Source organism: Haemaphysalis longicornis, unplaced genomic scaffold, assembly GCF_048455015.1.
Source record: "Haemaphysalis longicornis isolate Haplotype H1 unplaced genomic scaffold, Haemaphysalis longicornis Haplotype H1 scaffold_12, whole genome shotgun sequence".
NCBI lineage: Eukaryota > Metazoa > Arthropoda > Arachnida > Ixodida > Ixodidae > Haemaphysalis > Haemaphysalis longicornis.
Genome location: NW_027526225.1, coordinates 112,379,220 through 112,440,167, shown reverse-complemented (window position 1 = coordinate 112,440,167; position 60,948 = coordinate 112,379,220). Strand labels below are relative to the sequence as shown.

Below are 60,948 nucleotides of genomic sequence, written 5' to 3'. Positions count from 1 at the left end.
CACTGGAACAACAGCTGCCGATTACCCCCCCTGCGCGTCGGGCTCTGTGGCTTGAAGCGTACGGTCGTCGGGTACCCCCCTCTCTGCCCCAGGGCTAGGAGTGTAATACCAGGGCTGGTTGCTGTACCGTGGATTACCCGGAATTAAACCACGTTCTGAGGAGCTACTTCGTTTTCGCGGAGTGACTGTGCACGCGTGGCGAGGGCCGCCGCGGCCGTTTACGGCTTGGCTCGCTCGAACCCATGGTGGGCACCTTGGCAGGCTGCACTGCATTACAGAGGTGAGGCCCACAACCTGTGCCCAGTATCACACACACGGCTTCACTTACGTAGGCCGGTGCTACGGGCACCGTGTGTGCTGCCCCACACACCATAATAAATGCTTTGCCTGCTCATCACGTGTAACAATAACTGCACATGGCTGGCATCCTGTAACTGAAACGAGGTTTGCTCTCTCCGGCGGTCCAGTGGCAACATCAACAGGCACGAGCAAGTCCACTCCGACGAGAGGCCTTTTGCGTGCCAGCAGTGCAACAAGATCTTCAAGTGGCGCACGCACCGCGATGACCACGAGCTCAGCTACACCAAGGACAAGCTTTGCGTCTGCCCAGAGCGCAGTGCATTGCCTGGAAGCGCGAATTAACAAAAGGACAAGAAAAGAAAACAACATAAAGCGCTCCTATCAATTGAAATTTTATTTTGAAACAACACCGCTTATATACAATAACATGGTGTCACTGAAACACGAGGGAGATATCATGGAGCCTTAAAGATAGCCTTAAAACTATACATTGTCGCTAGGAACACTCAGCCATTTTACACCATTCCGCCACGAGCCGATAGATATTGCAGTTATTTTGGTGACAGTGAAACGGACGGAACGCTGATAGTCGTCACCTAATCTAAGAATTTCCGCGGCTCCGATAATTTTTCGGGTAGTCTGCTCTCTGTGTTGGCCTATTACCTCCAGTGTGGCTGCATGCTGCTGTTTGAAGAATGCACGGTAATATGCGCGGTAATTAATTCGCGTTTCCCGCCAATGCAATGCATTACCAACTTGCCCAAGCTTCCGCTCTCGCCAGAGTGCAGATTGAGCATGAGCACGGCGTCCAATCTCAATTGTCTCCAAAAGCTGCACTGGGGCAACGTGGAGAAAGTAACGTCTCCAGAGTGCGAGCGGTGCTTACAGTGGGCGGACAACCTGGCCACGCACCACTCTAACATCCATGGTGGACACCAATAAATTGGCGTTTGCGAATTTTAACCTTCTCTCTCAACTTTCAGTTTATTTAAGGCAAAGTCCCCAGCCTCTTTACACGCCAACATCTCACCAGGCTTCACATTTTTCATTTCATGGCCACAAAATCTTGTAAAGCTAGCCTCAGAATACACCATAGTAATAAGAGCAACAAACACGAAATGTGATAGCAAATGGAAACAAGTACAAAAGTGGGAAATTAATTTGAACGAGCCTTTAAGATATGCACTTTTTTTTTTAGAAGATGATGCGGTCACTTGCTCTTGTATTTAAATGCTCTTGTATAACAGCCATGGCCAAGTCAGAGCACCATGTCTTGCCAGAGCACCCAGAGCACCATGCTCTGGGAAAAGTGGACTGGATCTACAGAAATAACACTTCGGATGCTAGTGTGATGAATTTTAAATTTTAATATGCTGCTATTAAGCAAGCACCCGATGTCATGACACTGCCTCCTCAAAAGCAGGCGGTTCCTCTTCATCGCTGTCAAACTCCACATTTTCGTCTTTCACCCACTTGCCATCTCTATCCAGTTTCCAGCCAGACCTGTGCATATAGAAAGTAAAGTGAGGGCCCTTAGGTCATCATCACCACCACCATCATCACCAGCATATCTATGCCCACTGCAGGCCAAAGGCCTCTCTCATTAATCTCCAATTATCCCAGTCCTGTGCTAACTGCGACCACTTTATTCCCGCAAACTTCTTGATCTCATCTGCCCATCTAACTTTCTGCCACCCCCTGCCACGCTTGCCTTCCCTAAGGGATCCACTCTGTTAAAAAAAAAAATTAAAATTTTTTAAGATTAAAAAAAAAAAATCTGCGTGTTGATGGAATTCCAGAGTGAGGCTTGGGGTGAAGCCCGACCCCGGCGACCATTGCCGGTAACGCACTCCCTCACCAGAGCAGGATTGGCCCCCCTGGTGTAGTAATGGCCACAACCTCCCATGAATACGCTAATTAACATTAAGGGACCCCAGGTACACAAGGCTTATTCTTGCGCAAGTGCACGCAATGGCTGCACTCCTGTAATGGCTGCAAGCCTTCACAGAATAAAGCGGGAAAGTGTACACTGAAATATTACCCGTGCAAAGGCACACTAATGAACTGAAGGGGATTCCACATTACAGGATGCGGCAACTTTTTCACATCACTATGTATTCACACGTCTCGTTTCATTCATCTATCTCTGCTAGAGGACACCATTTGCTGGGATTAGGTGTTTTTGACTCGCTCGTCATTGAATCAGGCATATCGCTATGAATTAGACACAAACTCTGAAATCACCGAGCTGACAACAGCCGTCTACCAGGGAACACCAATAGATAATTAAAAGAGGTACTCCTTGCCGATGTGTGACTGCATCTCCGCACCCTATCGTGGTTTCTTTTAAGACCACACAGAAAGCGTTCACAAATGACAAGAACCTAACAATCTCTTGAAAGCTAAAACTCTACATCACACGCACAAAAAGAAGGGGGGTTCTGCCATCCCCCCCCAAAATGAACTATAATTCCTGAAGAGCTCAGGATCTTCGCAAGGCAGGCTATAAAATAACAAAGAGGAGTTAGTTTTGAGAGGCACTAAACTTCCCTGAAAGTAGTACTTCATAAGAATATGCAAAAATGTGCCTCACAAAACAGGTATGAAAGTATTTTCGAGCATAACTTTTTGGATACATGGATACTGAAAATGCTCTTGGCTAACGATTTAGAACCCAGCTCCACAGCGTGAATACAGTTGAACCCCTTTATAAGAGACACGTACCGGGGAGCAGTTTCTGTCTCTTATGTGAGATGTCTCTTATAAGCAGGGAACCATGTTTTCACTTACTAATCAGTCCTAGATCAATGTAGGCACCGTATGACTAAAATAAGCTCAAAAGAACGCTACAGCATGTTGCAAAAGATCCATTCTAATTTATGTTTGGCCCCGAAAATTTATGAAACAGTTCCGAATCTTTATTTGCTTCAAGACTGTATTTACACTGTTTTTTACAACCGATTGTACAAGCTTTTTTTCCTTTCACTGTTTGCGGAAGATAAATCGTAGATGTTGCGTTCACAAGCCTGATGAATATCCGGAGCACACAGCTTCTTCCACTGTGTGCTCAGGCTATTCATTACGCTTGCAGGACTCAACATCTGTGATGCTTCTTGATTGGGAGCTACGCGAGTGGGAGAGCCCGCACGTGCAGTCGCGCTCGAATGGATGGCAGTAAGCTTGAACCACTTCTGTAAGTTGCATTTTTATTGGCAGGGTTTCTCATCGTCATTTCATAGCTGCCTGAACCACTGTGCGTTTGCTGAAGTTATAATAAATAGCGACTGCAGGCGTCTGTTGTCCACCTGTGTTTCCACAATCGAAGCAACTGCAATTAGTGACTGGTAGCACTGCATCTGAAGTTAAAATGTCTGTTACAAGTGAGACTGTTCAAGGATGACTTGTTCCTTATAACCAACTGTCTTCTACATCCGATCGCTGTTATAAAAGAGGTCAATTTAATGGGAAAGATAGGGCAGCCAACCATGTGGGTGAATAGTGTCTGTTATACCCATTTGTCTCTTACATCCATGTCTCTTATAACGAGGTTCAACTGTACAACCTTACAACAACATGCAACAGGTGGCAAATATTGGGGCTCTTCGATTTACAGTCTCGGACTCACCGCGGACTCACCGCGGACTCACCGAGAAGCAGTCCGGCGTTCGATTTTCCCATGTATCTCTATGGCTTCGGGGAATCCTCGGACTACCTGCGGACTATCCGCGGTGAGTCAGAGACTAAATCGAAGAGCCCCATTGTTCCCATCACCGGCACTCACATTCTCAGGTTGAGGAAATAATCTGCTTTCGCCTTCTCCCTGGCTTCTTCCTCGCTGAGCTCCTTTTTCGGTTCTATGGCGGCCGGTTTCTTGCGCTGTCCGGCAGGCTTCACAGAGGGCCCCTCAGCACCGAGCCTCTCTTTTCCGCTGACATCTGACGAAGATGATGATGATGAAGGTGGCGTAGCACTGGCACGCTTGCTTTCCTCCACAAGGGTTGCAAAGCTGTTCTTTTTCTGGCTCCTCTTGATGTACGCTTTGACGAGCGGGTTTACGGCATTTTCTGAAGCGACTGGCATCTTCTCTTGGGTTCCTCCTTAAAAGGAAAAAGAAGATTGATAGCAAGAAGAGAGACCGAGACACAAGAAAAAAATTGCACCACCAGAACTATCTGTTAGTTCTTCCTTAAAAAGGCCATGCAGACAAAAGACAAAGTTTGTTTTATTCGAAACATTTTGTGTTTTATAGTGCCCCTAACGCTTGTCTGGCAGCAGATGATGCTGTATTCAGTCAATTCGGGTTAAAATTTTGATTCTCCCGCCAGATCGTGTGTTTTCATGACGTCAACCATGAAGTCGTAAGCACGTATTCAAACGAACTTTTACTGCGTCATTCGGCTCAGTAGCCTTGCTTGCCGTCAGTCCTCCCAGATGGCGCTACCATACTCATCCACGGACCGTTGTCCACCGCTGCTTTGTTTTTGACCATATTTGCACCTGGCTTGTTTTTGTTACTGTAGAAAGTAATTGTTTTGTGAAACATAGGGTATCCTCGACAAACAGGGTCGCGTAAGACACTGTCGCTTACGCCGATTGGCCAGTGTTGTGAAAGACAACTCCAAAGCAGTGGACTGCTGTGCAGCTAAAAGAAGCCTAGTGTGCCCAGAACCAACAGGAGTGCGCACCCGTACTTCTATGCTTACGAGTATTTTCGTAACTTCCATTGTTCACCGCACCATTCTTACTGCTGTAAAATGAATATGCATTACATTTAAGTGCAAGTAGCTTGTTCGACAAGCTTATAAGCCCTGCCTAATCTGTGTTTGTTTTTGCTGGCCTCAGCCAATCACAGGGCCTTCACATATGACATCATAGGTTCTGTTGGGGGAAATGAGGTAGTGGGTTGCAGGGCCATTCCCTTTTTTCCTAATTTTATAGCTTATTTGAGTGAAGCGTGCATTACAAGTGGTTTCAGTATGATTCTAACGAGGCCATCTTTCGAATGAACCATACTTGTGTTTTGTCTGCAGGGCCCCTTTAAACAGCCTTGTTACTACTGAAGCGTGCATACCAAAGAATGCATTTTAAAGTAGTTCCCATTTATAATTATTTCAATGATTCAGCAGTGCCTGAGGCCACGTTTCACGCAGAGCTTCTTGCAGCAAAATTTTGCTAGAGCAAGCGCATGAACCAATGAACCAATGCGTGGCAAAACCGGAAAACAAGACAAACCGCAGCAAGCCACTAAATAAGGAGAAGTCTAATGGGTGGCGCTGTTTAAGAGAAGAAAGTTGGTCTGAGAAAATTAACTTTGTAAGAAAGCAACAGCGCAACACTTGCACTTGTCTCCTTTTTGTTCCGTCCCATCTGTTGCGCTGCCACTTTCTTGCAAAGTGATGTACCAACCAGCTTAAGTTTCAACTCTTTTAAGAAAATTAGATGTGTGGAGCACTTAATGCAACTGTAGTTTGGTTCACCATCTTTGTTTATCAATGACAACTGGAGTCATGCCACAGTATGTGTCTAAAAGCAATGTACTGAAGAAAGGGCCGAGAGACGAGATCCCCCTTATTTATTTTTATTTATTTTATTTATTTCATATTACCCCTAAACACCCTCAATGAGGGTATTACATAGGGTGGGGGCGCCATGCACGCACTGAAAACACATGTTCAAGCAGTATTAGACAAAATAGAAAAAAGTAGAAAAGAACAAGAAAACCTGGGTTAAAAAAAAAGATAGAATAGAACAAGAAAAAAAAAGAAAAGAAAAAGCAAATTTAATACTACAAAATATGGCAGGAATACAATGCGTTACAAAAAAAATCATTTGAACGAATAAACGGATTGCGCTTGCGCAAGAAGGTGACAAGGAAATTGCTCTACGGAATTAGTTAAGTACAGTTGAATACAGAAAAACGATGAAGGGCAAAAAAAGAGAACAGCGGTGGGTGCACAATAATACATATCAAAAAACAGTACAATTCAAATCATCACGGTTGGCGAAGCAGTTCTTGAAATTTAGTAATGTCAGTTTGAGTTGCTACATGTGAGGGTAAATCGTTTCAGTCAGATATGGTGCGGGGCAGGAATGAGTGTGCATACAAGGACGAGTGACACAGTGGTTGCTTAACTTTGTTGGGATGATCCCTGCGTGGAAAAATGGCTGATGGAGGCTGAAAAAAATCGCTGTGAAGTGTTGGGTGGAAGTAGATTTTATGGAAAAGGGACAGGCGAGCATGAGCGCGACGAACGCATAACTTATCCAGTTCAGCTCGCTGTTTTAATGTTGTGACGCTTGAAAATGTCGAATAATCAGAAAAGATGAAGCGAGCAGCACGGTTCTGTAATGACTCGAGGTTATTTGTAAGATATGATTGATGAGGATCCCAGATTGCAGAGGCATATTCTATTTTTGGACGAATAAGGGTGACATATGCAAGTCTTTTTACATGAGATGGGGCTTGTTTTAGATTACGCCTGAGTAGTCCTAAAGAGCGGTTTGCTGAGGCAAGGATAACGTTAATATGGTGGTGCCATGTTAAATCATTGCTGAAGTGAAGACCAAGATATTTATACGTGTTCGTTACTTCTATTGCATTTTGACTTATAGCATAAGAAGTTGCAAAATGGGGGGGTTCCACCTGAAAACGACATTTGCTTTGTTTTGGATAAATTAAGGGGCATCAACCATCTTAAGCACCAAGAGTTAATAGTATCTAGGTCAGATTGGAGACTGCAACGGTCGGAATCAGAAGAAATGGTACGGTAAATTACAAGGTCATCAGCAAATAGGCGAACACAGGATGATACACGCGAGGGAAGGTTGTTAACGTAAACTAGAAAAAGTAATGGGCCTAATACGCTACCTTGAGGGACCCCTGATGTTACATGAGCGAAAGCAGATGCGTGATTGTTGACAAATGTAAACTGAAGTCTAGAAGTGAGGAAATCTTTAATCCTCTTAAAAACAGCTACTTTTAAAACAGCTACTTAAAACAGCTACTTTCAATTTTGAAGTAAACTCTGTGAATTCTCCAACTAAATTGTGTGCGTTCATGACGTCGACAATGATGTGTATCCAGAGCAGGGCCTTAAAACTAAGATAGCCTGCTGACGAGGGCTGCTCCCATCTCACGGGCGCCCACTTGATTATCTTGTTTATCACCCACTTTCACAGATGGCGCTGCAATACTGCTGAAATAGCAGTACGCACTTTGCTTTTGGCCGGACTTCTACACCTGCCGTATTTTGTTACGGTTCATACACATCATTTCCGCAAGCTGAAGCGGTGACTCGACAAACATGGTCACGCAAGTGACCGTGCCGCTTGTGTCAGTTGGCCAGTGTTCTTTCATGCAGGTCCAGCGCGTCCCATGGCTGTGTTAGTGGTGCCAGCCGGCAAAGTGCCGCACTAACTGCTTCGGAGTTTACGTGTTCATTTGTAACTCTAATTGTTTACCCCACAATTCTTACTGCTATAAAAAGAATGTGTCCTAAATTTAAGCGCAAATAGCTTGTCCTGGAAGCTTATAAGCTCTGCCTAATTTGCCTTTGCTTTTGCCGGCCTCAGCAAATCGCACAGCAGGGCTTATGATATGACAGGTTCTGTTGCGGGAAATGAGCTAGTGGGTTGCATAGCGATTCCCTTTTTTCCTAATTATGTCGCCCATTTGAGTGAAGTTTACGTTAAGAGTGGTGTCAGTATGATTCTAACAAGGCAATCTTTCGAATGAATCAAACTTTTGTTTTGTCCTCGGAAGCTCGCCAGGACGGCCTTTTCTGCTACGGCACTCTTCAAATATTTCCTAACCTCCTTACTTATTGTTTGTGGCTTGAGAGGGAAAGGAAAACAAAAGGAAGTGCACTGGGGATATTATTGAGCCCGGAAGGGAGACCACATACTCACAGCACCTCGATAGTTCAGTGCTGCAAATATAACACAAACTTTGTGCATCTTCCTCAAGTTTCTCTTGATGGCCTGTGCAAATGAAACGAACTTACCCAATCTGCTAGCCCATTCCTCAAGTTAAATATGCTTCCTGCACTGCAAATATAGAAAGCCAAATTTGCGTGCGACATGCCCGGTCAACGAGTGAATTCCTTTTTAGCTTAGGAGCAATCAGGTGAATGACGACGAATAACTTCTCGCACTTACCCTTGGCGTCTCCAGCTTCTAGGCGGCTTCCCTTCTTTTTACTGCAGCTGCTGTACGGTGCTGATTTCATCAGCTTGAGACGGGGCGCCCTCTTGGATGCCTTGGCCGGAGCGGAGCCTAGGGCCTGAAAGTGTCGCTGCTAAAAAACGCTTTTCCACGAGATCACAGCACAAAAATACAAGCTGCTGCAAAATTGTGTGGTGAAAACGCAGCTAATGCCATGTCTTTGAGCTTTTCTGAAATTTTAAAATTCAATATATACGTAGACTAAGATAGAAAAGCATTCAAGCTCCTTTTTCAGCTACGAATAACACTGCGGGTTTGCTTTTCAAACGAAGGGGCTCTATTTTTGATGGAGGCAAAAATGTCCATGCGTACAAGGTTTCGGTTGGAAATAAAATTACACTAAAGGGACAGGACTAACAGAAGAAGACACACCACACAGCGCAGACTAACAAACTGAGTTGATTTCCGCTCTCATTTATACTACTATCTAATTGACACGTGGAACCAAGAAAAGTTTAAAATACAAAACTAAAATCCCCAAAAAACACAAAGAAAAACCACACACCTTCACCATGACACACATGCTGTCTCCAACAGATTAGACCCCATCAAGAAACGCGATTTCTTTGTCCAACAACGATAGTGAAGCAACACTAATGCAAACATCACCCGTGTGCACAATTTCACACGCCTCTAGAATTTCCCGCAAGAGCAAATCACGGCTCCTAGTGAGCACCTCAGTTTTTTTTTAAAAATCGAGAACACGTACAATTACGGCAATAAATGCCAAGATGCCCGCTTATCGAGTTACGAACATTATTCTTGTACTCTCGAAGTCTATCAATAATACATCTGCCAGTTTGGCCGATGCCTACCTTATTGCAGGACAACGGAATCAAGTAAACCACTTCTTCTATTCGTCCTGTCCTTTTAGCGCAATTTTATTTCCATCATGTCAGACCGACTAGCCCGTCAGACTGCTTTGATAAAGGTTTCGGCATACGTCAAAGAGCCCCAGGGGGTCTGAAGAAATCTGCAACCTTCACGTACACTGTGCCTCATAGCGCAGGTGAAGCTTGGGTGTGTTAAGTGCAAAGCCACCTCGCTTCGACTCTCTTTTTCCCCGTATGTAAAAAAGTGAAAGACCGATGGATTCGACGGCCGCGTCCGGCATATGGCACGCTATCCCAAAGTGCTAACGATGTGCAAGGGAAAATGTGGCAACAGTCTTTCAAAAAAGCGTGGAAGTCAATGCAGAAAATTTTTCAGTGGCCCCAACTGGGTTATCAAGGCTTAGAAGAGGGAACATGCTGACTGCAAAGTGTACAGTTGGGAACACAATAGTCCGGACTACGCAAATGTGCATGGAGGAATAAAAGTTTCAGGAGGGAGCATGATTTCAGGCGGCCCAGCTTTGGCAAGCCCACCTCCTCTGGTGCTGCATTTTTCCGCGCACTGCATCCTGAGATCTCCACCTTTTTCAGGCCCGAGGTAGCATTTAGTGGCTCCGGCTGGCCGCCGGTAGAGGTGGAGACGAGTGGCGCTGCCAAATACGCCGTACGAGATTTTTCGCCAGCGTTGCGCTCCCACCCTCGTATCGTGGAAGTAGGTACTGCCGCTGTTCAGAGCAACACGAGACATAGATCTCATGCTCAGGAAGCACCCTCACGAGCTGTGAGCCAGATTTGACTTCTGATGTTTATCGCTCGAACATGCGGCCGTAAACATTCACAAGCACGGAGCGGCCTACGGCTGCGTGGTGCTTGCCTGATTTGCTCTGACGACTGCGTTTGGCATTCTGATGGGAGTTATCGCGCCACCTTCTTTTTACATCATAGCGCTGTAACGAGTGTCCTATCAGCTGAGAGGTGGTGCGAAAAGCTTTGGTTTCGCTCACGCGTGCATTTGCATACCAACCCAAATTTGCATGTGAGCCTTGTCGGTGCTCGGTTATGGTGGCACATTGTATTTGCCACAATTGTCGTGATGACGTTTGTGGTGCGTTGCTGTCTCCTTCAGTGCGCATGCGTTGGAAAACTAAAGGTGCAGAACCAGTGAAGGGGGGGAGACACAGGAAGAATGGATCATTTTCCGCCTCACGTAACAGACAGTATGCGGGCTGGTTGTCCAAGGACTGCTCAATCCGGGCTACAAGTACATGGGAAAAACGATTGCTAGATTGCGTGAGTTCTGGACTGACTGCAGCCTTGACAATAAACAGTGGATTACCCAGAATGGGGCCTGAGCGGCAAAGTTGAAAATATAAAATGATCAGAACCAAGGACGTGCAGTGTGCTTTGTGAAATAAAATGTAAGGCACGGATAACGTACTCTGTCATCTCAACTTTTGCGCGGCGGTGGCACACAACACTTCGACGGATCCGAAAGCTCAATAAATAAAGATGTTTTCTGTCTTGCCCGTCCGACCACTTTGCCCGCACAATAATCCCGCTGCTTGTTTTGGGTTGCAGGCAGTGCTGCACACAACGCTCGGACAGCGACTCATCGCTGGAACCCGAATACCCGGACGGCTCGGCAACCGAATGGACAGATGCATGCATGCAACGCGGGTGGGCAGCCACACGAGGCACGAAGAACTACCGCCTGCCTGTCATGTGAGGGTGAAGCACCCATGAGTTCTTCCTTTTTATTTTTTATGGCTATGCTTCATGATAGTCACGTGACGCTCTCTCCTAAAATTTTATTAGATGCAGAGCATCTGTTTCGCTCGCCTTGACCCTCCGGCGTCGTCGTCGTTGTCGTCGGCGTTGTCCACCCCTCCCCCATTCTCCTCGCTGCGCCAGCTGCGCTCTCCGCCGCTCACCCCCTCTCCTCTCCGATAGCGAACACTCTCTCGCGAGGGGCATTGGATTGGATTCGATTGGCTTGGCTTGGATTTGGATTAGATTAAAGTGGATTGTGTTGGATTGTGTTGCGTCACAGCCGCGGCACGTTGCGTCATAGCCGCGGCAGACGCGCTGGGGCCGGCGCATGTACAGTACTCTCTCTTCCGCCGTTTCCTCTCCTTCGGGCGCGCTGCGCATATAACCGCGGTGTGCCGTTCTCCGGCGAAGCAACATCCACGCTTGGCTCAAACACCTAGAGTCCACGCTCTTTACAAGTACGCCAACGTCGTCATCGACTGGGACCGGCTTACGCAGTCCCCTCAACGTTATGCGCGCTATAAAACGCGGCCCCTTCGCCGCTCCGCCTATGCGTCGCATCTACACAGGGGTTCCCGCGAGGGGAGGTGGGAGTTTTTTTTTCCTCCATGCAAACGTGTGGCAAAAAAGCCTGCCATCTCCACGAAGTGAATGATGATGAGTGGGGCGAAGCTCCAATGCTTATCGGTAAAACCATGAAACATTCGCCCACACATCATATAAAGACTCGACACGTTGTTATAGGGGTGATTGTATACACACTTATATACACGATGTTTATTATTTACATATCGATGCAATTATCCCGCGCCCGCTCCGATTTGGAGGGTGCCTCAATTCACACGCGTCCCCTGTACACGAAGGTGCCGGCATCAAGGCGCCAACTGTTGGCGCTCATTACCGTCATGATGCGCTACTTCGCTTCGCCTCTTCTCGACGGCGCGCACCATCTGAATGAGTGAAGGACATAAGGCGCGTTCGTAGCACATGCTCCCGTCTCGGTTTGTAGCGCAGTGGGAAGAGCGCCACGTACCTCCTGTTGCAGCCAGACAGTCGTGGGATTGAAACCGGGCGCCGCCGCGTCAATGGCACTTAACTAGTGGACACAGCGACGGCGCGATGCGGGACTTGCCTTGAAAAACAGGAGCTTCGCCTCCAAAAAGAGCGGCTGCGGCAATGCGGCGCGGCGGTGCAGCGCGGCGGTGCACAGGTTACCTACGGCGCGACGTGGACTTGGCCCGAGCAAGAGGAGCTCCGCCCCTAAAATTGCCGCTGGGCACTCTGGAGGCAAGGCACCTACTCTTGAAACCATTGCAGCCCGCACGCGCGTCCTAACTTACTCGCATGTCAAGTTTTCTTGCTTTCGGCAGCCGCGCTCCCCGCTTTGCCGATTTTTCGTAGAACTCGGAACGCTACGGCGGCTACGCCATATGGTACGCAGGTGTGACCAACCCAATGATTCCCTCCAACTTGCCACTTCCTATTGCCAAGCTTTGGGAGGGCGCCTTGGCGAACACCGCCTGGATGGCCAGCTTTGGCTGGCCCAAAGGGCTGTCAATGCCCCCTGCGCTCAAGACATCTTGGATTAAGGATGCCTCCTTAAAGGGACCCTGCAACAGTTACCATCGACTGCTAGGAATGTATTTTGGGGTAAAGTCTATTGTGCCAGCAATCTCCTCCCGTAAAAATTATGAAAATCCGTTCACTATCACCGAAACTACGCGCCATGAGAAATTGAGCATAATCGTTCCCTCTCAACTCGACCGCGGACAACGAGACGAAAGCTGTGCACTATCTCCCGGAGAGGGGGGCGGCTCGCGGCGTTCTCTTCGGCGGCCTTCGATATATCATATGCCGGGGAGTTTTTTCCTTTTCTCCGCAACGTGGAAGCGCCTATTTCCGGTCTGGTGCCACAAGAAAGCAGGCGTGGCTGCCTGCTTGCAAGCGCGCGCTCGGGCCGTTAGGGCATTTTTGAAGCAATAAACGTTTGCAGTCGAGGGGTCCCGTTGAAAGAGAAGTATTGAACTCATCACTCAAACTCCGCGCGCACTCAAAACACAAAAGAAACGGCAAAACTGTGCCTACAGGATCAGGCATAGAAGAGGTTCGTACGCAGCGATGACGACGGCGCAAATGGGAGAAATTAGCTGCTAAGTTGACCAGTGACAGCCGATCGGGCAGCCGTGGCCTCAGTGACGTCGCTTAGGCCATGCCAGGGGTTGCATAATGGGGACAACTGAAGAGGGAGCGGTTGGTTTTTCGGCGTCTTTCACAGAGATTTGTGCGCTCACCGGTTCACGTGCACGTGCAATATTTGGCTCAGGTATTCCTGGCAGTGTAATCTAAACGTCGCGCAGGTTTACTTGCACTCCACGAAGAGTGTTGCAGGGTCCCTTCAAAGGGGCCACGAAGACAAAATACACGATTGTTTTATTCAAAAGATTTCGTGTTTTATGGTGCCCCCAGCACTTGTCCGGCAGCAAACGATGCCGTGTTCCCTGAGAAATTAATCAATCTATGTTAAAATTTTCATTCTCCTGCCAAATCGGGTGTTTTCGTGACGTCTGCCATGAAGTCATGACAAAGGTAAAGGGCTATAGAATAAAATAAAAGCCCAAATCGCACCACATACGTATCGCGGGGGAGTGCATGACAGCGGGTATTGAAACAAACTTCCAGTGCGCCATTAGGCTCTGCAGCCTTGCTTACCATCAGTCCTCCCAGATGGTGCTAATAGTCCGCCACGGACCGTCGTCCACCGTTGCTTTGTTTTTGATCGTATTTACACCTGGTTTGTTTTAAGTGCGAATGCACTTTATAAGCGACCCCAAACCATCCACCGCCGGCGGCGGCGGCGTCCGCAGTGCTCCTCTATATTTAAAAAAGAAACAGCATCCGGCGCCAGGTTTCGATCCGAGGACTTTGCGGCCGCAGCGCGACGCTCTACCGACCAAGCCACGGACGCGACGCTGATATCAGTGTTAGTGACGTGCCTTATATCTTTAACGCATTCAAACTACGTCGTCAGCAGCGTGCGTTGGCGACTCAGCGGCGTTATAGCGGCTTGATAACTGCGTGGTGTACACGTGATACTACAAACCCGATGGAAGAGATGGAAGAGAAGGCGGCGAGGCGGTGGGCTGCGGGGGCCGAGCGCAAGCGCCGCAAGCGGGCCGACAACCGTGCATTCGCACTTTCACATTCTCCCCCTCGGGGAAATGCGGGGGAATTTTTTGTTACGGTAGAAAGTAATCGTTTCAAGAAACATGGGGTATGCTCAACAAACAGGGGTCACGCAAGACAACGTCGCTTACCCCAATCGGCCAGTGCCGTGTAAGACGACTCCAAAGCGGCGGTCTGCTGTGCAGCTAAAACAAGCATAGTGCACCCAGCACCAACGGCAGTGTGCATTGGTACTTCTATGTTTATGTGTATTTTCGTTACTTTCATTGTTTACCCGCCCATTCTTACTCCTGTAAAATGAATATGCATTACATTTAAGCCCAAATAGTTCGTTTGGCAAGCTTATGAGCCCTGCCTAATTTGCGTTTGCTTTTTCCGGCCTTAGCCGATCGCACGGCTAGGCACATATGACATTATAAGTTCTGTTGGGGGAAACGAGGTAGTGGGTCGCATGGCCATTCCCTTTTTTGCTAATTATATAGCTTGTTTGAGCAAAGTTTATGTCAAAAGTGGTGTCAATATGATTCCAACGAGGAAATCTTTTGAATGAACCAAACTTGCATTTTGTCTGCATGGCCCCTTTAAAGCTTCAATACAAGCCCACCTCTTGACTTCAATAAATGTTTATTCTCTCTCTCTCTCTTCCGACTGCCCGTAATGTGTCACAGGACAAGGCCTTTGGGCAATACTGTGCCCTTTAATTATATATCTGCAGCTTTGCATATGTGCTGACTGCGCTGGCTTTTGCGCATGCGTTCCCTGCGTGCTGGTCTACCGTTACCTGGAATGGTCCCTTTGATGTTTGCTGTTTTTTACCCAACTGTGTTGAAACAAACAAACAAAAAACATTTCCGGGGGTCATGTAGTTCGAACATGAAGAACAGATGCACAAGAGCCGGTGAATTGGTCTGTCTGGACGGAGACTGGTCTTCATGGCGAAAGGGCTGCTACAAAAGCGCCACCCCTGGTACCTTACTGACAATCTGAGCGCGGTGGCCAAAAGGGACAAAACTTGCATGCATGCAAGTAAACAAAGACGCGCATATGTGCCACATTGGTCTCGACAGCAGGCGCCATGCCTCCAGAGTGTGCAGCTGAAGCTTTCCCCACGCACGTGCTTGCGTTATCTGAAATATGATGTCTCCGACTGTACTTCACTTGCCTGCTGTGTAAACATGCATTCCATCTGTCTTTTAGCTTAGCACCAGTAACGTGCACACAGGCTGGTAAGTTATGAAGCTTCAATAAAAGCCTTGTATGTCATTAATCTGAGTGTCTCTGTGCAGTTTGCTCCGATCCCACAATTGTAAATCGACGATTTCTGCTAGTGCCAGCTCCCATATCTCATGTGACAGCGTCAATGCATGCGTGCATCGAGGAGGGAGGCAGGTAGTAGTTCTTGAGCATGAAGGTTGCGAAAACGGCAAGGCATGCTACAAAGCAATATCACCAGTTACTTCGCTGCTAAATCATCTCACCATCAGTGCATGTGCATCCCAACTTTTGTCAGACCTTCTTTTCGACAACTGGCGCTACTTACGTTTGCAAAACTAGACCATTATATGGGACCCCAAAGCACTACAACGTCATCTGGGCTTTTTGTGTTCTAGCTAAAGTGTGGTGTCTGTTGCAACTTGCACTTTTTTAAACTGCGACATCTTTATCGTTATACCTTTAGTCACTGTGTTCAGCCAGCAGCACTTCCCAATTACGTAGCCAAGACGTGCTGTCTTTCTCTTTCTCCTTGTAATGAACTTCACATCCGTTAATAGTTTGTGATTCTCCATACCTTAGACTGACAAAAGCTGGTCACCGCTGCTCCCGACATGACAGACGCTTCTTGTAGTCGTCTTTGCTGTTCCCGCTCTTTCCACTTGATTTCTGACAGGTGCCTGGTCAGACCTGAAAGGCGAATGCGAGCATTTTGCGAAAAACTTGCTGCAAACAGCACATTTTACAGTGGAAACTTATGGGCTGCTGACGAAAACAGCAGAGAGGAGTTTTGGGTCACTCTTTTTCGTACGTTTGTAATTTTATGAAACACCACAAAATGGTTCACAATGTTGCAACATTGAAGACCTAGTTTCCTGTGTACTCAACTTGTGAAAAGGGGACAGCACTTTTAGTTGTACCTCCAGCCCGCAAATTTGCAGGGACTGCTTACATAATATGTGCAGATGTCACAACTGTAATTGAAAAGTTAGACAATGCAGACGAAAGACCGGAACCCAGAGGACACGTCGATCAAGCGTTTTTTTACCTTCCAAGAATTCGATTCAACACGCTGTTTTATCTAACCATACTCAAGTCAGGCCGCCTGGTTCAAAAAACCGGCGCTTCTGAACGCCAGTGCGTAAGGATATTTCTGAGTAAATTAATCAGCATTTGGTGAAGATAGAAATGTGTCCCTTAACTGAGGTGACGTTGCGAGAATACAGCGTCACACTAGCTTTGTGGTGTAAGAAGCGGGGAAATAAGCAATGTAATGTCAAAAATCTTTCTTAGCGAGATATCCAAAACAACCTGGCAAAAAAACAAAAACAAGCAAACGTACTTATCAGGTGCCTCTTGCCCTTTCTGTGCAATGCGAGCATTTCAATGGTGTCGAGTACGGGTCGATGCGAACACACCGTGCACGAGTATCTGAAACGGAGAATATCAATCGTGACGCCTCGACGGTCTTCCTCTGTGAAGACGCATCGACGCGTTTATACTCACTTGCCATTCTTCAGCAACAATGCTTCGTCCTCCGGTATATGGCTGACAAGAATCTCACTTACTCTTCGTTTCTACAAAACATGAAAAAGCGAGGAAACAGCGTTAAAACAGAGCCCGATGTTAGTGTCACTGAAGGAAACGAGTTTCGCTTTTGGATGGTTTTTCGTGCACTCTTCAAAGCCGCCAGAAAAACAACAGATCACCAGAATGGCCAAACAGAAAGTACTAAACCTTGAAACGTTAAATTCAGTAGTAATGTGACCGAAGATTGACTTACTTGAAGATCTTGTAGCAAACTAGTATCTGTCCCTTCTCTTTTAAACGCCATGTTGTGTTGATGCCGCGTCCGGTATGGATTTGCTGCGGATTGGATCGCGCTGACTACGTATTTTGACGGGCGGTAGCAGACAACTTATTGGCAGCAAGTAGAGTAGCAGCAAGGATGAAAGGATGTTTGCAGTTTTCAAATGGACACTGAAGTATAGGAACTTGGCCTCTGTTGGCAGGTGGCAGCGTACAGTGAGTACAAATATACCGATCTTCATAACAGCAGTTGCTGTTAACGCAAAGAATTCTAAACGCGCGAAAACGGGTATCGCCCGCCCTGTATGTACTTTCCCGCATAACGCGGAAATATCTTCTACGCACAGGCTGTTCATGTAGGCAAAAAATTTCGCTTTCAAGAATAATTAAGCAAGGCATTTCATTTAAATTACTAGCAAGGTTTGTATCAGTTTTGTTTTCGGCTCTATAGACCATTCCAAAGTTTTTAACGTTGACCATTCCAACGAGGGCGCCGCCTTCTTGCGTGCGCTGGCTTGGGTGTTTGCTCCGCGGCGCATGGGCGCCAGCGGCGGCTCGGTGAATTTTTCGTTGTAGCGCGTTGTATGTTCTTTTCCGTAATATACTTTGAATTGGAAAGTTGTTGCATAGGACCAGTTTAAGCGATCTGGCTTAAATTGGTGGCTTTTTTGGCCGCGATGGGGCTGAAATTCGCCTCGAGGTAGCGTGGTCCGCGCCAGACAGCTGACCAAGCGGTACGGAAAGTCGGTAGGGGAAAGCGGGGTTTACCATACCTCGGCAAAGTTGGCGCGGCTCACTCAAACTCACTCACAATTTTTTTTTCGAATCACCACTCACTCAAACTCAGACTCAATGCTGAGCAGCACATCTGCGCTCACTCAAACTCAAACTCACATTGAGCTCAAAACTCAGAACTCACTCGGACTCAAAACTCAAAATGTACTCAGAACTCAAAATGTACTCAAACTCAAAATGTAATCAAAACTCAAAATGTACTCAAACTCAAAATGTACTCAAACTCAATTTGGACTCAAAACTCAAAATGTACTCAAAACTCAAAATGTACTCAAACTCAAAATGTACTCAAACTCAAAATGGACTCAAAACTCAAAATGGACTCAAACTCAAAATGTACTCAGAACTCAAAATGGACTCAAACTCAAAATGTACTCAGAACTCAAAATGGACTCAAACTCAAAATGTACTCAGAACTCAAAATGGACTCAAACTCAAAGTGTACTCAGAACTCAAAATGGACTCAAACTCAAAATGAACTCAGAACTCAAAATGGACTCAAACTCAAATTGTACTCAGAACTCAAAATGGACTCAAACTCAAAATGTACTCAGAACTCAAAATGGACTCAAACTCAAAATGTACTCAGAACTCAAAATGGACTCAAACTCAAAATGTACTCAGAACTCAAAATGGACTCAAACTCAAAATGTACTCAGAACTCAAAATGGACTCAAACTCAATCGGACTCAAACTCAGTCGTGATCACTCGGCTCAAACTCACTCAAGCTCAAACTCACCATGCCACACTAGCCTCGCGCTCACTCAAACTCAAACTCACGCGTGAGTTTGAGTCCAAATGAGTCTGAGTGAGTGGACTCATGAGTGAGTTTGCCGACCTCTGGGGTTTACACAACAGTTAAAAAGCAGGTAAAGGCAGCAGAGACGACGAAGTGGGCAGAGAGAATGGAAGCGAAAAAAACCCTGGAGACTTATAGGACAGAGAAACGGGAAATTAAGAAGGAGGGATTCTATGGCAATACGAGAGGCAGTGCGTTGCTCTTCGAGGCACGGGCAGGGTGCCTGAGAACCCGGGCATACACGGGTAGCTACAGGCAGCAGGATGAAACGTGTGCATGCTGCGGCAGTGATCGGGAAACTATAGAACATATTGTCAGGAGCTGCACAGAGATACGGCCACCGTGGGGTGAGGGGGAAACGACGCTGGCGGAGGCTTTGGGATTTGGGGCGAGGGGGAACCTCAACTTCAAGGCCATAGAGGTGACGAAGAGGCGACTGGAGTGGTGGTGGAGGAAAAGCAGGGAAGGGATGGGTACGCAGGTGGAGTAATCATGCGGACGAGAATTTAGAACAGCGAGGGGAGAAAAAAAGGGGGGTGGGGGCGATGAGTTTAAAACAGAAAAGAGGGAGAAATAGGAGGGAGGAAGCAAATCTATAGGTTAACCTGGGAGTAGGGCATTGTTACGATCGGCGTAGTGACATTACGACGCCCGTCTGCAATGCTATCGGGTTCAGTCACCCAACGCTTCCGTCGGCCAATTATCGCAAGTTTTCCTCTCCCCTAGCGAGTGTCCTGTGTACTTCTTCTTCGTCCGCGTCTATTTTTCGCTAGTACAATGCAGTCAGATAACCAACTAGCCCAACTTTATGCCTTAACCCCTACCCTCATCGATGGGGAGCGACCCGGCTTGTATGCGATGACGCGGCGGAGAGGGACGCTTCTGCTGAAAAAGGCGCTTTCTGCGGCTACCCGCCGGCGAGGCAGGGAGGCAGGGAGGGATTTGCAAAGACGTGCAGCATTGCTTTTCCAGCGGCAATCGTCAGCGGGGGACTGCTTTGTTGTGATCCGAGACGCTGCTATTCAACGAGTACTCCACGCCGGATTATCGACGGGGTCAGGGCGTCTTCTCAGAGCTTCAACCATTGCATCATCAGGAGTCAACTGAACATTAACCTGTGCAAAGTGCCATCTCTTTGTGAGTGTGTGGACGTCAGTCGGGGCGCCCCTGATTGGACCATACTGACGTCAGTCGAGGAAAGGGGGAAACGGGGTGGACCCAACCTGGTTATTTAAGCTCCTGCGCGCAGGAGCGCAAAAACCCTGTTCACTCAATCAAACGCCATGTAGATATCTGTACATAAAGTTTCTTTCGTCGCCCTACAAGCCCCAATGTTTGCCCCAACTCCGGATCAACGTACGCCACCACCGGTCACGCTACCAGATCCGCAACAGCATGTAAACGTAATAAAACAGGCAAGTCGATTGCTGACAACCGACGCCCTGATTCAAAGGGAAAGCCACTAATCATCATCATCATCATCATCAAACGATGCCGTGTCGATAATATGTTTGCAATACTTCGTCACAATTTTTTTGTTTGCGTATCTGTGTCCGGGATCGCGTAAAGCGGGTATTTTTATCACTTCACTGCAAAAGTGATGTTTATTAAGATCTAACCGTGATACGCCCGGTGCCCATGGGCATCAAGCAGAAGCGCGTGTCGACGTCAGTGTAACGTTCTTCTGGCTTCATATCCCTGCAGTGTTTAATACAGGTAGTTTTGGGTGGACTATTACATAGTTTGTATTAAATATTATCGATATATCAACACCTCACCCTCAGCCACCACTGTCGCCTACTATAAACAAAACATTCCTCTCTAGAATTTCAAGCTGCTCTGTAGTACTAGATAATAACATAAATAAAATGAACAACACAGCTCCTGGAGAGCGTCCGCCGTTGGGCAACTTATTATTAAGCGTCCGCCGTTGGGCAACCAGACAAGCTTTCGCTTTTGCGTTGCTTTTATCTAGGTTTGATGTTGCCGACAAAGAGACATCATATTTGGGTTATAGACTGAACTCTTGGCTGAAGTGAGCGAGTGAAGAACTTTATTTTGCCCGAGTCGGAGATGGGGGAAGAATGGAGGTGGAATCCCCTTCAGCAGTCCCCTCCCCCTTTCGCTCAGATTGGCTAGGAAAAGGGACAACCTAGGGAGGTACTAGTAGTCACTGTGAAAATCGCCAACGCCAGCCCACGTTTGGAGCCGGGTATGCCGCAATGTGACCGCAGCAGCAGTGGAGATGGAACTAATACCATCTGCGGCACAGAGAAGTTTCAGTTACCCATTTTAGTTTGGAGAAAAGGCAGAAGAATTTTCTGAAAAGAGCTCAGAAGAACAAAATTGCGAAAAATCGTGTGTGCTATTAAGTGCGCAACTCACAAGATGCTAGTATGGCTCATTTCTTGCCAACATTTCATTAAAATAATGCGTAAATTAGTGGTAAACCCGCACGCGCGATGCCTACAAAGCGCAGTCAAGGCAAAGGGGCAGCCGCGCTAGGCCCGCCGTGATCGGCGCGCACACTCCAGAGAGCGGGAAACGCGGTGCGCGTGCCGCGGCCCCTGAGTTCGAGAGTACGTTTCCCCCTCGCCCGATGGAACTGTCTATAGTCGAAAGTATCGTCATAAGTCACATGCGAATGAACGCAAAATATTACCTCTTTCACCGCCAGTGTTTATTACCGTATTTACTTAACACACCCCCCCCCTCCCCCCCCCTTTTTTTTTTCGTGATCGCTATGCCCAAAGTGAGGGGGGTGCTTGGATTCGAAGGCACAGCGCTCAAGTAGTCCGACGGACACCGTTGCGTTAGGACGCACTAATGACCCATTCCTACTGAACGTGTAACACTATCTCTCACGTTCCTTTGAATACACAGAACTTTAGTTTAAGTAAGCTTTGTTTTGTGGTACGGTGCTGTGGCTCTTTAAGCAACTACTTTTTTCTGCGTTGTGGCCTGTTCACCGCTCCAACCGTCTTGTTTGAACATGATACGCGCACGGCAAGCGCGTGGTCAAAATGCGCTTTTATGCATCAGCTGAAGCTCAACCTCCGATGGACTTTCCGTGTGACGTTACTTCCAGTCGCCGTTTGCTTGGCGCTGAGTCAGTCTTTCAGCCGAGTTACCGATGAGTGGCCAACAGCTCGGAAGCCAATGGGGACTCACGGGGCTTCCAATCATTGGCCATCGACCTCTGCCGCTTGGGTTTGTCTTGACTACGCGATGATGCAGCAAGTAATGCTGTGCGCATAAACGTTTTCTTTTCCTTCCCGAACCCCTTTCCCTCTAGTGGGTCAAACAGTCATCCTGCAATAAATGAATTCATGAAGTAACTTTATAAACGCAAGGATGGAGGCTCGGTCTAAGTGGGGGACGAGTAGCAATCTTTTTCATTCATTAAGACTTGATGGGGAGTACCGCTTTTAGTTTGTCTGTAATGGAGTACTTTGAGGGTACTCCGCCACAGCTAAGCGGCACAATTATTTAGCACTTTCGCACCTTACGCATGGAGGCTCCGCGTTGCGGCCTGCCGGAGAACTCGGACTGTTAAAGGAGCACTGACACCAATTTCCGGCGTTAATATTATTGCACAGTTCGCTTCCTTCACTCAACAGGATACCCTGGCTGAAATATGAGCGGCCTGCGACGCGAAGAACATGGTTCAATTGGATCTCATTTATCGTTCTGACGGAGAAGCGCGCGGAGCGGCACTCAGCAAATGGATCGGGCCCCCGAGCCCCTCCTCCCCTACCTTGCCACCTACCTTGCTAAAAGTGCCTTCCATGACTGCAGGCGGTCCTCCTAGGCCTTCACGATGTGTGACAAGATCTTTTGCATCACGGCGTAAAAATGTAAGATACACAAGAGATAAATTAGAGCTTAATTTTAAGCAAACATCGTTCGCCGCCGAATAAAAGACAAAACAGCATTGAATAGCGCAATATCTCTGTTAAAACAAGAAGTCAGAGTTAGCGCCCTGCTTTTAAGATCAGTATAGATTTTCATAAACAAGCATTTTGCCATCCCTAGCCTTACCCCAGAGGCCTGCCAAAATTCGATGTCTCCACTGCGCAATCACAGCGTGCACTTGTGGTACCTGGGGAAAGCACGCTGGGCAGTGGAACGCTCGACCAGCAGGGCTTTGCCGCCGTTTTGAATCATTGTGTCATGTCCCAGATGTTTCTCGTCGGTGATGTACGTTTGTGTTCTTGCTGAGCGGGGCTTTTCTTGTCTATTAACGGCGAAGCTGTTTAGCAAATTGTAATTTTTTTGTGTCCGCAGTTAAAAATACAAATAAATTGCCTAGCGCGCGCACGTGAGCGCGCGCACGTGAGCACGTGCCTCGCGGCGATTGCCCGGCAGTTAACAAAACCAAGAAAATGCCGAGCGCTCGTGTGCGCGTGCCTCGCGACGACTGCCCAGTGTCCCCGGCGCACGTTTGTCAAGCCAAGCATTCCTACTCAGGGAGATCGGCCAAGATTAGCAAAAAACAAAAAGCAAAAAGAAACGCCGTAATCGTGGCAACACTCGCTCAGAATGAGAAAGACACCTTATAGCTTACGCTACTCCAAGTTATGTTCAATAATTTTCACTTCCAAAAAAAAAAAAATCAAAGAAGCTTACACTTACCAGAGCAATTGTGGATTAAACGTCGTTGCGGCCGCGAAGAAGAAGCAAATGGGCTGCAATCATGAACTTAAACCTTTGTGGTGATCGTGAAGGTTGCGTACAGCCGGTACAGCTTCGGTATACCTTCAAGTCTTACGCGTTAGCGTGAGCTTCCTTCATTTTTTTTTTTTCGCAGAGGGTTGCGAGTGTGTGCCCCAACTCCGGAACCAGACGACCGTCTCGCGGCACGGGAACCGTTCGATGCACGCCGTGCACGACTTTCCCTACGTCCACGTCGAACTCGTCGAGCCGTCGAACTCGTCGAAGCGGTGCACACGCCGCACCTAAACTTATACCTGTGTACCTTATACAGGTATATTACAGGTAAAATTGTACCGTATACACGTAAAATTATACCTGTATACCTTATACATGTGGTGGAAGCAAACTGTGCGCAAAACTTTCCGTCTTTTGTTGAATGCCAGGCTTTTTTATATCCCTGCTCTTTCTCATCACGCTTGATGTATACACGAAGTTCGTCAGAAGTATAAGCAGCGAACGACGCATAAATTCAGAGTTTGAAAGGCGACATTAGCATTTTTGGATCGGTGTACAGCATTTAATTATACAAACTCTCCGAATACTACCGCCGCCAACGATACCGAAAGTAGAACATGTACGAGAAGTAGCAGGTGTAGCACAGCGCGACAGGCGCCATACCAGCCAAGACCACTAGAATGCGGGTGCTCGCCGTGAGGGGGGCGGACGTTCGGAGCCTATCGACAAAAAATGCGCGGGAAGCCAGGTCCTTAGTTCGCATCCCTTGCGATCGGCCGAGGCGTCTTCGGGACGCGCGTGTTGTCCGAGACGCGCTCCGGGGTGCGTCCCCGTGCGCGTCCCGCCAGCCCAGCACTAGACGGCACGCACGACCTCCGACCAGCGGCAAGTAACCGTGGGGCTGGTCACCGGCGAAGATCACGGCCCGGCCGCACTTCGGGCGAACCGACGCCTGCGAAATAAAAGAAAGAAGCGTTGATAGTTAGTGAGGAGGGGCTATGAATGAGTAGAGATGGGAAAGTAGAACGCTGAGGGAAGCATAGGGGAGGCGCATGGGCCATGAACAAAAAACACAGGTTTGGTTCATTCAAAAGATTGCCTCGTTATAATCAGACTGACACCACTTTTAACGTAAACTTCGCTCAAAGAAGCTATATATTTAGGAGAAAAGGGAATGGCCGTGTGACCCACTAGCTCATTTCCCGCAACAGACCCTATGACGTCATACTAGCCCGCTCTGCAATTGGCGGAGGCCGGAAAAAGCAAACGCAAGTTAGGCGGGGCTTATAAGCTTGCCGAACGAGCTATTAGCGCCTAAATTTAGTGCTCATTCTTTTTATATCAGTAAGAATGGTGGGACAGACAGTGGAGGTTACGAAAGTACACGTAAACATAGAAGTACCGATGCGTACTGTTGCAGGTACTGCGCGCACTATGCTTGGTTTAGATGCACAGCACTGCGGGGCGTTGGGGTTGTCTCAGACAACACTGGCCGATTGACGCAAGCGACGGTGTCTTACGTGACCATACTTGTCGAGCGAGCACTATGGTTCCCGAAAGATTATTTTCTCCCTGAACAAAAACAAGCCAGATTCAAGTACGATCAAAAACAAAACAGATGCAGAAAACGGCTTGCCGCGGTGTGGTAGCCCCATCTAGGTTGACCAGCAGTAAGCAGTATGTAGTAACTAAGCCTTGAGGCTATTAAATAAACGAAAAAACAACAACAAGTCTGCGCTACACACCAAGTTTAGCCGAAAGACCTGTTGTTATGATGTCATTGCAAACGTCGTTCAAACACACGTTTTAGCGCGAGAACCAAAATTTTAGCTTAAATTGAGTAATTTCTCAGTGAATAAAACATCGTTTACATCCGGACAAGCGCTGGGGGCACTATAAAACACGAAATATTTCGAATCAAACAAACTTGTACTGTGTTTTCATGGCTCCTTTAAGAGTCCCACGAGGCGAAAAAGCTGTCGCTGTGAGTAACGGACGGTTACAAAGAACTCTACGGCGGAAAGGTACGAAGACACGTGGTCTGGGAGCCATTTTGCTGTTACAGGCGCCAACACCGGCTTTCTCGCTAATGGACCAACTTCTGGCATAGGCGACTGGTGTGGAAGTGGGTTACTCGTGCGCAAGTAAAAGCTACGTCTCTCCTCTAGAAGAGGCCGCCGTATAATTCCCTAGCAGTAACGAAACTTGCAAGCTTTATCTTCAACGCATGACACGACAGCATGCAGTGAAGTTTGCTTGCGGGTTAGGCAAAGAGCAGGATTTTGCTGTGTAGCGCATGTAAACTAAAAATTCGAAAATTCCGCTCGAATTACGGAGACCAAATGGTAAAATTTCGACTTCCAAGAACAATAAATGAGCTGGCTCGACATTCCAACGTAGATATACTATTATCCATATCTTTTAAGGAGCTGCGCGAGATGTTCGTGTAAACTTGACGCCTTATTGTACTTTTGTCTCGTTCATTTTTTTCTTTGTGCGTGTGTTTTTATGTTTACTTTCTTTTGCTGTTTATTTCGATGGCATCTTCTTTATACTTCCTATTTCTTCACTACAGTTGTACCTTGACACAATTTTACGCACGGTACGTATCTAAATTATCATTGTATGCGTCCCAGATGAACCATGCTGCCATCCTTGCCTTTGCAATATGGTTTAGCATTGTTCTTTTGACCGTGCTGTGTGCCATGCATTGGGGCGCAGGCCCTGTCAAGCTTTTGCATGCTTTTTTTCTGCGCTCCAAACATTGCTTAGATGTTGAATAAATTGAACATAGCATCGCTACAAGCAGAACGGCAGGACAACCGCAGCACTTGATGTTGATTGTAGGGTTTAAAGCACCGAAGAAGCGCATGCGATGAGTCGCGCCGTAATGGAGGGCTGCAGATTAATTTTGACCACCTGGGGATCTTTAACGTGTGCCGAAATCTAAACCCCACTGGCGTTTTTGCTTTTCGCCTCCACCAGAAAAGCGGCCGCCGCGGCTGGTAACCGAAACAACCGCTGCCCCTACGTGCTCGGCCAGTAACAGGCAAAAAGTGGTTTATCTCAGAGATGAGCTCATAAGCGGTCTCACTAGGGTTGCTTCTCGTGGCAAGAGGGGCATGAGAGGATCCTAGCTGTGCCTGCGCGCGGAAGTAACGCTTCGGTTTCTGCGCATTTGGCCTGCCTTTGCGCGTTTCATTTCTCTCGGCGAGCTCCTCGTTTTTAAAGTTGGCTCATCCCGCTGACTCGAGACAAACTGCTGCATACACATTACGGGGCCGGTGTGCGGAGGAGAACCTCGCTCAAACAGTCGCGCATGCAATGCGTAAACTACAACTCATGAAAGTACGCACAGGCAACTGATCGCTTGCAACAAGGCAAAAAGTTTCCCGCATTTCCCCGAGGGGGAGAATGTGAAAGTGCGAATGCACGGTTGTCGGCCCGCTTGCGGCGCTTGCGCTCGGCCCCCGCAGCCCACCGCCTCGCCGCCTTCTCTTCCATCTCTTCCATCGGGTTTGTAGTATCACGTGTACACCACGCAGTTATCAAGCCGCTATAACGCCGCTGAGTCGCCAACGCACGCCGCTGACGACGTAGTTTGAATGCGTTAAAGATATAAGGAGCGTTCCTAACTCTGAAATCAGCGTGGCTTCCGTGGCTTAGTCGGTAGAGCGTCGCGCTGCGTCCTCGGATCGAAACCGGGCGCCGGATGCTGTTATTTTTTTATATAGTGTAGTGGCCTGGCTGGCGCGCCGAGAGAGGGTGTTGCGAGCTGGAGAGTAGGCGAGGGGGGAGAGGAGGCGCTACGCGAACGCCCTCACGCGTCGGAAATCCGGCGCCGTTGCTAGGCACGCTAGCTAGCTCCGTTGCTAGGCTGCGGACGGAAGGACGGCGGCGGACGAAGTAGGCTCGACTAAGAAGTGCATTCGCACTTAAAATGACATTGTGGGATAACAAAATGGTTACCATCTCGCCCTGCGGAAGCGATGTCCAGCGAATCTGTTATAAAACACTACAAATGCTGGCGGGGGAGGGTATGAAATGTTTCTCGTCGTCTCGATGGGCTTATCACTTGCGCTCGACTTCTCTGGCGGCAAATACTGCAGGTCCTGGCTTCCCTGACGCATGCGCTCGGTGTCTTGGGGGAGAGCTGCTCTATTTAGTGACACTAACCCTGCTTAGCCTTCAAACATAATCTGCAAACAATTTTGACCAGTAAAACATGCTGGAAAGGGGGATCCCGTTGTTCAAGTTCGATGCTTGTTTGGTTTTTTTAACGAATACTAAGCTCTATGCTGTATACCTGATTAGCCTGACGCAGGCGCTTGGCGTTTTAGGCGAGAACGGCTGGGTCTTGCCTGGGTTTTTTTGTTGAGGACACGAAATTTTGCGACAAACTAGACGCTAACAGCTTCGCTGTAAAAATGTGTTCAACAGCTTCAATAAAAGAAACAAGCATCTTTTTTTGTTTCTTCTCTGCCTCTACTAACGTGGGACGCGGGAAGTTTAAACAGCTGTGACCAGGGAAACTATATCTGCGGGCGCCTGACCTCTGGTCACCTCTTTTGTTGTAATCACACGGCCGGAAACTTGGGCTGCGTTCCAATTCGCGGACAGCTTGGTAGCCAGGTTACGAAGCAGTCTACTCGGACGTCTAAAGGAAGCAGAATTGGAACAGTGCAGCGGTCACCAACGCAGACGACAGCTTTGAAGGAGACATGTCGAGAAACGCATGCCGCAGGTTTCGTAAATAATATTACCATTATTACGAACATTATGTCATTTAAAAACTGAACAAAAGCAGCTTCGCTATTAGTAAATTGTACTAAATATTTCAATAAAATAAGTTAATTTGTCCAAACATTCGTACACAAAAAGGGGGCGCTGGCGTCACTTATCAGATTAGACAGGAAGGTAGCCTGCATCGTTGCTGACTTCGATGCTGCCTCTCCGAAGCAGTCTTCGTTGACTGCTTTGTTTGAATTTGAACGGGGCTTAACATGGCGGACTGTCCGCAAAGATGGCAGCGAAGGCGTCAATTGGAACGCGCCCCTTGCTCGTGCGGCTCTCCTAAAACCGCTGCAGACACTCACCCGTATGCTGGAGGCTGTTTTCCCTACAAAGACGAAATGGCCTCCTTGGAAATCTGCATTCAGGAACAGGACGGCTCTGCAAGTGAAGATAAATTATGCATAACACGCGCTCGGTAATGACACGTGAATCAAAGAAAGTCGCTCAGCATCGCGTCGAGTAACAAATGCATGACGACAAGCGCGTTTATGGGATATCAGTCTGCCCTGAACCTAACCAAAATCAATACCAGAAGGGTAAACCTTTGCCGAAATCGATTGATTGGTTGATTGTAGGGTCTAACGTGCCGACGCAACGCAGACGATGAGGCGCGCAGTAGTGGAGGGCTCCGGATTAATTTCGACCGCCTGGGGATCTTTAACGTGCGCAGAAATCTCGTACACACGGGGTTTTTAGGTGCGGAGTACCTTAGAACCGCACACTGTGCGTCCGCGTCCGTGCGCATAGCATTTACGATCGAAAAAAATCACACTGGCACTGGCAGGATCCGAGCCTGTGTCTGGTAGACCATACAGACTTAGCGTCAGTCGTCTTACCCATTGGGCTACGACCGTGAGTTAGTACCCGAGAGTAAAACGGCTTACTCCCTCGCCTGTAACGGTGCGGAGTACCTTAGGACCTCCCAATAGAGAGTTTTAGAATAACGTACGCAGACGTGCGCAAACAGTTAGCGAACGCTATTTTTTGCGTAGATCGCACTCCGCATGCGCCGTACGTTAAGCCGCTTCTGCGTTTAGCGGACGGAAGAATAGCGGACGCTATTTTAGCAAAACAGCGTGCGTACGTGAGACCGCTTGCGTTTCCAACATGGCGGCAAGTAGCACAACCATCCACGGTTCCGCTCTTCTGCGTACAGGAATTTGCTTCCGATAGACTTAGTTCTTTGCTCCTGTGTTTTAAATGCAGAGCATTTCTCGCCTCGCCTCTTCCTGCGTCGGACGGCGTCCACAGCTCCGCGTCCGCAGCAGGTGCGCCTCTCCTCCTTCCCTCCTCTCTCTCAACAGCAGCTGGCACGCGCACGCGTCGTAGTCAGCCCGTTCGCTCCGTCGCGGTCTCGGCGTAACAGGTGTGTGATAGCAGCGCGGTGGGGCGTGGAAGGGCGCGCGCTGCTTGCGCATGCGCGCTCTCCCCCCCGTACTGCTCTCCCTCTACTGCGCGCGCTGCAAATATAAAGCGGCTAGCGGTCGCTCGTGCTTCAGTCACTGCGTTGCTCCTTCCTTCCTTGGTTGACGCTCGCTCCACCCTAACGCGACTTTACTCTCCTCTCTCTACCCCAAACCAACACCAACGCAACTACGACCCAAATACCCACCCTAACGCGACTTTACGCGGCGTTAACGACCCCCAATGCTCTGCATTTACTCGTGTTCCCCTCGCGGGAAGGCGCGGGAATTTTTTAAATACGTCGAGTGGTTAGCACGTCGCCCTCGCGCAGCTCTGTATCGTCGTAACATCGCTGACTGTCCGAATGAAGCTTGCAGCCAAGCCAGCGACCGAAGCTGCGAAATGCGACGTTGTGCTTCTGCGGGTGGATAGTGCTTCCCATGCTCTGGATTATCTTTCTCGAGCGACGTACGACTCAACCTCGCATCGGGCATGTGCAGAGTGCGTGGCTAAAAAAAAGTCTTCTCGGCTTGCGCGCCAGAGTTGAGTGACTTGCTGTTTGTCCCCGCAAACCGCGCGCGAGGTGAGTGCCTAATTTACGACGGGCGGGAGGAGGCAAACAACCGATCGCCTGTCGATCGCGGTTCGGACTTGCAACACATGTGACGTTGTGTTCGTTCGAAACGCATCTCTGGATTGTTTTGAAGTTGAATAAAATGTATGCGTCAAACCCGGGCATTCGGTTCAGGGCGTTCTTTGCGATTTCACGAAAGTGCCACGAGGCTTAAACGTTTTCTTTATGGAACGTACTCAGGTAAGATAATATTCATGTCGTGTTATGGCCGTGTTGCATCCAATACTAACGGGTAAGCGTTTGTTTACAATTGTTTGGATAGTCGTAAAATGTCCCAGCACTCCGGCACTCCGCTAGCAGATCAGCCGGCGATTCATTTCGCAAAACATTCGACAGATGGCGCCGTAAGCATTAGCGTGTCGCTACGAAAAACTGATGAGACGCTTTACTAAAACTCCTCTCGCGGTGTTCATGTAGCGTGACGCAAAAATTAGCGTTTACCGTACGCAAAAGCAACAAATGCTGTACTAAAACTCTCTAATGTACGTCCGCGTCCATCCATGCGCACACCACCATTAAGCGAAATCAAGCGAAATTCGATTTGAACCGTGACTTGCAGTTTCGTTTAGGGAATAACCAAGGTGCAACTCACGGCTCAAATCGAATGACGCTCGGGGCGCAACTTGGATGTTATTTCGAGTCATCATCTACGGAGTGGAGATGCTGCCATCTTTGCTTTTCACCTCCATCAGAAAAGCGGCTGCCGCAGCCGGGAATCGAACCCGCGTCCTCGTGCTGAGCAGCGAAACGCCTTAGCCACTAAGCCACCGCGGCGGGTCCTTTGCCGAAATTGCGTCCAAGTTCTGCGCGTAACTGCCCGTGTAGGTTAGGCAGGAACGGCCGCAAGAAAGCTGCAGGAGAAACGGTCGTTGACTGACCCATAGTGCTCCAATTTCGAGCTGTGGTCGGGCTGGGCGCAGGAGCCGTTGGGTTGCAGCCGACAGCTTTCCATTTGAGTCCCGGAACCTGCGTTTTCGACCCCCTTATGGGCTCCTGCAAACAATAGCCCGCGAAATTCATCAAGAGGAGGCTCGCGGAAATGCACTTAAGCAATCAAAAGTGGTTGCTATACAAATGGTGCGATGGTGGAAAGCAAAGTACTGGGAAACCCAGTGTCCGCTATAAGTAGCTTATGCGTGATGGAATTCATGCTAGTTGAAAATAAAGTCACCTGTTCAGGAGTGCGGTTTCTTGGGCGAGTTCGTTATCCACGATGAAGAAAGACACAGCAAACCGTCGTCGTGCTGTGTCTTCGTCCCACCAGCGCTTTTTTCGTAACGTCACTTTATCGGTTCAATCGCATATTTTATCCTTAGTACGCTGAGTGATATAAATTGGTCACAGTTTTGATATTTTAAAAAGCCCCCCCCCCCCATCCCCAAGCTCGCAGCAAGATAATTTACGCGACGATTGGAACTGGTGAAAGCACTGCTTTCCCCCTCCCCCCCCCCAAAAAAAAAAAAGAAAGAAAGCCCAGGCCATCTCCACTAACGTGAAACTCGGGAAGGGGCGAAGCATGCAGTGCACAAGTGTATTCTTGGCCCCTTGGTGTTTTTGCCCATGGACATGAAACCATTGGGGGTAGAGGTATTGCTTGTATTCATTGGCGAGGCGCGCATGCAGGCAACCGTGTGAGTGCGCCGTCACTCGTTACGTCGGGCTCCGCGGGATGGCTGTGCTTGTCCGTGCTAAGCACATTTACAAACTCTACCTCGCCGAACGCAAAGTATTGCCTCGAGTCCAATGTGAGTGCGATTAATAACATCTCTGTTGACGCCAACGTTGAGAGTCGGGTTGAAACGGAGCAGACGACGCACGCCTATGTTTTTCTTTTCTTCGGCGTGCGGTCGCAGTGGCCCAAGCCGTGACATGTCTGTGGGGGCCGTTTCCAGTGTTGCCAAGCGAAGAAATTGACAGCTGAACTTTTTAACGAATACCACCTATAACTTTGCTGGAAGCACGAAGCTTTCTAGCACGAGGCGTCGCAAAACGAGTGTCCCGGTGTGTTATTTTAGTACGCGTTACTTTCTAGCGCTAAGCGTAAACGAGTGTCCTGGTGTCGTCGTCTCATCGACATGAGACGACGACATGAGACGCCGATAGCCCGAGCCCCTAAAGAAGGAGAGGAGGAAGGGGGAGACATGGTTAGCGTAGCCGTTGTGAACGCCTAGCCCATTGAAAAAGTGGAAATTATTTTGGTTAACTCTCGCAGTGATGGGAAAGAACGTTGGGACACGCATGCGTACCGAATTGAACGGCTCATAACTGCAACCGAACGGTTGAGAGCTCGGTCACCCGAAGTCGCAGACAGGAGGGGAAACGACGCTTCCTAGTGCGGCTAGATAACGCCACTCACACTTGGCGCAGGTTAAGCTGGCGGCCCCTGTTGCAGGAACTGCGCAGATGCCGCAGCTGGCATTTCGATGCGCAGCCAAGGATTGTACGCGGCCGCTGTCATCTCGTCCGTCATGTGCCGTTGTCAACTCCTTCGCCGTCGAAGCATCGTAGTCCGTGTTACTTTTCATTGCGACATGATCTGGTCGTTCGCCCGCGCCTGCCGCAATCGGTGTTTCGCCTCCAATATACATTCCTTCTCCGTGTCCTTTAAAGGGACACTGAAGTGATATGTAAACATTGCGGGATTACTAGCGCAAATTGTAGTCCGGAGTCCCCAGGCCATGTTTCGACCACTCTAGACGCGTTTACGCGATTTTATTTAGTAGAAAAACTAATTCGAAAATGCTGTCCTCCTCTCTTTACGCTCGCCCATTTTCTGTGGCGTTTTCGTGTGACGTCAGGAGGGGATGAGCTGGCAATTGGCTGCGGCGCTACTGCACGGCTCCCCGGCCAACAGAGTCAGTCGGCCCAGCGTTTCGTCCGCCGGCCGCCGGCGGGTCGTCGCAGTCCAGGAGGTTAAAAAAAATTGCTTGGTCGCAATTCGTTCGCTTAGTTGAAACGAAGCCAGGACACGTTTGTGAATGGAAGAATGTGCCTTTCTTTACTTGGTTTGTTTGTTCACTGTATCTAGCTCCAAGTCAATCACACAAGCGCTGCACAAGCGCACATATGCGACGCTTCGCTGACTGGTACGCCAGTAGGAAAACATAAGGCCTCTTGAAGGCGGGAGAAGAGTCAGCGAAGTCAATATAGGTACTAAGGAAATAAAATCAACTGATATTTTTACCGTACAGCGTAAAACTAGGGCGCGGGAAGCACTTTTTTGCGCTGGGCGAACAAGCACAGCGGTCAGCAGCACGACTACGCATCTGCGAACGCTTTTCCGTCTACGAAATGCAATTGCTAGACGTGAGCTACTGTGGAAACTCGGGCGATGCTTACTGCACGAGCACAGTACAACAAATAGTCACCTAAGCTCCTTGAAATGCCAAAACTAAATAAAAGTGTAAACCGGTTGTACAATATATACCCTATATTAGCGGAGCCATCGCATCCCCCATCGTGGCTCAGTTGTCTGAGGTGCTAGGTATGTCCCCGCAAGTGTTTTCCAAGTCACGAGTTCAAATCCCCGCGGGTATGTGCTTTTTTTTTTTGTAAGTTAACTTTTTTGTTTGCCGCCGATGTTTTCTATATTGAGTTCACCTTTTTTTCGGCCGGAACGTTCATGGCTACATGAACTAGTTCACAAAACGCGCGCAGGCTGGCACTGCCGCGCTAGCGAGTTCTCGTTGGCGTGCTGTTGCCATAAGCACCGACTGCTTGCAGGCAGTGGGCACATGCCAGAATGAACAAACCCTTGGCCTGGTACGAACACACTTTTTACGATACAGGCATGAGGGAGGCAAGCTCCAAATATGGGGGAAAAGCGCACGACATTTGGGCGTCTGCGGGTACGCGGAGGGCGTTCATGCACTGCGTAGGTCTCGGCTAGTGAATGCTACGACTACAAGCCGTCCTGGGAGGCTTATCTTGTGCATTTTACAGCCGACAACATGGCAGAAGCGCGGTACGATGATTACTGAGATATTGAGAATGCCCATCCAACAACGCCATTGGTTATGTTTTACAGAACCGAAACCGAAACTTGTTTGATTGCTAACCTTGGGCATCGTCCAATCACGGCGCCCCTCCTCTCAACGTCACAGCCTTAGTTGGTGCGGCCGCCGCAAACCGCGCATGGTAGTTTTTCTTCTTTCGCGCTTTGTAAAATAATTACCGATTTGTCAACCGGATAAACGATGAAAAGTGTGCTAATTTGAGCCAGTCTACGCAGTGCAAGCAAAAACGGGAGCTTGACAAATTCACTTCAGTGTCCCTTTAAGTGGAAGCAGAGTCCATTACTCTGGTGGAACAGATAACACTGCCAAATCTGTGGCGATGATAACGTTAAGTGGTGTTTTACGCCTTAGATTCAATCTTCGCCGCATCTAGCAATAATTACAGTCGGTGGAGGGCTGGTCACTGCTGTTGCACTAGTGGTTCAAAGCTGGAAAAATAGCAGAGCTGCGGGTCCACCTACCTTCGTCCGGTTATGTTAGGGTTTGCCACGATTTGCTATGTTTTGTTAGGTTTTGCGATGTTTTTGCAAGGATATAGGCTAAGTGTTGATAGGTCGACCCCCTCTTCATCACTAGCGCGGTATGCGGGATCTTTCACTCTTCGCTGCCGTTAAGGCGTGGCGGCTTCGGCGCGGTACTCTGAGTTGGATCGTGGCCGCGTCATGTGTTCTAGAGCAGCGACACGAAAGCGTTCTTCTTACTCGGGGGTTACATACTTCTTCGGTCGACCCGTGTTTTGCGGAATTCTAAACGATGTTCTCGGCGCGAAGTCACGAGGCGCTGTGTGTCGCCACGTCAGTGCAGTGACGTCATAGGTAGGCTCCTCCCACGCAGTCGGGCGAGGTTATTGCGAGGCTGGGCGTAGCGTTCGTTCCGGGCGTTTCGCGCGGGAAGTTTTTATTAAATCGAAAGTGTTTCATTCCCGGATACACGAAGATTTCACTGACGCCATATCCTTCACAGAAGTGACGCCAGTAAAACGAAGCATGTGGCCTGTAAAGGGTGCACCCCTGCACACAGGGTGTTCTTGTGGGGAAGCAACCTATAGTACTAAAAATTACGTTATACTTAAGGTTGTTCGTTTTCGGGTTTTATATTTTAGCATGAAAGTGCTGCCGGGATACACCTAGATTTTGCTGACGTCATATCCGTCACGGAAATGACGCCAGTATACCTTTTCTGAAGCGACCCACCAGCAGGACGTCGCCTGCCAAGCACACGCACAAGACAGCCGCCGACCCGCAAATCATGCTCAGCTGCAGATTTCGCTGCATATTTCACTTTCGTGTTTGACTGATTCCTATGACAGAGGAATCAACCACAATTTTCTTGTTTTTTGCTAACGCCACCGGACCAAGATGAAGCTTAAACAGCTCCGTCGTTAAAAACTACTCCCTCACCTGTGGGAGCCGCATGGCATTCGAGGCGAGAATATTGATGGCGCAGGCGCGACCGTAGTCTGAAGTACGCCTGCGCGTAGCGTCGAACTTTTCTCAACGACGTAAGGACCACACCCGCAGCCGCCCAAGTAGCCGCCGAATGAGGCATCTCCTACGGAGGCGAAAGATGAAAGTCGCGTTCATGCGCTTTTGGTAGCAGAGTGAACAGACTAACTTTTAAGTGGGGCAATAGGCGCACTGCATTGCGTACGGCCGAACGTACAGGTTGCCGTTCGCCAATGTAATAGCATGTAAGTGTATGGTATACAGCGACGATGCTGACAAGAGATACGATGAAACCAGCGCAGGAACAAAAATAATCAATTGAGCCTAAAAAGTACGCGGGTGACAAATTTTAGAATTCGTGGCATCGTTATGCAAAGCCCCTACAACTGGTTTTACACGTATATGCCCTTACATAAGATAGCGCCGCGTACCGATAAGCAAGTCAACATGCACGGAAAGGGACGTCATCCCTGATTGGCAAAAGTAGTGACGCCATTGCAAAAAAAAAAAAAGTTCCACTAATCCCATTGATGACGTCACTTCCGACTGTGACGTATCCTCATATAACGTGCGACTTCAACGGTGCCCTTGTCGTGCCCTCTACGTTACTTTCAAGACCGAGTCTTCGAACAGCCTAGCTGCTTGGCGTATCAAGTGCTAGCCGTGGCGCGTTTCACAGGCTTCCCTGCTGCTCTAGGGGGGTTAACTTGCTCATTCCGTGCAACCAATCATTTTCTAATGCAAAGGTCGTCTGCCATCTTTGGTTTTATTCTTTGCGCCCCTGATTTACATCACTTCCGTCTCATCATTTCGTCTTTCGTTCACCTCCTATCAGTTCAAATCTGCACATTGCAGACATTCACGATTTAAAAGCAGGAATTATCATAAGGAAGATTACATCTCAGATTACATCAAATGCGCCCGACTATCTCCGAATGGTTACCTACCTCGGCGAGCCACTTGGTGTCAGCACTCCAGACATGAACGTCGCGCGGTCGACCAGGTGATGTTTTGCCTTCGGCTTTAGCGTGGGAAGCCGACACCTGCGTTGACAAACACGAATTGGCTTCCGCTACAAATTCGTTGCCCTTTCCTTGTGTTGCCTATCAACATGTTTGCGGTACAACCGGGGTGTATCCCTACGGTGTATCCTTGGTGTATCCTGAAGGTGTGTATCCTGGTGTATCCTAAATAGACAGTAAGTGAGACTTGCTCGAAAATAAAAGATGTAACTCAGGCTTTTCCAATGGATTCTTTGTTCAATTCTTCCGCAACGGAAAACCTTTTCGCGGCCACCCAAAATACAGTAATCGTTTGCTGCGGTGACAGGCCTGTAAGCGAGGGTTCGGGGAAGTGCGCCACATCTTTGCACCGCGAAAAAGATAAAATACTATGTATTCTTTATTGTGTCCTTATCTGAAATTTCATATTCATGCCCTTCCTGCTAAAATCCTTGATGGGTTCGTCGGTATGTTGAAATAAATAAATAAATAAATAAATAAATAAATAAATAAATAAATAAATAAATAAATAAATAAATAAATAAATAAATAAATAAATAAATAAATAAATAAATAAATAAATAAATAAATAAATAAATAAATAAATAAATAAATAAATAAATAAATAAATGAATGAATGAAACTTTATTGGCACAAGGATGGCGACTCGGCCTATGTGGGGGCGGGTGGGGAGGGTGGTGTCAGTTCGGGAAAACTACATATAAATAAATAAATAAATAAATAAATAAATAAATAAATATCTCGTGCAAGCTTACGGTCAGTTGCATAATCTGGCTGCACTCGCGCTGTGAAAGAAAGCCCTCGGCCACCAGCCTGCCCGGTCCGTTGAGGCAGGATTGGTCCATGGTGAGCCTGATTCCGTCCCCAAGGAACTCTCCGTCACAGTGCGGCATCTGATCCTGCAAGCAAGAGGCGCCTTTTACGAATCAGCGCGCCGGTGTGCTTCAAGCTTTGTGCAGCAATCTTCGGCTTTGGGGTGGAGCATCCATTACGTGCGACTTTCGAGTGGGCGCCTCTGTGTCGGTGACGAAGGCTTGCTGCCAACGGACCCCAACACGCCCCAACGCGCCTAGGAAATGCCGGATCTCTGGCGCCTCGCTGTCTGCGTGATTCAAACTTCTAAGGTGGTAACGCGACGGGTGGCTGCATGCCCGAAGGACGCGGACTAGCGTCACTAAATAAAGGCTTTTAGAGTATCGGCACTCTGTTCTCTCATTGTTATGTGCTGCCAGGATTTTCATTGGTCGGTTGGCACGAAGTGATATTTGTTTACATATGGTCGCAGCCATTTTGTTTCTGGTCGTCTCTCTCTCTCTCTCTCTCTCTCTCTCTCTCTCTCTCTCTCTCTCTCTCTCTCTCTCTCTCTCTCTCTCTCTCTCTCTCTCTCTCTCTCTCTCTGTGCAGACGCTAGAGCGGTCGGTCACACTCTGCCCATCACAACCGGCGGCGGTTTCGTTGGGAGAGATGGCGACACTGCAAGTCAGAAACAAAATGGCCCCAGACGCTTCTGGGTGCCCGAAGTGGCGGTACTCTTAAGCGTAGCTTATTTAGTGACGCTAACGCGGACACCGTTGCGGAGACCACCTCTCTCCCCTCTCTCGGACTCAGCGAGCTCCACTACTACCGACCCCTCACGAACTCTGGAAAGAGCGTTGTTTGTGTCTGTACCATGTCGCACCGTGTGCAAAAACCAAAGGGAACGTTTGTTTGACCGTTAGCGCTTTGTGTATAAATCAGAGTTCCCTAAGCGCTGAAGTTCATTCCTATTGGAGCAGTGAATGAATGCTGTCACACTGATCGAGTCCTGTACTGTAACCTCGCCCGTCGGGGCATTGTTCTTGTCTGGCTTCGGCTCATCTCCGCCATGCAGTAAGCAAGTTAAGTTTGCCTTCAGCTTCTTGTCGTCGTCACCAAGTCAGCAACTTTTGCTGGCCGCTCGCTTCGCCACCCTACCACACGCATGTCGGAGGCGACGGAGCTCGGCTCGGGTACGCCTTCCCGAATGCAACACGTCGGAGTAAGCGGCCCTTGCTGATCACATTTCTAACACCTCCAGCCATTCGCTTCTCACGGTAAGAACTTGAAGTGCCGTTTTAAGTCGCAAGCATGCCTTGGATCCGACGTTGGACTTTCGACCTATCCAAATAAATAATGTTTTCGCGTTAAAAAATGGGCAGGCCACAGGACTTGGCATTCGCCCCAGTGTCCGTCGAAGATGGCTTACCTCACTAATCCTTTTCGGTGTCTTAACCCAGACAATTATAGCGTCCCATTTGAGTTTTACTCCAGCAGCTCGGGTTAGCTTCTTCGTTAAGACGCAACTTACCTTCCCATCCAATACCGCGGCCAACATTCCTGTTTTTATTACTATTTGTACAATTTCCAGCGGAAGCAATATATATCCGATCATCCGCTTTTCGTGTTTCGCGCAGTCTGTTATCGGTAAGAGCCGCATCTTGAAAAGACGGAGACGAAGATAGCGGCCCTGTGTCATACATCGCAGGACAACAACAACAACCACATGGCCCTGTCAACTCCTGTATGGATGGATCTGATTTCGAGATTACCCCACAAGAAAAGCATCCACCCTCCCCGAGGCCAAGCGTAAAACCAGGGCTGCGTCTAATCTCGCGGCAGCCGTGAGAATTACCTCCGAGAAATTCTCACGGCATTTCCATAAAAGCTGGCTGGCCTGAAATTTTCTCCATAATGTTACGTCCCAACGTAACCTAACGTAACATAACCTCACCGAATCTAACGTAACCCAACCGAACGCGCCATAACCTACCCAAATCCAGCCGCGAACTGCAACAAACCTGATCTAACCCAGCCCAACGACACAGAACACAACCTATATTAAACGCAATTCAACCCGTTCTAGAAGTAGTGTGCATCGATCTCTTGATATAGTAAAAACCAGCGTAAAAAAACATTAACAAAATCACGATGACCGAAAAATTCCAAAATCTAAAAAGAAAATTCCAATGTCGGACTCGAACCTGACCCTTCACGTTTTAAACCAAGTGCTATACCACAGCGCTACAGGGGCAGCTGCAAACACGGCTTTTTAGGGAATATTTATCCCATTTAATCTCCGGGTAGCGTGCTTAGCCAACGAGAGGCGACTGTCGGGAGAAATTTTTGATGGTAATTCTCACGGTTGCCGTGATAATAGACACTACCTAAAACCAGAGTCTCTCAGTGCTTTTCCGGTAAAACGCATTCCGCATACCTTCGCGCAAATGGGCTCCGTGGTAGTGTGGTTCGGCAGAGGCGAAAAGCTGGGGCAGGATGGCGTAGCCGAATCGGCCTCCAGGCCGCGACTGTTTCCGAGAGTCCCGCCGAGTTCGGTGTGGCAAAACTTGGCTGCCCGTTCGTGGTGCGAGCACAGAGACGCCTCCTCTTCCTCCTCGGCCACCGCAAGGCCGCGCGGAGTTAAAGCTTCGGCATCAGGAAGCTCGGAACGCTGTTCCAGGGACGGCTGAACGACGTACGATGCCGAGAGGGCGCGCAGGAGAATGACGAATCCGGGCAACGAGAATAGCGCCATGCTGTTGACGCCTCGAAGAAGACATGATACTCAGCTGGATTGGTGGTGGTGGTGGTGGCCCGAAAAATGGCGCATACCCACTTAGCGGGATTGGCCAACAAGAGTTATGTTTCCATTGTAATCAATCACGTGTGGCAAAATAATGAGCAGAAGGAAGAATTTGGTTTAAGTTCATGAGAGAGAAAAAAAAAACACATGAAAAAACAAGAGATAGAATAGCAGGAAAACTAGGTAAAAGTCAGCTTAATCGGAATGTTTTTAACACTCCAGACGAGCTGTCTCCGAAATGAAGGAGTGGATGGCGTTGCACACGTCCCTGTGGTACCGACCCAGCCTAGTCCCCCCAAACGACAATAGCACCGGCACATTCAAAGGCAGTTCAAAACGTAGCAGGGGAATCTCCAGCAGCCTTCTCTGATGGTTAGAAAATCGGCGGCAAAAAGAAAGAAATGTTCTTCGGATTCAATTTCTTGGCAAAAGTGGCACAAGGGGGAGGTTATCAGACTTGCCCTATATAAACAGCGATTAAGTGGCGGCACACCACAACGAGAAGAAGTCAGCAATACTTCGCACAAGCGAGTTTGGCATAAACTTCTCTCCCAGCGGTACCTGAGGTGTTCAAGTTCAGGAGAAGTGTTCAGACCATAATCGAAAGCATCTTGATTCAACAGGTATTGGCGATAACGTGCCAACAACACGCAAGAAAAGGGGGAAGAATTTCGACGATCGGTAAAGCCAAAGCTGTTTTGGCTATGTCAGTGGTTTCATTGAGGGTTAACCCACAGTGGCCGGGCAGCCAAACTAGTCGAGTCTCCCGCACGTGAATGTGGACGCAGGAGGAGGAGGAGGAATAAACTTTATTTATGCGAGCCTTACGTGCTGCTGTCTGGGCACCCGCCTGGTGGGGGGTTTCCTCTAGTCCGGGATACCCTGGCCTGCACTGGCCACCCGGGCCCTCTCTACCAGGCTACGCTGGGAGGAGAGGTCGGAGCTGGTCAGTTGTGCCACCCACTGCTCGTAAGTAGGTTGGAGATTGGGAGTAAGGGACGGGGTTTGTTGACACCCCCATACCAGATGGTATAGGGTGCCAGGATGGGGGCAGTATTTGCAAGATGCGGGGTAGAGGGTGGGGTACATTGCATGGAGTAGGGTATTGTGGGGGTAAGAGTTTGTTTGTAGTCGCCGGAGTATTGTACCTTCGGTTCTAGATAGGTGTGGGTGGGGAATAAAAAAAATTACACCATCTTCCCGTAGGGAAACCCTGAGTAGTATGCGAAGCAGCCGTGGGGTCGATTCAAGTGCCCATTAGTTTTCAGTTCGTCGCTTCCGTTAGGTTGAGGTACGTAGCTACCGTTATATTTACCGTTTGATTTCCATGGTAAATACCACACTTTTCACTTACCGGAACTACGAAATGGGAAATTGCGTTGACCCTATGGCTGTTTCGCATACTACTCAGGGTTCCCCTACGGGAAGATGTTATAATTTTATTGGAGGGGGGGGGGGGGTGTTAGAGTGGAGAGGCATTAAAGAGAGAGAGAGACGTTGTACGTGGTATGAGTTTGTCTTTATATAAGCATTATCATCATCATGTGCAACGTAGGTGACGTCGAGCTGTGGTTGGCGTTCCGCTTTGATTATGACCGCCTTATGGTCTGTGAAATGTAAAGTCAAAGGCTGTTGTAGTGGATGAACCCTAAAGTTGCTGAAGATGAGGTCGATGCACGTTCTTCGGATGGTTGTGGGCTGCTTGTAATCACGGCCCGCCGAGACTCGTCGACGCACGCCGCTGCCGACGATGATGAGACGTCGAAGGCGCGTGAAGCGTGCTCGTCTCGTGCCGGCCCAGGAAGACACCGGCAACACTGTCGCCCCAGGAGCCCTTAAAGGGGAAGCGTGCTCGCCTCGTGCCGGCCCAGAAAGACACCGGCAACTCTGTCGCTCCAGGTGCCCTTAAAGGGGAAGCGTGCTCGTCTCGTGCCGGCCCAGGAAGACACCGGCAACACTGTCACTGCAGGAACCATAGAAGGGTATACGACACCACCGGGCGTTCAGCAAGCCGAGCGTGCGCAGTGGGGGTCTGGACGGCGCAACAACGACAAGGGAGGGACATAGCCCCGACCATGCTTCGCATCTGAAAAGTTTTAAAGGGGTCCTGAAATACCTTCCGCCGATGCATGGATGTACATGTACCCAAATAAAGCAATGTATTTGCAATCTCCTCCCGCAAGAATTTTGTTAAAGCGATGAGTATTAGCTGAGAAATCGTAAATCAAAAACCGCGCATTATCGTCGCTCCGCGTTTCCTCCTCCTTTCGACTTACTCTCCGCTGTTGACGGCGCGCGAGCTTTGCCTCCCATGATTCTGCGCTCCGCAGCGGTGACGTACTTCCGCTACTGCGCTGCTACGTCGTCTGCTACGGGCAAGCTTTGTTGACACCATGAATCCCGCACTTCGCTCAAGGCTGGAAAACCGAACGAAAAATCTGGCCGCATGTGTGCGGCGGCCTGGCCTTGCCCTTTCGCGGTGTTCGTTGGTGCAGTTGCTATCGGTGGCACATGACTTTTTATCGGCGGCGAACTCGCAGCCGTACGGGGAAGATCGTGCGCTCGTTCCCTTTGATGCACCGACACTGTTTATCCAAAAAGTGCCGTATCAGATGTGGCCCCGCTGGTGCCGGGTCTTATTTTGCGGCGGTCGTAATTCCTGCCGGCGGCATGTGAAAAAGACATTTTAAATCGATACAGAACCCGTGCACAAAACCCTTCAATCATGTGACCAGTTCAGCTTGGGGCGACGCGTGGTGGAGAGCGGCAACGTTGGCAAAGCATGCTCCACCGCGGCTCTGAGCTTTCTAGCGCTGGAGCGAGCGCCACTTCTTTGAGAATCTCAAACATCGGTTGCCTTGACAACAAGGCACAAACCACTGTAGAACTCAGTTACAGTTGCGTGTTCCCGGTTCAGCTCGGGGCCCCACCTCGCGACATGTGGGCACTGCAGGCGTACCACCCACTCCCATTGGTAAGTGCGAGATGCGTTTGACATTACAGGAGGCGATGGTGTGTGTGTGTTGTGGACGTCTTTGTTTCGCGATGCAATGCGACGTTGTGCTTCTGCGGGTGGATAGTGCTTCCCATGGTCTGGGTTATCTTTCTCGAGCGACGTACGACTCAACTTCGCATGGGGTATGTGCAGTGTGCGTGGCTAAAAGCCATCTCGGCTTGTGCGCCGGAGTTAAGTGACTTGCTGTTCGTCCCCGCAAACCGCGCGCGAGGTGAGTGCCGAAGTTACGACGGGCAGGAGGAGGCAACCCATCGTCTTTCAATCGCGGTTCAGACTTGCAACGCATGTTGTGACGTTGTGTTCGTTCGAAACCCATCTCTGGATTGTTTTGAAGTAGAATAAAATGTATGCGTCAAACCCGGGCATTCGGCTCAGGGCGTTCTCTGCGATTGCACGAAAGAAGTGCCACGGGGCTTCAACGCTTTCTTTACGGAACGTACTCAGGTAAGGGAATATCCATGTCGTGTTATGACCGTGCTGCATTTAATACAAACGGTTAAACGTTTGTTTACACTTGTTTCGTTTGTCGTAAAATGTCCAAGCACTCCGGCACTCCGCCGGCATATCAGCCGGCGAGCCGACGCTGAGCAGACGACTCATCGCTTTGCCGGAAGTGCGTGAAAAAGCCGCCCAATAGCAGGATGTCTAGCTCATGACGAACATCTGGGAATCGATGATGTAGACATGTGAAGATGGCGGCGTCCAAAAACACGAAGGAAAGGGTGAGAAAAAAGCGACAAACTTTGCAACAAAAGTGTGAGCTTTCCGCTGCGCGTAAAAGAGTAATACTTGGCACAGATGACGTTGACGACCCAATCTAACGATTGCGCTAGTTCATTTAGTGTGCTCAAAACGCCTTTCAGGGCCCCTTTAAGAATAGGATGTAAAGTTTGAGGAGAGAGCCATGCACATGGACTGGGAGTCGGAGAGTAACATCACGGAAGAATTCGCCGAAACAAGTTTCAGGATTGCAAGAAGTAAGGAAAGAAATTCTGCATAAAGAATGGGGATGAAATTCGATGCGTCGCGAGAGAAATGACGCGTGAGCATTGATGATGATGATGGTGGCCTCACGAAGGAGCATACCAACTCGATGGAATTGGCCGATAAGAATTTGGTTTAGTCAAGCATCGTTTTTAATATCCTGGTGGTTCGGGGGGTCATTTCTCGTAAGAAAGATGCCACGCATATCACGGGCTGGTTCGTAGCATTCATATTACGTAAGTGTCGGCGCCCTGTCGTATATAGCAACAGCCGGGATTATCACGAGTCACGCACGGGCGCCCACACAAAAAAGGCCTCTAAGGTAACGCCATGATAACAAGGCCGAGAAGAACGAACAGTTTAAGTGGCGCAGACGAAAATGCGTTAGCTGTTGATATTGTAGCTGACCAGTCAGATTGCAGATAATGCAAATGGCATGGAGGAACCGATGCATTCATCACGGCCGTCTTTCGTTACACCGTGTCTCAGTGTCAACCCCGCAGATCTTCGCACGGCATGCTGCAGGCAGTGGGTGATAACGGGTCGAGGAATCGCCACTCCTTCACCGATGCCTGTGCGCTACAGACAACATTAGTAGGAAAAGTGCTGCGCTCACTGCGGCCCCTGTCCGGTGCAACGTGCCTATAACGCAACACCAAAGAAATACTGAAAAACCACTTTCTACGACAACCTCGGGTTGTTGTAGAAACATTTATTGAAGTACCTTATTAAATCAAAGCCTTATTTGCTTTACTTTACACAAATCCAACTTTACACAACGGATTTCACAAAACGATGATGATGATAAGCGACCCTTTCTATGCCCCACTGATAGCGTCGTTGGCCTCACTGGTGCCGTCCATCGTTACGCCCAAAACTCTCTGCAGGAAAGCCAGCTTACACAATGCGTTTCAACAAAGGGCAAGAGTTAAATTCAAGGTGGATGGATCGGTCGCCGAAGTCGAAGCGATGATCCGATGAAACGATGAAGCGACGACTCGCTGGCTCGTTGGCCGACGGCGCATAGCCGACGACGGTCTACTCCAAGTAAACTCAAAATGTACAGTATTGTCACGTGGATATTTGTCAAGCCGCGATCCCCTGCTTGCGGTGTGAGTGAGTGATACGTTCCGTGCTCCTTGGCCAGCCAGGTGTTCGAAGAGAACGACGAAAATGTGTGGGTCCACCGCTCGCGGGCCACTCTGATTCAGCCATCTTCGCTGAGACTAGCCGAGCTGCCTGTACTCTTCGGTGTAGCGCTACGCCTAATAAATAGGTACATCGCCATCCTGCTGTCTACACCTCCGGCTACTAAGACACAAGGATATGTACACTAAAATTTACACTACGTATTTACAACTCGTGGCTCGTGATCGCAAATGAGAGGTCGGGCAAGGCCCGCGTCGAGCGGGAGCTCGCCGCTCTCCGCTCCTCTCTCCTCCTGTCTCTCTCTCTGCCTCCTAAAACATCGAACTCCTCGATTTTACCACTAAAACCTCGCCCACAACAGGGACATCACAACTTGAGAGTGAGGATGGCTCATTCATTAGCCCACACTAGGCCACTGATTGGCCACCGTGACAAACAAAGCTAGGAGGGTTCAAAATAGCCACGTCACCCACCTCTCTCACTCTCATACAGAAACCCCGAGGTGTTCAGAAAAACACGAATATAACACAAAAACCAACCAACTAACAGCAAACCTTTCGCCGGCCATCGGTTGTCGGGCGGCTTGTCTTAAAGTACTGTCCATACCATGCCGCCTATCATTGTGCCGCACGCAGCCAAAATTCCTTTCCTTTGTTAACACGTGGAGCGCCTAACAAAGCCTGGTCGCCTACCCATGACACATCCAAGCCGCCGAGTCCCCAGGCTGAGACGCGTGACGAACGGAAACTTCGCCCAGTAACTTTGAGCAGTGCAAGTGTCACAGACAGAACGTCTGGTGCCCTCTTCCTACGTTTGACCCAAGGTTTGACCCCTTCACCGACCTTCAGCTCCCGTCCGCTTGGGGCTTTCTCGTGGCGGTAATCGCGGTCGTTAAAATGTCAACGGTCACCCTCCGCCGGCTTCACAGGCGGCGTTGGCTTCACAAACGAACGCAAGGAAATCCTCCTTCGGAAGCTGACATCGCTTTCAGCTATTACGGGGTGACGGACGCGTTTCTATAATAAGCCCTCTCCGGGCCCGCTCACGGGGTAACACAAAAGCGCGGCGAATAACAAAGAAGCCTCCGCGGTTTCTCCTTACACCCCTCGCGCCCAAGTCAGCTCGGCCGGCGGGAAAACAAACCCAATACAGGTAAACAAACTAACCCCAGCGAGAGATATCTAGTTGCCGGGCGGTTTTGATAAATTAAGTGAGGTGCTCGAACTTAACAGCAAGTGATGATGATGATGATGGTGATGAAACGCGAAGGGGCTCAAGAAAAATCAACCACCGCTCTGCCGAAACGACAAGGGTGGGGCAACGCGAAGCTCTCTAAACTCAAGTCCAACATCAAACCAACCAACCCAGAAGCGAGGGACCCACATCGCACCACCATGCCATATACATATGAGGCATTTCTTATCGGGACGGTTTACTGCACTGCGATGGTGCTATCTAGAGCTTTAGTGACAGGGGAATTCCATGGCTTTCCCAGCGTTCAACCATCGTCGTCGTTGATTGATTGCTTGTACTGGGTTTAACGCGCCGACGCAACGCAGACGATGAGGCGCGCCGTAGTGCAGGGCTGAGGATTAATTTTGCCCACCTGGGGACCTTTAACATGCGCCGAAATCTCGTACACACGACCGTTTTTGCTGCTCGCCTTCATCAGAAAAGCGGTCGCCGCCGCTGCAGGAATCGAACCCGCGTCCTCGTGCTCAGCAGCACAACGCCTTAGCCACTGAGCCCCCGCGGCGGGTCCATTGTCGTCTTCAGACGGAGGGCTGCATTTTCTGTCTACTTTTGCACGTCCATGCACCCCTCTCCAAATACAAGCTGCTTCGACCGTGCTGGAATGGCGCACTAGGATAGACGTCGGAGTTATTTAATAACGCGAGGAAGGCAGGTTCGATTCTGACCACGGGAGGTGCTTTATTTTTCATTTAACCCACGATCATCATCATCGTCAGAAAAAAATAGCAGTGGCTTAGCTCGGCTATGCCAGGATATACGTAGCGTGAGCTGAAGTTCAGCTGGTTATTCTTAGCTTTCCTGGTTGTCTCGGATTAGCTTGATTATCATGCTTACTGCTGCTTCAATGACACACACGTGCACGGTAAACGCATTATGTTGCACATGTATATTTATCAAGCGGCTCCGGGGCAGCGTCACCAATCTCCCCAGAGCTAAGCTGGTTCCACAGGCGCACGCCGGTGTTGCTGCGACGCACGAGCCATCGGTTCCACATCCGGCCACCCCTCGCGTGATCATCAAGTGGACCGGGCCGCCACGTGCGTAACGGAGGTCGGCGAAGACGCTGGGCGCGTGGGGTGTGTGAGAGACGCCGGGCAGTGAGCAACGTTCTGTGCGCCGTGTGACGTCACTGCTCCTGGCGTGTGCGGAGCACGGCTCTCCAGGAGCCACGCGAAACTGCTCAACCTCGGGCAGTGTAGCTCACGCTACAAAAATTGGCTTTTATGCAGTGCGCCTTCGGTGGGCTACGGACAAAATCAGTGCGAAGCTAAAAGCTTCGCTTTTAAAAACTCTTCCGGTGGTCGGAGTCGAACCCGGGTGCCCCGCGTTCTGAAGCCGACGTCTATCCGACTGCGCCAATCCGACACGTTCGAAGCAGCTTTCATTCTGGGCTTTGGCTCAAGTTGTTCAAGCTTCGCGTTTTGCTTTCTGTGTTTAAAGAGTTCACTATTACCAGTAAGTGCCCAGTTCCTTGTTCGGTTCAGTGTATTTAGAGGACGCTGAAATTGAGCCTTCAAGCGCGGAACGCGATAGCGTTATCGGGCCCCGTTCTCAGCGCATCACCATTCTCTTGTCATGCTCTTGAGACCAATGCGGTGTCCGCGAGTAGTGAAAAAAGCCCGCCCGCATCTTCCCACGGGCGGAACTCGAGTAAATGCGTCGCAGAGTGGTGGGGGTACCGCGTGAATGTTGCGTAATTGGGTAAGGTTTGGGAATGCTTAATTGTTATTTCGTCTGTATTATTCTTATTTATTGAATGAAGGAGAAGCGAAGGCAAGGAGTGTAAAGTTAAGGTCTGTATTTATTGCTTGGTGCCGTCAAGCAAAGCGTCAAGTCAAGCGAAAGCCAAGCAAAGACGCCCTTGACTGAATTCCGAACGCGCGCTCCGCCGCTTATATACACACCGCCCGCGTTCGAGGGAGAGGAGTACGGGGGAGAGACGCGCATGCGCACACTTTCGTACACAAGCGCGCGAACTTTCCACGCACCCACCACGCCGTTATCACGTGTACACGCCCTGCCGCCGTTACTGTTGAGCGCGACGCAGCGCACGGGTGGCTACGACGCATGCGTGCACAGACGCGCTCCCCCCGCACCGCCGCAGCTGTTGTTGAGAGCGACGGAGCGCACGGGGTACACGCGCTCCTCCCGCACCGCCGCACCTGTTGTTGAGAGCGAGGAGGGTACGGGGGAGAGACGCGCACCTGCGCCTCGACGCGACGCGCATGCGCAGTAAGCGTGTGGACGGCGCCGACAACATCGACGAGTGACATCGCGAGCCTAAGAAATGCTCCGCATTTAAAACTCTGATGATGGTGATGATGATGATGATGATGATTAGAGGCCATATTTTTGTATCGGCAAGTCGGTTGTTACCAACCGACTTGCCTGTGTTATTCTACTTATTTGCCCTACCCGTCACTAAACTAATTTTTCGCTCCTTATCACACGCCATCTGTTTGGACAGCGCCTTATGATCCCAGGGCTTTCACTAAGCTTTGCGAGGCAACTTAACGGGAGTTTTCGCTCACGCCGATTTTTCGCTCATGCCCAACGCCGCCGCCGACGCCTGGCGTTTGTGACACAATGCCCTTAGAGCTACGCGTTAAAAATAAAGTTTTCGCGCACAGCTTGGTGGTCGGCAAGAGTAGAGCGACAACTGCAACTTACCTTTACCGTTCTGTGCGAACTTTCTTCTGAGCTTCCTTGATGATGATGATTAGAGGGAACCGACGACCCTTTGTGTAGGGACGTCGGTTGTCACCAACCGACCTGCCTGTGTTATTCTACTTGTTTGCTATGAAATATCCCCCCCTCCCCGGTTTTAAACTCCCATCGCTTCCCTCCCCCTTCCTGCCCTTGCACCCCTGTTTACCCCCCCCCCCCCTCCTTCTGTTCTACATTCTAATTCGGTATATTACTCCTCCTACGTCCCACTCTCTCCCCTACTTTTCTTCCACCACCACTCCAGCCGCGTCTTCGTCACCTCTATGGCCCTGAAGTTGAGGCTCAAATCCCGAACCCTTCGTCAACGTCGCTTACCCATCGCCCCGTCGTGGTCGTATCTCTGTGCCTTCTGACAATATGCTCTATGGTCTCCCGATCCCTGCTGTGTTCCGTCGTCGTGTTGCCTGTAGTTTGCCGTGTATTCCCGTGTTCTCAGACACACCGCCCGTGCTTCAAAGAGCAATGCAGTGCCTCGCTTATTGCAGAAACCTTCCTTCCTGATTTCTACTTTCTCTGTTCTATAAGTTGCCAGGTTTTTTTTTTTACTTCCATTCTCTGTACCCAATTAGTAGTCTCTGCTGCTTTTACCTGCTTTTAACTGTTGTGTATGCGCCACCTTCCCCTACCGAATTTTCGTACCTCTTGGTCAGCTGTCTGGTCCACAGCTGTCTTGGTCAGCTGTCTGGTCTTATACACACCATAACGCGACCTCTGTTGACCAACACTCGTGACACGAAGGCACAAAGTCTAAAAAGTCTCCTTTATTCGGAAACGAGATCGAAGTCTACAGGTACAGAATAATTGTCTTCGGCAGCCCGCGTCCAGACGGGCCGCGTCCTCACGCTACAAAAAGAGAACAGCACCCTGAACGATAACACCATCTGCATAGAAACTGCCACACGCGGCACAAGCGACAGAGTCGTGCCACTCGCACGTGGCGCACTGTAGTGTTTCCCATACACAACGCTGTACGTTATGATACATATACGTCTCGGGATAGTATGCATTGCGAGAGTAGTCGCGTGAGCATTCAGAACTGCTTCCTCGCAGAGTGCACGCGGCTACTCCTCCCGTGCGCGCAGTACTCGCCCCTGAAGAGGTTCTCTCCAACGCCGTAGGCTCAACACCCCCTATAGAACATAGCCTTTGAGTGGCGTTGGAGTCAAACAAGTATGCCCTAAATCAGCCATTTCGATTGACCGAGAAAAGAGGGTGTCCTCAGAAAAAAAGCCCACGGTTGATGTTTAATCGCTTGTGGGGTAATTTGAAGACGGGGGGAACCCTTGCAGTCCTTGTTATGTTGGCGGTGTTGGTCAAAAGTGAGGTGTAGGAGAGACGTTTCCTCTATTTGTGTACTCTAAAAAAGAGGTAATGCGAAACGTGGCACAGCAAGCAACGTTTGCTGTCTCTTAGATCTTTATGTTGATCATCGGTTTATGCAGACAGCCTGTAATATTCACAGAGAAGATAGGTTACGTGCCAAACAACTCCTGCCCCCCCCACCCCCCTCCCCCTCCCCCCCTCCCCCTCCCCCCCTCCCCCCACCCCCAAAAATAAATATGCTGTATTACGGTTGGAGGCTGAGTCTGTTTATTTTATGTTGACAGGTATAGGGCGGGACTGGAGATTAAAAAAAAACGGAATCAAAACGGGAATAATGTGGGTCGCCGTTCTTACCTTAGTGCCGTGTCATAACGTATCATATCGCTTAGCTGTTTAATCCATCCGTACATACATACGCCTTTTCTTAAACAAAAGAGTCAAGCAATGTGTCTTGTCATGATTTCGCGCCGCGAGCTCCCAATGAAGTTCCAAGCTTATAATTTTACTCTCACGAACCACAGGATTAGTAATACCCCAGCCACACGGCAAATTTAATGTCATTCGCATCGAGTGTCATTCGCTCGACTTAATGCCATTTTCTTGACGCGCTGCTACACGGCGAAAATTAATGTCATTTGCAAATGATGGCAGTTGCGGTGGGTAAAAACTTGCGTGGGGAAAATATTTCAGTAGACGCTTCAATATTTGCGAAAACTGAGCGAAAAGAGGTTAAATACCTCTACTGCTCTTAGGAATGCACTTTAAGCATAGTTGCAGCAACTTACTCAACACGATTAAACACTGCCGTCACACCAGAATGGGACATATAAACAAACACCGACTGAGACTGGCCTGGTAGCGAGGCTAGCAGTTTTCTTTTTTACAACTCTATTGGGCTTGTTTTACATGAATAAATGAATGGCTGAAAAATTATACGCTTGCAAATATATTATAATGCTACTGACGCTTTAGTAATCTGTACTGGGTGGGAATTCTTACTGAGTTTCTGGTGTCGAGATAATACATTTGCTGGCAGAACGCAGTCGAATGGGTTGATCAAACTCGTTATGTTCCCTATGTCATTTTGATCGAATGTCATAACATTTTTTCGCGTGGCGCCAAACAAATGTCATTTTGAATGAATGACATTGAATGGGAATGACATTACGTTTGCCGTGTGGCAGGGGTATAAGTCAGTTTTGATACGTCTTGGAGTACGCGGTGTGGCATACAAATAATTTCCGCTATCAAAATGATATTTTAAAGAGCTTCCCGCCAGGGTGTTTGCATGTGCTTTGTGCTCGCGTTTCCCTTCAGCAGCTTTCGATTTCGCTATTCACGGAAGTTGGGGGAAAGGGGGGGGGGGGTGTTACAGGAGCTGTTTCATTCTTCATGTAAATAAAGCTTAAGGTAGCTCAACAAAGAGCGCGAACTTCCCCCGTTCTCTGTCGTCTCTCTGGAGCTGCCCACATGAGTGAAGGATTAAACAACTAAGTTTGAACTCTTACACCACGTTGGGCAGCTTAACAGACTGAGTTCTTGAAGAGGCCATGAAGGCAAAATACAAGTTCTGTTCATTAAAAAGACTGCTATGTCTCAATAACAATGGTGGCAATTTCTTTGCAGAATTCAAACAAATAATCCAAGTACGAAACGAAACAGATGAAGCAGGTCGATTCCCTAGCTCCTTTCCAGCGATTTCACAATATCTTGTTCGTGCTACCGGGGGGTCGCTGATCAAAACAACCGCCAAGAATTATGACTGGATGCTAACTGTAGTGGGTCCTCTAGTTCCGTTTTATTGTATAACTTGGTTACTTAGATGCTAATGTGCTGTCAACGCAATGATACCTATGTTTTTAAGTGCTGACCCGTATTACGTCACTCCTGGCCATGTTACGTCACCGCAGCACGAAATCTTAGTTTTAACACGAAAGTGTTCTATTCCCGGATACACCAAGATTTCGCTTACGTCATATCCGCCACGGAGCTCACGCCAGTACAACGAAGCAAACGGCCTGTAAAGGGTGCATCTCTGCACACAGGGTCTTTTTGCGGCGAAGCAACCTTTAGTACTAAAGAGTACGTTATACTTACGATTGTTCGTTTTCGGGTGTTATATTTTAACACGAAAGTGTTTTATGCCGGGATACACCAAGATTTCATTTCAACATTTCTGGCGCTTTTTTGGTTAAATCAACGCCGTTCGTGACAGGAATAAAGCTGAACAAGTTATAAAAGGCAAGTTTTTTTTTTTTCAAATTAAACAGAGTTGTATTTGGTCTTCATGGCCTGTGTAAGTGTAGTGACAGCCAAGACATTCTGCTGAGCTGCGTACTTTAGGATTTCTCTGCCCCGAACCGTGATTTGTCACTCGTGCTTTCCGATAAATGCAAGTTGCGAAAATGTCGGAGCACTTGTACATTAATACTGTACACAGAAGCACCCCAAATGTCCTCATGACACCACTTCTTACGCGCGTACACTTCCTTTACGGGGAATTCGGATTTGGGGGGACCTCTAGCCGTATACCGCTTTTCCTCGCACTTAGTCTGGGCTTTTGTGCTGTCAGCATGTCTGTTGATTGAGCTTGCGAATAGTTGCACGCACGTATTCGCATTTGTACTCAGCCACGCATTTCCGTTCAACGAGATCCTTCCCTAGTGTTCTCTCACCCTGCGCTTACGGGGAAATCATGACGACCTGAGGACGTTACTGGGACCTTAGCAACTCCAACTCCGCTGTAGAAAGCACAGATGACATGGTATCAGCGGAGAGACTTTGTATTCTGAGATACCTTTTTATTGAAGGCAACATTTGATGCTTCTAATGAGCTTTGTTGTGCTTGTGTTTATGGATGCTGAATCAGCGGTGATGTGAAGAAGCAACGTATAAGCCGCAGCTTTTAGCGATGAGTATTGTATTGCTGTTGTTCATTTTATGTCAGAGCAAATAACAAACAGTGTAAGGTGGATTCAGTAACGTAATTATTTCATTATATACGTCGCAAAATTCCTTGCGTTTCATCCCACACGGAATGGGGCGATGCATGTAACCAGAATTCGAAGGAATTTTTTTCTCTTTTTCACTTTGAATCAGGGATTATTCGTATTATTAGGTTTGTTTATAAAAGTAACTAGCAAACATACTTCGAAAAACGTTGATTTTGGGAGTACCAAGCACATCAAAGCCATCACTGGCCATTACTATAGCAAAGCAACTACCGTTTTTAGTCGGGCGTTAGCCTTCTCATGCCTCGAAGAGCTTTGCATCTGATTTTTTTGCGACCTCGACTGTCAGGTAACCTAGCATGAAATATAAAAATGAGATACTAAACTTCAGAGCGAACAACCATAATTTAAATTTAAGTTGAAATTAAGGGTAAGGGACCTAAATGCGATAGCTTAGAAATTTGAGGAGTGTTGGAAGTTGCACGTGAGCGACTTATACGCTATACGAGCCACGCGTGCAGGGATGATTTGGCGTTAATACTGCTGTAATGGGCTCGAACCCAGCCTCAGAAACCATTTTGTTTGATATTGCTCGAAATGTAAATGGCAGTTTTACCGAGGGTGTTTATTTGGCATCTTATTACTTTTGTTCCTCATTCAAACGGAGAAGAAATTTGTCATTGATGTAGTCCGCGCTTGTATACCACCACAACGTTCATTCCTGTTTGAGCTTGACGACCATCCGGAACTGTCGACGCCAAATGCGCCTTTTCTGTGGCGCCTTTTCGCTTACAGCGCACGTTTGTAACCTCAAAATGACCTCACTATGAGGCGAAAGGTACTACAGTTCAAAGTCCCGCGCGTATTTTGACGTGCGGGCGTGATTAGCTGCTTTGTGAACCACGCTAAGAAAAGTGACTATCGAGCCCCAAAATTGCACGGTCACCTGAGCCAGTGCGTGAACGAAGGAAGTTTGAATATTAAATGTTTACAGGGCTTACAAAACTGTCGCGGAAAGCGACGCGTGTGTACTGTAACCTCCAAAAAATTTTATAATTAGTCTTCAAGCTCTTGCAGGTGAGGTACGCGAGCAATGTTTCTCGATAAGCACCTTACGTAGTTCTTGACGTATAGCTCGCTGTGTGTCAAAACAATTGCGCTGTCTTGAGAACTTTAAAAGTTTCTGAACAAATTTTCCCATTAGGGATGCTGCAGCGTTGGTAGACGGGATGAGGGCGATATTTCAGTGACTTTCTCCCGTCCCAAATGAAGCCATTAATTCGAGTGAGTCAAGTGAGGTCGCGGGAGGAGTGGACGCCTTAGCCAGTAAACCTCATTTGATTGACATAGTATACAGGAATACGTTCCGTTATATGGCTGAACAACATCTTTTGGCTATGCGAATATAAATAATAACTCGCCGTCAGAATCAAGCATTGTCCCACAAATGGCGCTCACGCGCGTAAGAGGCGTGCATGGCACTACAATACAGTCGACCTTTGTCTCCTCTGGCGGGATTGTAACCTCGGTTCTGTGCTCGGACTGGACTCCAGCTTGAATCCACCTATGCTTGAGTTGGAGACGGCTTCCTGGTCACAATTTCCGCCTTCGAGGTGGCTGCGCAATCCATGCTGGCAGCGTTTTCTTCAAGATCCTCGATACGACGTTTCTCTGTGCATGTCGTGACCTGCGGGTAGAGGCAGAGTAGGCAGTAACGTACTGTAGACATTAAGAGGCACGACGTAGATTTTGAAGCGGAAACAAATTTCGCACAAAAGATTTGAGGACCTCTCCACACCACTCCTTCGCCTAATGTAACAAAAAAATTAAAGCCGTTCCACTCAATGTGAAAGCTATCAGAGCAGTGATTCGCCATAACGGGCCGTTATCCGCTCACTGCTACCACACCATGCAATTCAAATTTCTCGCTTTCGCAGTGCCCGCGCGCCTCCTGCCTGAAATTGCGCCAGCCGGAGTTCTGTTCTTTTTGTGCTTGCTTTTCCTCCCGCATGTGGAAACGTTGAACTGCCCCTTTTTTTCGCTTACTATCGAAAAAGCCAATCCAACGAACATTCCTATCTAAATGAACCTGGGCGCTGCCGGTTAATTACGTGTATTTTTCCTCAAATGTACCTACAGTTTTCTTTGCGCTAAACAACGGGAAGATGTATGACACGGGCCAGTGGTTCACGAGTTTTGAACGCTTATGACCATATAAACAGCTTGGCTTTCGAAGCCTAGCTCTGGGTTACGCCGCGACGACAGCGGCTACGACGGAACGCCGCCTGGCTCTACTTGGTTCCAGCGAGTGAGCTACGACGACAAGGCGCGGCCCTGAAGTGCTCTGCACTTAAAACGCCCACGGGGTTCCTTTTGTACGATACACGCTCTCCGATATAGGTATTTCACCTCCTAGCCTCGGCACTACTGAAAGCTTGACGTTGTTTTTCTGTAGCATTTTTCAATCGAAAACGATTTTCAGCGCGAACACTTTCAAGTGGCCGTAGCGTGGAGCGGGTGTTTTGGCATCCCAGCCTGGTGACGCTGCCTTTCGGCTGATGCCGCAACCATTTCTGTGTCTGACATGGCCACGTGGAATGACCTGATAGGAGCTTTCCTCCTCTCCAACCACCTGGGGTTCCCCTCACAGTGATTGGTAAGGTATCAAAAGGTGGTAATCAGTGTGTAAATCTATGCTAGCTTTCAAACGGTGCTGTTAAGAGAACCAGTGGCCTCACAAAATCATGTTCATCGGCGGTGTATTTTTTTTTCTAAGGCCGTCAATCGCACTGAGTGGTTTCTGTGACGTCACATGTGCAGTGCGAGAAATTGGCTGATGATGAGTCAGCGCTGTTTCATCTGTTTCTGTTATTGTCTAGACTTATTGTGCGCCGTTTCTGAAGTGCCAATCTTTCGAATGAACACCGCTTATGCTTTGTCCCGGAGGTCCCCCTTTGAGCAATGTGGCCGCAGACAGTACGCATCAAACAAACATTGTAGCGCTTCGGTTGGTTGCTTTTCCTGGCAAATCAAAACAGCACGACCGCCAGCGCCTATTTTCGTTCGTTAAAGAACATGCATGCTTATGATGTCAAGTTTCCGAAACACTGGTACATCTGGGAAACGACGGCAATCCAATCGCGCCGTAAAGGCTTCAGTGGGATACTTACCGCTCGTGTAGTCTTATCGTGTCATTCATTGGCCCCACATCGATGCTGAGAATCCTCTCTACCCGGCTCACACAGGGCGCTGTGGCGAAAAACCTGCACAAGAATAAATTGAAGCAATGATGCAGTGCTATCACAGAACCCTTTTTCGTAAACTTGAAGTACTACGTCAGCTGCTATGGCGCGTAGCTCTTTGTTCATCGTAGTCACCCCCCCCCCCGCCCCCACGGAAGCAGGAACGAGCGGTGGCGGAACGTGTAGGAGACAGATCAAAACCATTGGAAAGCGTTAAGGCGGATGACGAAGCAAAGCGTTTCAACTTGGTTAATTACAACGCCTACGATAACTCGAGGCGGAAGGAAAGTGTCGCTCGAAGTCGTTAAACTGGACATGCATGGTTTTGCATTTCAAAACCCCGTTAGATATGCTTAGGTGTCCTGGGAAGTTTTGTTTTGGGAATGTGTGACACCCAATGAAACCGAAACACCGCCTTTATACGAATGGCTCGGCCCTTGACTGTTTTGTTTTGCCCTGCTTTAGTGCATTTGCTCTAAATTCATTTTGGGAGAGAATCGCACTGCTTCGATATTTCCGACTTGGTGCAGTTTTTTTGGATACAATCGGTATTTGGTGCACGCATTTTTTTTACAGTGACTCCGACAAGTCTCACAAATTAGCGCCAACGTCCGTTTTTTACAGCGCGGTAAAGGGTGCTTCACTGCAGGCCGACCATTTATAAGAGAAAGCCAGCTTACCGAAGGCTTGTCCAATGGGCTAGATTTAAAACAACACAAAAAGTTAATTCAGAGTATTCTTAGAATCAACCTTACTGACTGAATGAACACGAGCTCGAACTGTAAACATTCGTGACTCTAACACATATTATTCGTATGAGCGGGGAATGAACTACGTAGTACTAAAAGGAAAACAACGCTCCGTGCAACATTCGACCTTGTTAAGTGGTAGGTATGTCAGTGGCAATTGTTGCCATTTTAACACGACAGTGTTTTATTTTGGGATTCACGAAGATTTCACTTACGTCATATCCGTCACGGAAGGTACGCCAGTACTACGAAGCAAGCGGCCTGCAAAGGGTGTACCCCTGCACACAGCGTCCTTTTGCGGGGAAGCAACATTTAGTACTAAAGAGTACCTTATACTTAGGGTTGTTCGTTTTCGGATTTTATATTTTAACACGACAGTGTTTTATGCCGCGATACCTCAAGATTTCACTGGCGTCATATCCGTTACAGAAATGACGCAAGTACGCCTTTGCCGAAGCGACCCGCCAGCAAAGCGTCGCTCGCCAAGCACACCCACAAGACAGCCACCGGCCCGCAAATCCTGCTCAGCTGCAGATTTCGCTGTACATTTCGCACTCGTGTTTTACCAATTACTATTAGAGAGGAATCAATCAGTTTTACGTGAACGCAATAAGCCTAAATTAGGTGTAGGATAAGAAAGAAAGAGAAAGAGTGAGAGCGAGAGCGAGAGAAAACAAACACAGCGTGTTCCATGCCGGCCGGCATAGGTTTAGTGTACGTTTCAAACGCGAGGAGCACTTACTTTTTGGCACATGTGGCCGGGCACCCTGTCTTTTTTCCTCCGAAAACAAATAAAGTCAATTTGTAGGTCCCTACAAGGCTCTAGTACTACCGCTATAACGCGACAAAATCACGGGACGTCAAGCGACAAAACCGTTCCGCCTTGCCGCAGCGCCGGCAAGAACACGTCGCCGATTCACCGCAGTTCCGACGACACAGTGCGCCCGCATGTGCTACAGCAATTTCCGATGCTGGGCTATAAGTGCGCTGCTGGAGGATATTGAGCATATATTCTTCGGCGAACGAGGGTTCTCGCCGAGGACGACTAGCGTGCCAGCGCGTCCCCGTCGTGACGACTCCCTCAGGCACGTCTCGCACCGCTCCGCATCCTCGCTTTTTTTCGCTTGGGATCCGTCGTCGACTTCAGCATCGGGCAGGCGCAGCCTCGCCTCCGGTCGCTCATTTGGTGGACGAGTAGCTGAGAACCCATCGCAGGAAGACGAGCAGGCAGAGCCCGATGGCGCACCAAATTATGAACAGCACGAAGTAGTAGAAGCCGCTCTTGAAGCTCATTGAAGACGGGAGGAGGCTTTTGCGGGCCAGCGGGACTCGGAAGGGCGACTTACGTCGCAACGCGAAGGTGCAGACTCCTGGTAGACGAGGCTACGCCGTGCGATTGTGCGTAGCCGACGGGCTTCGGTGTTTGGACTCCGCAGTCGAAGCCACGCAGGCCTAGCCGTCTAGTCGACACATCCGAGCTTCCCATGAGGCAATGCGCGCGCGCGCGCCTCGCCATCGATTGCTACGTCGGGATCCACTTTTCGCCTCATTTTTTTTTTCGTCCCGTTCTGGTCACGTGATGCCAGTCACGTGACGCCGCTGTTTGTTGGCGGTCGTTGTTTTTGCGCGCACTCTCCTTTACCCCCCCCCGTCGATAGCTGCCCAGTTTCCGCCTCTGACCAACACGAAGCGAAGGGCCCGAGGTGCACTGGAGCTCTCGTTTCCCTCATCCGATCCCGGCATTTCCCGTCCACTGCGCAGCTCTGGCGCGCGCCGCCGACTGCGCCAGTTCGCGACGCGCCAGAGCTGGTCGCTTGCCTCTCTTTCCCGCGCAATGTTTGTCGGCGTTTCTCGGAGGGGAGGCGTCCTCACGTGGCAGCGTTTAAGGGTTTATCCGGCACGTTTCTCGTCGCCCCCGCCGCAATTTCTGGTTTCCCAGCCCAGTTCCTTCGCGGAGAGGGAAACGTAGAGAGAGAGAGACGGCCCTCTTCCTTTCTAGACGACGATGACGGGCGCCGACCGCAGAGCGGCAAAGAGAAGGCGACGCTCGGTCGTGTAGAAAGGGCGCCCCGTGAGACCCGGTCAGCGCTACATCGCCGATAAAGAAAACATCGCGCGGAGGGGGGCGGTCGGGGTCCGTGGCATTCGGAACCGTAGAGCGAGGCAGCGGGGAGTCGGCGGCGGACGGCGCCTTCGTGCAAGGAGAGCCGTGCTCTGTGTCGGTGGTGCGGCCGTCGCTGTTGACGTTGTGTGTGACGTGCTGTTGCGCGAGCGTCGAACCAGCCGGGTTTTTGCGCCCCGGATACCCCGGTGTTCGTGGTGGTCGCCCAAAGTCGGGCTCCGCTCTCTGTGTGGTGCATTCGAGTGGCGCTCGCCGGTGTTGGTCAGGCTGTCACGACGACGCTGGAAGGACGGGGAGTGGGTTTACCCGTCGAGCGCCGGAGACGTTCGCGCCGCCGTCGGTGCTGCCAGCTGATCCCGCCTTGCATCCGGTGACCACACGGTCAGTGGTCCCAACAGGTGTGTACGTGACTCTCGTACGTAATTTTCCCCCTTTTGCGTTCCGCATGGCGCTCCTTCGCATGTGTGGACTCTTGTCAGCGTGAGACAAAACCACGAGACATGGGGCCCTTCCTCGACGGCTCTTGCATTCATTGTGTGTTCCCACTGTTAGTTTCGCGTCGTGCGAATTTGAAGAACGCGCTGTTGTTGGCTGTGACAACGTTGTCCCCTCGGGCAGCGCGCGTGCTAGGCTAATAATAACCGCCACGGGGTTGACCTTGACTGCCCCGCTGAGGTAGGTAGCTGAGGTGCTTGCGTGAGCATAATAGCGACTTGAAGCGCGGCTGGTAGCTTAAATTAAGTAAGGCAATGAGGCGCGCTTGCTATTCTTAGGTAGCCTGAACACAGCGTAAAGATCACAAATGTCTGGGGATAAAAGTAAAAGCAATTTTGCCTCTAACTGGCCGAAAAATATAGCTAGATGGGGTGCGGAAGTTATTCGTGTATATCGACATAGTGCGAAAATATCAAGTACGTGACTC

General features: G+C 49.1%; 2 protein-coding genes and 1 long non-coding RNA gene across 3 annotated transcripts; all 3 read right to left on the bottom strand.

Moving 5' to 3' along the window:
• Positions 1–292: 292 nt before the first annotated feature.
• Positions 293–17,414, bottom strand: LOC144163273 (sodium channel modifier 1-like). The gene is made up of 7 exons (XM_077694160.1): positions 17,305–17,414; positions 17,028–17,098; positions 16,864–16,952; positions 16,099–16,211; positions 8,458–8,581; positions 4,082–4,397; positions 293–1,803 (listed from the first exon to the last, which is right to left on the bottom strand). Exons 1-7 carry the CDS (start codon positions 17,353–17,355, stop codon positions 1,698–1,700), a joined length of 870 nt encoding a protein of 289 aa, XP_077550286.1. The 5' UTR covers positions 17,356–17,414; the 3' UTR covers positions 293–1,697.
• A 6,682-nt stretch (positions 17,415–24,096) lies between these two features.
• Positions 24,097–31,677, bottom strand: LOC144162128 (prolyl 3-hydroxylase 3-like). Its single transcript, XM_077692619.1, has 4 exons — positions 31,600–31,677; positions 31,307–31,421; positions 28,693–28,768; positions 24,097–24,548 (listed from the first exon to the last, which is right to left on the bottom strand). The coding sequence occupies exons 2-4, from the start codon at positions 31,378–31,380 to the stop codon at positions 24,183–24,185; spliced, it is 516 nt and encodes a 171-aa protein (XP_077548745.1). The 5' UTR covers positions 31,381–31,421; positions 31,600–31,677; the 3' UTR covers positions 24,097–24,182.
• Positions 31,678–51,195: 19,518 nt separating this feature from the next.
• On the bottom strand, positions 51,196–59,442 carry LOC144163272 (uncharacterized). Its single transcript, XR_013320875.1, has 3 exons — positions 58,647–59,442; positions 57,084–57,176; positions 51,196–55,600 (listed from the first exon to the last, which is right to left on the bottom strand). It is a non-coding gene; the product is annotated as an uncharacterized LOC144163272 (long non-coding RNA).
• Between the last annotated feature and the right edge of the window lie 1,506 nt (positions 59,443–60,948).

Bases quoted from the DNA above. Each gene is read 5' to 3' on its own strand.
- LOC144163273 (XM_077694160.1), bottom strand. From the start codon at position 17,355: ATGGCGTTTAAAAGAGAAGGGACAGATACTAGTTTGCTACAAGATCTT. The intron at 17,099-17,304 runs GTAAGTCAATCT...CATGTTTTGTAG, and splicing joins GTTTGCTACAAGATCTTCAA to AAACGAAGAGTAAGTGAGAT. The intron at 8,582-16,098 runs GTATGGAGAATC...CGACACTTTCAG, and splicing joins CCAGCTTTTGTCAGTCTAAG to GCCCTAGGCTCCGCTCCGGC.
- LOC144162128 (XM_077692619.1), bottom strand. From the start codon at position 31,380: ATGGAAAGCTGTCGGCTGCAACCCAACGGCTCCTGCGCCCAGCCCGAC. The intron at 28,769-31,306 runs GTCAGTCAACGA...CTTCACTTGCAG, and splicing joins TCGAAATTGGAGCACTATGG to AGCCGTCCTGTTCCTGAATG. The intron at 24,549-28,692 runs GTGAGTGTCTGC...TTTATTTCGCAG, and splicing joins AAACAGCCTCCAGCATACGG to GCGTCGGTTCGCCCGAAGTG.